General features: G+C 43.8%; 4 protein-coding genes across 4 annotated transcripts in view; 2 read left to right on the top strand and 2 right to left on the bottom strand.

Moving 5' to 3' along the window:
* Positions 1 to 16617: 16617 nt before the first annotated feature.
* On the top strand, positions 16618 to 17622 carry LOC310861095 (nuclear migration protein nudC-like; the record flags this gene model as incomplete). The annotated part of the gene is made up of 1 exon (XM_083768396.1): positions 16618 to 17622. The coding sequence occupies one exon, from the start codon at positions 16618 to 16620 to the stop codon at positions 17620 to 17622; it is 1005 nt and encodes a 334-aa protein (XP_083624522.1).
* A 6186-nt stretch (positions 17623 to 23808) lies between these two features.
* On the bottom strand, positions 23809 to 25404 carry LOC310862054 (CD166 antigen homolog; the record flags this gene model as incomplete). Its single annotated transcript, XM_083769790.1, has 1 exon — positions 23809 to 25404. The coding sequence occupies one exon, from the start codon at positions 25402 to 25404 to the stop codon at positions 23809 to 23811; it is 1596 nt and encodes a 531-aa protein (XP_083625916.1).
* A 9921-nt stretch (positions 25405 to 35325) lies between these two features.
* LOC310862053 (kinetochore protein Nuf2-B-like) lies at positions 35326 to 52109 on the bottom strand (the record flags this gene model as incomplete). Its single annotated transcript, XM_083769789.1, has 8 exons — positions 35326 to 35430; positions 37000 to 37135; positions 38455 to 38630; positions 39494 to 39634; positions 41402 to 41539; positions 44490 to 44552; positions 50773 to 50847; positions 51978 to 52109. 8 exons carry the CDS (start codon positions 52107 to 52109, stop codon positions 35326 to 35328), a joined length of 966 nt encoding a protein of 321 aa, XP_083625915.1.
* Positions 52110 to 61086: 8977 nt separating this feature from the next.
* LOC310862052 (uncharacterized protein) overlaps positions 61087 to 62868 on the top strand; it is a 30379-nt gene continuing 28597 nt past the window's right edge. Inside the window, exons 1-3 of the mRNA XM_083769788.1 lie at positions 61087 to 61180; positions 61477 to 61623; positions 62046 to 62650. Of these exons, the coding sequence (XP_083625914.1) occupies positions 61485 to 61623; positions 62046 to 62650 (744 nt within the window). The 5' untranslated portion in view covers positions 61087 to 61180; positions 61477 to 61484. The remainder of the gene's footprint in view (positions 61181 to 61476; positions 61624 to 62045; positions 62651 to 62868) is intronic.

The raw sequence follows: 62868 nt of genomic DNA, 5'->3' as shown, positions 1-62868 counted from the left end.
GAAAGAGATGCCTGAAGCGTGTAAATGCCTCATCAGTGAAATATGTCTGGATGAGGCCAGGACAGAGAGAGAGAGAGGGGGGGGGGGGGGGGGGGGTTGCTGAGGGGGTCCGGCTCTTTCCACGGTTACATTTTATTTCTCACCTCCTCACACTGAAGCACTGAGGAAACTGTTGCGCCTTTCTTCGTCCTTTTTTTCTCTCTTCAAACTTAACTACGGTAGCGGTGGTCTCAAAAATATAAGGAAAACTTTGACTGGAAAAGACTCGCTCACCGTATAGAAAAAGAAGTAAAACTCCTTAGACTGAGACTTAGAAAAATATATTTTCTTTTATTTTATCATGCTGTGCTCATGGTGCTCTGTGCTCATGGTGCAATTAAAAAGCAAACGTTTCGGTCCTCAGACCTTCGTCAGTGCTATGGTTTTTCACAGACAAAGAACATACTTTTAAACAACTCAAACAATACAGCTCAGGTGCTGAGAATTACTAATTGACATCACCTGATTGTGGGCGTGGACATTACAAAAAAGATATACAAAATCACAGTTATATAGGAAACAAGAATATTAACCTCCTCACACACCCTATAATTTGTTCTCTGTGCCTCAGTCTGCCTCAGTGTCCTCCTGATCTTGACACTGCTGCAGCCTGCAGGCCTCTCTCTCCTTTCAGCTCAGCCTCCCTATTTATGCAAAACCACAGACATGCACGCTCATTAATAAAGCACACAAAAAGGAGCACATCGTCACTGCTGGGTGGAATTGTATGTCCACAGCAGTTAAGTCTAACCTGTGTTCCTATGGAGTCAATATAGTTGTTATTTTGTCACAAGTTGTTAATTCATTTTGTGTTTGTGTGCATTATACTTATTACAGAAGAGAGCAGTACGAATCATGCACAAAGTGCATTATAGAGAGCACACAAATGGTCTATTTATAAAATCGAGGGTATTGAAACTTGAACATGTCGTGAAGCTACAAACCTTATTAATTATGTTCAGAGCAAAAAGCAAGACATTACCAGTTCATTTACAACGGCTATTTGAACCTAGTTCAGAAAGTGGGGATAGTAGGAGGAAATTTGATTTTAAACATAAAGTTGCACGGACCACTCAAAGACTGATGTGTCCTTCGATAACAGGAATCCGAACGTGGAATTCTCTGGATGACAATTTAAAGGGTTGTACAAATATTTGCCAATTTAAAATAAATTACAAAAATCTAATATTTAGGCAATATGAAGCCGACGAATAGGTTAGCTATTATTTCTTTCACGTGTCATTGCTCAACTTCTTGCTTGTTTTGTCTTACTCTTTTGTTTTTGTTGTTTTATTTTGTTTTGTTTGTTTTTGTTTGTTTTGTTTAGATGTGTATGAGCTAATCATTAAAGTAAAAACTATCTTTTGAGTGAAAAGGGGGCAGGTATTTATAAGAATGTATTCTTCTTCCTGCTCCTTTTCGTCATGGGTGTATCAGATAGGTATGAAAAACAAATGAATTATGAAGTGTGTGTGTGTGTGTGTGTGTGTGTGTGTGTGTGTGTGTGTGTGTGTGTGTGCGTGCGTGCGTGCGTGCGTGCGTTTGTGCGTGCGTGCGTGTGTGTGTGTGTGTGTGTGTGATTATGGACGGTGGAGATGTGACAACACCAGGGTGTAAGTAGGTGCATGTTGGTGGGTTGTGAGTGCCCCCTTTCGGCTTTTTTTCCCCTTTTTTTTTGCTTGAGCGTCCAAAATATCTGTGCATGGCCCTGATCGAGACATAAGTGTCACTTCTGCTCCTTCAGGCCTACTCAATGTAGCCTAATGACATTTCTCTCTCCAACCCAGGGGTGGGCAATTATTTTTCCCAAGGGGCCAACAAAAGATATTGTTGAGGGCTGGTCCAAAAGGCTCAATTCTGCATAATTAGATTAGATTAGATTAGATTACATTTATAAATGTATTGTCACTGTACATAGTATACAAATACTTTGACAATTAAATGAATAGTGGCGTCTATAGCCAGAGTGCAATACAGTAATGCAGTAATGGGAATAAATACACTTGAGAATGTACAGTATGTACAGTAGTATATAATAAATAGAAAAATAAGCAATGAAGTATAAATATAATACTATATATATAATATACGCTGGTAGGAGTATATGTTATAATTTGGCAATTAAAAAGTGTAATTTATTCAATCAAAATGTCCAAAACAATGTTAAACAAGTTGTCAATCACACACAATTCACAGCAGGAAACAGATTGTGTAAGTGAATAAACAGGCTTCAAAAGCACGCATGAGGTAAAGTATGTTTCATTTTCTAATTTCCAACAATTCCAAGTATACCCTTTCAATGGGTAATGCCCAGGTCTGCTCCAACCTGTACAGTAGAGTACACATCTTAAAGAACCATTAAACCACCTAAAAATAAAGCAGGCCTACCCAGCAAAACACCAAGATGCAGGTAAACCAACACATCATAAGGTGTGAAGATCAGAAGATATAAATCTTTCACTTCTTGGAAGAATTTATGGGCTGGCAAAAAAGTTGCAACAGAGATTACTATCAACACTTCAAGTTTTCAGCTAAACGACCGACACTAATAAAATTACTGTTATGTGAGGCTGCAGTACCCTGCAGGTGCAACGAGACAAATGAGGAGACAGGAATAAAGTGCAGAAGTGACCAACATTCTGCATAGACCAACATTGATACTATATACGTATACATTAATGTTAAAAGAGTTTATCTGAAATAATGATATATACCAGTCAGTAACTTCAGCTGAAAACCAAACCTGGATATTATACAGACCAACATGCTTTTCAAGGTGTGAAGATTAAAAAATAAAGAGGTTTTAGATGAATTTAGGGACAGAAAAATGTCATACCACAGCCACAATATTGCCACAAAAAGCAACACTAATTTGACATAGCCTGTAACATCAACATCAGTACATATGGTGGTTACACAAAACATTATATCCATCATGCAGGACATCTTACAAGTATATATGCAATTAATTTCTGAAGCAGGTAGTTATGTTTTGCATAGTTTAGCAGTCACACTGCAGCGTGTTCTTCTCACGGCCTGGATCTGTTTCCAGCCATATGCATCAATGTAATAATACATAGAACCCGGTTGTAGACAGTATGGTACAATCTGTGGAGCATGAACCATACCAAGTACTGGGAAGGAATTATCTGTTTGAATGGAATTTCTTAGTCAAAGATACTACTATGTGACTGGATGGGTCTAAGCTTACTGACCACTGACAGACTGCTTTACTTTCAGAACGCGTGTCAAATCTGTGGTTTTGTCATGGAATAATCAAATGTGTTTCTGTAGAATATAAACAGGTACAATGTGATGAACATAGTGTGAGATTATGGATGGTGGTGGTGTGGATGAAACATCACTACATCAGTGTGGGAATAATGACTGTCAGTGGGGTGAGTGCACTTCAAAATGTCCCTGGTTGGCTGGTTGTATACATAATATATTTCCATTTTCTCACAAGTTTCTTTTCGAACTTCCAGTCTGAGGGGATATATTATACACATTTTATTGAATAGGCCTGCTGCCATATACTGTAATGCGAAGCAACTTGTTTTGACATTTCTTTGAATGTTTTTGAATTAATTTTTGACAAACCCAAATTGTTTCCAGTAGTTCATGAATTACACCCCCTATCCACTAGAGGGTGCTTGTATTCACTAAATCTTAACATGACTTCCCTTACCTTCACCATGTACATGTAGGATGATTTATCACAAATTAATCATGAATTCATGTTAATGAACGTTGAAGACACTACGTTTTTGTAGATCTGCTTTTTTCGGTGGATTCTATTCCCAGGATGAGTGCTCCTAGGCGGGTATAGGAATAGCAATAAGGATTAACATTTAGTTCACAATTGTTATACTTGATTTTTACATTTATATATATATATATATATATATATATATATATATATATATATATATATATATATATATATATATATATATATAAATATATAACACATAAAAAAGAAAGAAAACGAAAACATGAATTGCATTAATTCAGTTCATCAATATCAGTATATATATATATATATATATATATATATATATATATATATATATATATATATATATATATATACTGCCATGAGAGGCTGGAGTGCATATTTACAATACTAGTTATTATACTGTTCCCAAAGTATCTTGTCCCTCTGTGAACAAAGATTACAGACCTATTGCTTTAACTTATGAAATGTGGTTATGAAATGTTTCGAGAGAATTATCGTGAACTCACTTAAGTCTCAGGTGGCTTCCTTCATGGATCCTTTACAATTCGCTTACAGGGCTGGGCGCAGCACGGAGGATGCTGTAGTCAGTATAACCCATTTAATTAGCAAGCACTTGGAGGAGCCAAAGGCGTATGCTCGTGTCCTTTTTGCAGACTTCAGTTCTGCTTTTGATACTGTAAGCCCTCTGTTACTTGTCAAAAAGCTAAATAACATGAATGTAAATCCATTCATCATTAGATGGTTCCACTCCATGTTAACAAACAGATCTCAACAGGTAAAGGTGAACTCAGTACTCTCAAGCTCTAAATTGTGTAGCACAGGTGTGCCACAAGGGGGGGTGAGTTCACCATTTCTTTTCACCGCTTACACAAATGACTGCAGAAGCAGTCAGCCAAACAATTTCATCTTGAAATTTTCTGATGACAACTGTAATAGTCAGCCTGTTGAGGGTGTTGAACACCCGGTGGGTTATATCAGTGAGATCAATAACTTTAAAGACTGGTGTGATTACTGTGATAATAGCCACCTTATGTTAAACACCACAAAAACCAAAGAGATGATCTTCGATCCAAAAGGTGTCCACATCCATGTCCCAGTGGTCATAGGGGGCACGCAAATTGAGCAGGTTGTATCATACAAGTACCTGGGGATCCAAATGGACAACCAGCTCAAATGGAATGTCCATGTGGACTATCTGTGTGCCAAATTGGCACAACGCTTGCACTTTCTCCGCAGGCTCAGGCTCTTTGGTGTGAGCAAGGGAGTCATGTCAACCTTCTATGATGCAGTGCTAGGTAGCATTATTAGATATGGCATGTCAGCTTGGTTTGGGACACTCTCTGTCCAGCTCAAATCTAGAATAGCTAAAATGGAAAAAACAGCCATGAAGGTAATTGGTAGGAAAGATTCTCCATCTCTTCAGACAATCTTTGAGAAAACGGTGCTCAGTCTGTCAAATAGAGTGTTGTCTGATCCTTCACATATATTATCTTCAGAGTATGAGCTGTTACCCTCTGGTATAGACGCTACAGAGCGTGTCGTTGCAAGAGCAACCGCTTCAAACTTTCTTTTGTTCCCACTTCAATTGTTCTACTAAACAACCGCCACATAGTTCATAGTTCTTAGTGGGGAAGGGACTTCTTGACCTTCATCAGTTATTTATTGCACTTTACTGTGATTGTGTACTACAAACTGTGAATACACTTTTTTATATTATATAGGCTACCTTCTCTTATTGCAACTTGCACTTCTTTTGTGATACTCTTGTGACTTGTACTTTGCTACTGTGTATTGTCTTTTTTGTATTGTCTGTCTGTTTTAAAAAGCGTTGATGTATGCACTAATGCACTTTTGCCCAAGACAAATTTCCCCTTGTGGGACAATAAAGTATATCTCATCATCTCATCTCATCATCATTATAGACGTAGATGACCATACATGTTGGAGCTATTCACTATCTTGTATTTCACATTTATTTGTTGGATTTGTTTGGTAGAATTATTGTATGCATTATTATTTCAGTTTATTTGTGTTCCAGTTAAAGGCTTTTATTTTGAAGGTATTGGGCAATTGGGTGTACACAGGTGAATTTATTTAACTGTCATCAGACAGGCACTCAGTCAGATTTCAGTTTGGCACTGGGAAGGTGCACAAGTTTTTACCAGGGTGACAGGGTCAAAGCAGTTATTTCCATCATGTTTGCCATACTTGTCTATGAAGGAAAAACAATAAATTATCACCAACCTGCAAGAGCTGTTTCGACATTGACTCATTTATCCCTGCGTAAGATCCACTACACCCGGTGCCTCAGTGGCCTTTTGAGTTTTATTGTTGTTGACAAATAGCCACTACAATACAGTTGAACAAAAATCCAAGTGACACAAAACTAATGATTTACAAACTTGACCCATGATGTCAGAATGAACATAAGATTTACACTTTCTTGTGACTGCAATACCTCTGCCCATTTTGCTGACTATTGTATTTACATGCTCAGTCCACGATAGTTGATTGTCAAAGACGCCCAGCAATTTGACGTTGTCCACCTGTTGTATGGGCTCACCAGCTATGGATAAGTCAAGTTTGGTGTAGTAACCAATTTGGGCCGTGACCCAAAGACAATATGCTCTTAGTTTGACATATATTTAAAGATAATTTGTTTGTTTTTATCCAATCGTAAACTGTATTCAACTCACTAGACAAAACTTGATTTAATTCATGGCATGAGCTTGCAGTGTACATCATACTATAATTCTAACAATGTCTGAGTGTGTGTGTGTGTGTGTGTGTGAGTGTGTGTCAGTGTGTGTCAGTGTTTCCGCATTATCTCATCATTGCCTGCACCAATCGCTCCCACTTTTCACACAGGCATTGACCATATGAATATGGACGGCGTAACGAAGCCCTTTTTTCGATTTGACACATTAATGATTAATAATGAATTTATTAGTGAATTCCTCACACACCTCCGCCCCTTAGCGACACCTGTATCACAGGCCACCGTTCTCACTGTTACCCCACTGGCATGCTTCCTCTAGCTACCTGCGTAACACAACAAATAGTGCCCTATAAAATTTGGCGCTGCGTGTGTGTGTGTTGCATCTTTGGCCGTCTTCTCCTACTAAAGCACACCGTTTGCACACATCTCACCATGCAACACCAACAGCTAGCCTGTCCACAGATCAACCACTACTTTGCATTCATATTCATGTCATATTTACAGTACTACGGCCTTCACAGTGACCGGGATATTTCCAACCCCCTATTGACCAAACTCGCTGATCTGCTCCACAGTAGTCCACACCACCTCAGGCCCCTCCCCCTCGCTCTGGCTGCTGTCGAGGCGAACACTCTACCTTAGTAGGATCCGAGGGTTTTCTTCTTCCTCTTTGTTTGGAGTAGCCTATACCTTCACTGGATTACGTTCGCTACGGGGATGGATTACGTATATTTTATCACCTTCACTTTGCTTTGGAGGGAGAGTTACGTTGGGAAGGAACTCTGGGGGCAACCATAGAGTTATATACTCTAAGGGGGCAACAGACTTTGTTTGGAAACACGGAACAATACAAAACAATAAGGGAGCTTGCGCGTGTGTGCGCGAGACACGGACATTTGTTTCGGATCATTCACTCATTCATTCAACTCTGTGTGTATAACTGTTGATTCCTTCATTTGACTTGAGATAAAAGGTTAAGTTAACGTGAGTTTTGTTTCTGACTGTTTTCTGCTTGCTTATTTAGGCTATTTTCATTACATTCCCTTTATCAATCGTATCCTAAGAGATCATTCACAACCCGTGATTTAAATAATTCGTAGCAGTGATAGTGTCAGCGATATCTGACCGTTACATCAGATATTACATACAACAAACAACATGCCACGAAGAAAATGATATCTCCTTCCTGAAGGTAGCAGATATGGTGTACCAGCATACAATAAAGTAACATTCATCTTAATTAAATTAATTTGCGTTACAATAAAAAACATCTCCCCGCTAATCACGTGTCACCACCAGTGAAATGCATGTTGGGACGGCCACAGATTAATACTGGGACAAATTTCTCTGCGCAACAGACCCACACGGGGAAAACATACTACTAGCTACTCTTGCGTCAGTCGACATAACTTCTTCTTTGGGAAGCATCGCGGCCAACGCGCGGGTTGCGTGGCACATGGGCACCTGAAAGCCAGCTCTGACAGTTCTGACGGGGGCATGTTAACGTGAACGAAAATATTCAATAACTTCCATTTATAGACAGAATATCACCACCAAATTTACATCACACATCAATGGTGTTGCATTTCCTTCTTCCTCCTCCTATACTTACACCATCTGTAAACAATCCCCCCCCCCCCATCACATTACCCACACTGAACATCATTTGCTGTTCATATATTCAGAACGGGTAAGGACTAGTATAAAAAAAAAAAAAAAAAAAAAAAAAATACATTATTTAATGTGCAAAATAGGCACAACTGGCTGAGTCATTAAAGATGGGGGGGGGTTCAGGGTTCAGTACTCTTTCATGTCATGAAAGGTTTTATTATTATTATTATTACAAAGCACATAGTAGACAACCAGTAAGACGCCTTATAGGTGAGAAGCGACTGCGGGACTGAGACACCAGACTAATGGAATCATGTCACTTCATTATGTTCTTTTTTAAATCAAAGGCTACTTAATATCCAAATTCAACAGATAAACTATATGAAGTGTCTTCAGTGTCTATGAATACTAAAATGTGCTTTACATGGGGGCATGATGAGAAAACAAATGACATTTTGGAAACACAAATACATCACACCAATTCATAACATGCACAATATATGGAAAAAACATACAATTGTCTATACTGTAGGGCTATACTGGTGTCTTTAGTCCTCGGCTCGGAGTTTCACTATGGTTCATCCATCCATCCATCCATCCATCTTCAACCGCTTATCCGTAGTCGGGTCGCGGGGGCAACAGCTCCACCAGAGAGCTCGAGACTTCCCTCTCCAGAGCAACATTAGTGACTTCCTCCTGGGGGATTCCGAGACGTTCCAAGGCCAGTGAGTCGATGTATTTCCTCCAACTGCGCCTTGGTCTGCCCCGGGGTCTCCTCCCAGTGGGACCTTCCTAGGGAGGCGCCCGAGAGGCATCCTAACCAGATGCCCGAACCACCTCAGCTGGCTCCTTTCCAGGCGAAGGAGCAGCGGTTCTACTCCGAGTCTCTCTCGTGTGACTGAACTTCTCACCCTATCTCTAAGGGAGATGCCAGCCACCCGTCGAAGAAAACTCATTTCAGCTGCTTGTATTCGTGACCTTATTCTTTCGGTCATGACCCACACTTCATGACCATAGGTGAGAGTAGGAACGAAGATTGCTCGGTAGACAGAGAGCTTTGCCTTCTGGCTCAACTCTCTTTTCGTCACAACAGTGCGGTACAGCGACTGCAACACCTGCCGCTCCGATTCTCCGGCTGATCTCCTTCTCCGTTCTCCCCTCACTCGTGAACAAGACCCCGAGATACTTGAACTCCTTCACCTGGGGTAATGCCTCATTCCCTACCCGGACTGTTGTTGTTTTTTATAATAATTAGGCATTGCCTGGAAGTTCGAAAGTGTTCATAAATAAGGTAAAAGCTATAAGCTTGTCAGAGAACAGTCTGCTCATCCCACAAATACATGTTCCTTACCATGGGACACCATTTAAACGGTATAAACGATCTATATCGACCTCACTCTGACCGTCACTACGGTCATAACAACGAATGATGCCCTCATCTTCCTCTTCTCGAGATCAAATATATATCAAAATTGTCATGCCCACATGACCCGTAGGAGGAGGTCACACCGTATAAGTTATGTGCGGTGCGGCCGGCTCCGCCTCTTTGCCTCTCTCGCCTCATGAGATCTGTAAGGTAGGTATAATGGTATTGTATCTTTGAGATCTATACTGTTAATGCTGACTGCTTGGTTTCGCTAGTAGTCTTTTTTCCACACTCACTGCTTTGGAAACCCGTACACTTCGGTGCAGGCGCCTTGCGTCCCTGTGGGTTGCAGTGTTGTGTGACTTTATAGCCTACTGTGTTTGTTTGCTAATGCTAAACTGTAACACGTTTTGTTGTTGTATTATTGTATACTTGTTTGTTTTGCCTACAGGGTTTTGCCCTTCAGTTAGGCTACCTTAAGAGTTCCGTTTTGTTGCGGAACGGCCGTGATACGGCGACTTTATTGCGCTGTTCGCAGCTGCGGGGGCTACCTGACAGGTTCCATCCAAGTTGGTGGCATTCCGGTCAATTCCGTGTGGGTTCACATGCGATGTAGTTATCCACATTAGTTGATTCTAGTAGAGTCACTAAGTGATATTTCTTTAACTTGGCCTCCCTCCATACTGAGTGTATTCGGAGTAGGGGAGAGAAGCTGTTGATTACTTCAGTCACTGAGTCCCTCAGACGCTGTGCACAGCACGTGGGATTTGTTTTGGTTACTGTCTATTCTACTATCCCCCCTCATACGTGTGCGTATGGTGAGGGGACGCTGAATTGTTATACATTCCCGCATACTGCTATTTGCTACACCTGGTGCTACGCTGTCCGCAGCCGGCAGGGTTTATTGTTTGTTTTGTAGTTTGTTTGTAGTTTGTTTTTATAGTGAGTATACGTTTGATTAACATTGATATTATTTTGTGCATACTGCTAGTTATTACCCCTGATGCTACGCTGTCCGCAGCCGGCAGGGTTGGGTTTTTGTTTTGCTGATTATTCCCTCTCATACGTTTGCGTATAGTGAGTATATGTTTGATTAACATTGCTAGTATTTGTGCATACTGCTATTTACTACCCCTGGTGCTACGCTGTCCGCAGCTGGCAGGGTTTGTTCTTTGTTACAATTAGTCCCTCTCATACGTGCGCGTATAGTGAGTAGACGTTTTTTGGTTAATATTGTTATATAAAGTGTTGCATACGGCTATTTGCTACCCCGGGGGCTATGCTGTCCGCAGCTGGCAGGGTTGTTTTTTGTTATGCTAACTATTCCCTCTCATACGTTCGCGTATAGTGAGTGGACGTTTGATTAAATACTGTGATACATTTGTGCATATTGCTATTCGCTACCCCTGGTGCTACGCTGTCCGCACCGGCCAGGGTTGTTTTTTGTTATTCTAATCCCCTCTCATACGTTTATGTATAGTGAGTGGGTGTTTTGAGTTCGCCTATTATTACCCTGTTACCACACTGTTCGCAGCGGGTTGGGTTTTGCATTCTGTTCCCTCAAGTACATGCGCGTACGGTGAGTAGGGTTGTTTACTCGTATATTATGACCCCTGATACTGCTGTTCGCAGCGGGTGGGGTTTCCTGCATATCCCTCGGTGCGTTCGCGTACTGTGAGTGGGCCGGTAATTGAGCTACTATGGCTTCCTACGTCTGCTGCTGTTGTCAGGCAGCCATGGACCCCCGTGATGGCCACCGGGAATGTCCCGTTTGTTTGGGCAGAGCCCATGTGCGGCAGGACGTTGAGGACCCCTGTGTTGCTGCCATCGACTTGCCTTATGCCTTAGGCTCGGCGTGCAGCGCTGGGGGGGGGGGGGGGGGGAGTCATTCGAGAAAACGCCATCGGCGTCGCTCAGATGACCATGATTATAGGAGGTCTCGTGAGCACACCTCTCGGGCCCCTAAGCGTTCTGCTCACGCCCAGGAGGTCGGGGAGACGCAAGGCGCCACTCAGAGGGAGATTTTGGCTGCTATTCAGTCCCTCAGTGAGCGGATGGGGAGGTTTGAAGCTGAATGCTCCTCAACTGTGGTGTCGCATGAGACTGTGTCCTCGCAGGCATCTCCCTTCAGGGGGGTGTCTGGCCTGGAGGATGACCCAGATGTGCTTTCCGTCCATGCGCCTGGCTCCCTTACTTTTAGCGGTCCACGGTCGGACCACGCTTCAGTCTCAGGCAGCACCAGATCTGCGCTATACGCGGAGTCCGCTCCGGACGTCGCTGCTAGTGAGACACTGGTGTCACACGTGTTATCTGCAGCTAAACTGTTGGGTATGACACTTACAGCCCCGAAGTCCGCCTCTTCGGCGGGTGTCTTCAGTGCAGTGTCCCAGGCTCGCTCGTTCGGGGATGCTAATGACTAACTGGGGGAAGCCTGATAGTGACTCCCTATTTAATGCTGGGTGCAGGGGCCTGGCAAAGATGGCTTATCCTCCCGAGTCCGGCTTGGGAGACATGCCACTGGTCGAGCAGGGCATGGCCGCATTGACCGATCTTGGCCCTGACCGAGTTACCACTGTCCCACGTTGCCCCAGTAAGCAGTGCGAGAAGACTGATCGTCTGGTGTGTCGCACATACAATTCAGCAACCCGTGCAGCTCGCTCGGGGAATGCATTGGTCCTCCTCTTGGCTGACAATAGGGTCGGAGGACACAGACTCCCGGTCCCTGGTAGATGCCGCGGTGTTGGCTCATTCTCAGCTCACACGGGACATTGGCGCCACCATGTCGTCAGCCATGTTGGCTCGTCGTCAGGTCTGGCTGGCTCAGATGCGTCTCCCTGAGAACATCAAGAAAGAGCTGCGGGAGAAAGTAGTTGTGCCTGGTCATGTGTTCCATCCAGACTTCCAGGACACGCTGGACAGAACTGAACGCGGTGCTCAGATACGGGAGAGCGTTCAGCGTTTTCGCCGGTCTGTTACCTCCAAACTCGGACCACGGCGTTCTTATCAAAGCCCAGGTCCCCACCAAGGGTCCTGGGGGCGTGGCAGGCACCAGGAGGAGGCGTTTCGGGCCCCCAGTTCGGCCGCCCGGCAGCAGCCTCACTGGCAGCAAGGGTCTAGATCCCGAGCCACTAACAGAGGTGGCCCTCAAGGGCGTCGCCCCCGCAAGGGCACACGGCGCCAAGGGGGCTCTGCATGAGAGTTCGGGGCCGGCCGTCGAACGTCTCTCCCGGCTTTGCTTGGACAGCTGGGTAGAGCGTACATCAGACCCCTGGGTACTGGAGACAGTCGCCAGAGGCTACAAACTCCAATTTCGACTGCGTCCCCCCCCCCCCCCCCCCTTTTTCAAGGGTCCGTATGACTCTGGTCGGGGACCCTGTCCAAGCACGTGCGCTGGCGGAGGAGGTTTCCACCCTGCTGCAGAAAGGCGCAATTACAAAGGTGAGTTCAACCGATCAGAAAGCTGGTTTTTACTCGACATAATTTCTGGTGCCAAAAAAGGACGGCGGGTATCGGCCCGTCCTCGATCTCAGGTGGCTAACCTGGTACATGAAGGTCCTACCTTTCAAGATGTTACAGACAAAACACATACGTCAGTCCATTGGCCAGGGAGAGTGGTTCGCCACTCTCGACCTGAAAGACGCGTACTTCCATGTTCGCATTTTGGGTTTCCGAGTGAACTTAAAGGAAAGCAACCTCGAACCCAGGCAACAGACAGGTTTTCTCGGCCTGTGTCTCAATTCAGTGACCATGGTGGTCTCTGTCCCCGGAGAGGGTTCTACGGATCCAAACAGATGCCTCCCAGACCGGCTGGGGAGCCGTATGGGAAGGCAGGAGGACAGCGAGGGGTCAGTGGGCGCTTCCCTGGATGTCCGAACACATCAATGCGTTGGAGCTGAGGGCTGTTCATCTCGGCCTCAGGGCTCTCCTCCCCTTTATCCGCGACAAGCATGTCCTGGCGAGATCAGACAACATTTCAGCGGTCTATCATATAAATCACCAGGGGTGCACGAAGTCACTTCGTTGCCTACAGGTAGCTCAGGATCTGTTGTGGTGGGCCGCGCCTCGCTTGGCCTCCCTCAGGGCAATCTATGTGCCGGGAGTGGTGAACACTGCAGCAGACCTTCTGTCCAGGTCCGGCCCCCTCTCCGGCGAGTGGAGACTTCACCCACAGGTGATCTCACAGATATGGACCCGCTTCGGCTGGGCCCGAGCAGACCTGTTCGCCTCTCGAGAGAATGCTCACTGCGAGCTATGGTTCTCCCTGACGGGTCAGGGGGGCCCCTTGGGCCTGGATTCTCTGTCAGGAGAGTGGCCAGACGGCTTGTTATACGCTTTCCCTCCACCCCCCCCTGATTCCTCAGGTATTGCATCGGGTGAGGCGGGGTTGTTACAGAATTCTGTTGATTGCACCCCAATGGCCAAGGAGATATTGGTTTCCAGACCTCCTTCGGCTGGTACAGGGGTCTCCATGGCCGCTGCCGGCCAGAGCAGACCTCTTGTCCCAGGCAGAGGGTCAGATTTGGCACCCCAAGCCGAGGACTCGGCAGCTCGGGTCCTGGCCTCTTCCCCTCCCTCAGGGGCTAGATGAGGCCGTCCTTGACACAATGCGTAATGCCAGGGCGCCTTCCACCCGTGCCTGTTACGACCACAAGTGGAAGTGCTTCTCTGCCTGGTGTGCTGCCCAGCAGGCGAATCCTGTCACCTGCAACGTATCCCTAGTGTTACGTTTTCTCCAGTCCCTCTTGGATGCTAGCAGAGCAGCCAGCACCATCAGGGTGTATTCCGCCGCTATTTCGCTCCGGCATGAGGAGGTTGATGGGCTACCAATTGGTAGGCATAGTTTTGTCACTCAGTTCACGGCTGGTGTCAAGCGGCTACGCCCCGGACGGGCCTTGAGGGCCCCTGCTTGGGATCTCCCTCTGGTACTGCGGTCTTGATGGGAGCCCCGTATGAGCCGATGGATCAGTCTGATCTGAAATCCCTCTCTCGTAAGACGGCATTGGTGATCCAGACAGTGGTGGTGAGTGACATCGTTTGTACAAGTAAATGGTGCATTTATATAGGGCCTTTATGACAATGACAGAGGAAATGACAATGACAGAGAAACCATGCAAGGCACCAAACTTGCATGGTTGGTGCCTTGCATGGCCCGAGTGCCTGTGGCCCGCCGTGGTTCCCATCCGGCCACTCTACCCCTGAGCCACCGCCGCCCCAGTACGTATCCATAGAATGTGTGTGTGTGAGAGAGTGAGAGATTATAGCTACAGCTGGCCTCCATGGATTAATGCTCTTTAGGCCAGGTCTAGCTAATGAGGTAATGGTACACCTTAGTGGCCGGGACCAGTGCACCCCTCTGTGGATTCGTCCATATGGGTTCTGTGCATGTGAATGTATCATCTTTGTGTAAATTTGTGTAATACGTTGTAGCTTTGTGTTGCAATCAGTTACAGCAGGTGTCCATCTCATCCTCACACACACACACACACACATGCACACGCACACGCACACGCACGCACGCACACACACACACACACACACACACACACACACACACACACACACACACACACACACACACACACAATGTTGGCGAACATGCATTAAGACTGGCAAACGTGCATTAAGGTTGGCGAACATGCATTAAGGTTGGCGAACATGCATTAAGGTTGGCGAACATGCGCTGCTCCCGTGCTTGCGGTTACATAATCCACTGAAGCTCTTGTCAGGTTTTCCAGTGTGTCTGACGCTGGTGTTTCCGCAGGTTACCTAAATAATTGAAAGCCTTGTCACACTGCTTACAGTAGTAAGGCTTTTCTCCAGTGTGGATACGCTGGTGCCTCTTAAGACTACATAACTCTGTGAAGCTCTTGTCACACTGTTTACAGTTGTATGGTTTATCTCCTGTGTGGGTATGCTGGTGAGTCTTCAGGTTGTCTAACACATTGAATCTCTTGTCACACTCTTTACAGTGGTACGGTTTCTCCCCAGTGTGGATGCGCTGGTGCCTCTTGAGGTGGCCTAGCTCATTGAAACTCTTGTCACACTCTTTACAGTAGTAAGGTTTCTCTCCGGTGTGAATACGCTGGTGCCTCTTGAGGTGAGCTAACACGTTGAAACTCTTCTCACACTGTTTGCAGTGGTGAGGTTTCTGTCCAGCGTGGAGACGCTGGGGTTTGTCCAGGTTACTTAATCGGATTAAACTCTTGTCACACTGTTTACAAATGCGGCTTGTCCTTCCTGAGTAAGTCAGTTGGTGTGTCTTTACCTCTCCTGGATGAGTTAAAGTCATGGTAAGTTGTTGACAACAGTACAGCCTTGTTTTGTCCGTGTCTCCTTGTTTCTGGCAGGTTACAGAGCTGATGATTTGCCGACAGGGGATCTGTCCATTCCTCAGCATTTGGCAGTAGGTGTCATTGTGGTACCTCGTCATGTGTTTATGGAGGTAGATCTGAGACGTGAAGGCATATGTACACTCAGAACAAGAGAATACCTTATTAGTCTGGTAAGACTGGGACGTCACTCCTTCCAGGAGAGGTGGTTCATCGTCAAAGCTGCTGCTAAACATGACTGTGATGTGGAAAAGTGTAGGGCCTTTGTGTGTTCTCTCTTCCCCTCTCCTCTCTCTCTCTCGTATATCTCTGTCTATCCGGTCTATCCTTGTCTATCTTCTCTGTGTCTGACCTAACCTCTTAGGACACTATGAGTTGGTAGAACTTGAAGGAAGTGTACATAATGCACCGTATATAGGCCAGAGATCCGGTCTGACCACACACAACACAAACTGTTGCCATGCATGCTACATAATTCCGATTTGTGTGGCCATAACACAATTATCAAGATGTTAATTATTAATATATAGCTTGATTAGTGCAGTGTCTTGAGTACTTGGAGGGCATTCTATTATGGGTGCATGCATTGATATGATGTCATGATGTTATGACATCGTTCACAAACCGCATACCAAGTAACTTTCTGCCTTCATACGGTCTTCCTTGGTCAGCTGGTCACTAATTACGCATTGGTTACCAGGAAGTGCAGTTAAAAAGTGTGACTCATTTCACGTTTTTTCATCCGAGTCATTTTGTTCGGATCACTTTCACATTTGACCCATTTTTATCGTATTCAGCAATATTACTCATCATTATGGCTGATGGGGACGAGAAGTATGACGGGATACTGCTTGCTATGGCACAACAACACGAAGGAGGCGTACAGGAGATGGTTAATGCATTTTTCAGCTTCCTCCGGCGCAAAACCGATTTCTTCACAGGTGGGGAACATGGCGCCCCCGAAAAACTTGTGAAAGAGGCATTCACTCACCACAGCACACTGGCGTTGAAAGCCAACAGAGTCAAACAGGACAGACAGGTGGACATGGAAGAGAAGGCAGGGAGAGCAGCTGCAAAGATTGCAGAGGAAGAGAGGAAGAAGAAAAATAAAGCTGGTCCCCAGATTTGTGAATTGACTGATGAGAAAGCAGACCAACGTAAAACTAAAATCAACCAGAGAAATCAACAAGAGGGGACAAAAGGGCCTGTGAACACAAATGAAAGCTCGTGTGAAGAGGAGAAAGCAGACATGGGGTCTAATTCAGAGGGAGAGGACGATGAGAAGGATAAAGATAAGATGAAGTCTAATGCTGGTAATGGAGCTGACCTTCCCAACTATACGTGGACACAGAGCTTATCTGAAGTTGACCTGGTGGTGCCCTTTAATGTGACGTTCCGTATCAAAGCGAAGGATGTGGTGGTCGACATCCAGCGGCGATCCCTGAAGATTGGCCTGAAGGGACATCCTCCGATCATCGACGGACAGCTCTGTAATGAGGTGAAGGTAGAAGAAAGCTCCTGGGCCATAGAGAGTGGTAAGATTGTGACTGTTCACCTGGAGAAGATCAATACAATGGTGTGGTGGAACAAGATGGTTACCACAGATCCAGAAATCAACACCATGAAGCTCTGTCCCGAGAACTCAAAGCTCTCGGACCTAGATGGAGAGACTCGAGGTATGGTCGAGAAAATGATGTATGACCAGAGGCAGAAGTCTATGGGCCAACCCACCTCTACAGAGCAGAAGAAACAAGACATTCTTAAAAAGTTCATGGCTCAGCACCCAGAGATGGATTTCTCTAAAGCCAAATACAGCTGAGAGGCTATCTATAGCCATGTTGCCTATTGGCAGTGCTGGGAGTGCTAGCATTTAAACCAAACAAAGCAAACCAAACAAGCAACTATCCATTAAAAGCGTTCCAAGGTGTCGATGATGACCAGGCTGACCACCGTGATGTTGGGGCTGGAGCAGGAGCGCTGGAGCATACATAATTCCCCCCCAAAAAAACCCAAAACCTAGGCTACACTTTTACAAAAGCAGATTTACAAGCTCCAGTCACATTGCAACGTATTTGTGAGCTTGTATCTGAATCCTTGGCCAAATCAAGTCATAGCTTTGTCAATACTGTCTGTTGGCTTTGTATATGGCCTATATACTGTATTATTAGGCCACATACTAAAGTACTGATGCCATTGTGTATATATAGGGCAGCAGCGGCCATTCGGTGCACAGATAGAAAGCCCATTACTTTCCCCCATAAAGATTTCCAAAAATATTTATATTAATTATTTAAAGAGGGGAACTAAGCCAGCCAGGCTCCTGTAGAATCATGAACATAAAATGTCTGATTCTGTATCAACATATTTGAATATTTAATTCAAATTGATTAAATAAATGCCTTTTTTCTTCTTTCTTTTTTTCCTTTTTTGTTTTTGCAGTTCTTATTTTTTACATAAAATGTTTTATGGTCATGATCCACCAGGAGTCTGGTTGGCTTGCTTCCAGCCATAAGATAATCTATTTGTTTTCGCCATGACCGTAGAATCTACGTTATGGTAGTGGCGGACAATAGACTTCCGAGACTTTACATATACGGCGTAGATGTCATAGTATTGATGACTGACATTAACCCATTTAGGCCTGACGTCAAAATAAAAAAAAGTCTTCTAAATCCTGACAGTTTTCTGAAAAACCTCATATTTCTGTATCAGTGGTGCTCAATATTTCATGTCAAGGACCCCACAAATTATATGTAATTGGCCCCTCTCTCCCTTGACCCCCATTTGAAAATATGTTGTACCAGGGATCCCCCAGAAGCTAAATCTTTAGTTAAAAGCGTGAAAGAATATATATTCAATGATTTGCTCCATATTTTCACGTTTTTTCAAAAATAGCAGATTTTAAAGCTAAACTATAACATAATGCTTAAAACACCAAAAGGGGTTCCCGCCCAAAATGTGTTTTAATAACCTATTCTGGGGGAACATATAGCCGATCTACAGGAAACAGGCTGATAGACGATCTGAGCTTGTAGATCTGCTATTTTAGGCAAAGAGATTTTGTGTAGATTAAGTACAGTGCAACTCGGGTCTCTCAACTCATGTGACGTTGGTTAATTCCAAATATCATCACAGTATTCTGCACCCTGGACTTGTGCCATGGCACCCTATATAGGTGGGTGCTACATGAACCCACTTTGAGAAAGAGCAGTGATTTGGATAGGTGTCATCACGATGCTCCACTTGTCTTTCATTTAGCCCAGATGAACCCAAAGGACCCAGAGAGAGGTACCGGCTCAAAGTGTTAAAGTGTAAAATGAGCTACTCTTCTGCTCATTATGTATGCACTGTAGCTTTGTGTGTTTGTGTTTGTGATAATTTGATTGGCTGATGTATGATGATAAGAGCACCCCTCATTTCACACAGGTGTGATTTTTAGTATGTTATTTAGCTGCTACATTTTAGCACACCCACACTTAAACAGAATCCATTGAAAAAGCTCTGCATCAATTATTCAGGGTTTCAACCATGTACAACCTAATACCCACGCCAAATCTTTACGAGTTCCTCCCCAGCTATTGGGCATCATTGAGTAGCGGGCTACTTGATGATGATGTAGAGCGTCGCAGTCCCGCCCCTTTTCAGAACGACAAGTGGCCCAGGAAGTAAATACCCCATTAATTTTCCCCATAGGCTTTTCAAAAAGTATTTATTTAAAGATGCTTACACCGCGGACAAAGCCAACTCGGCTCGTGACAGATCATGACAATAAACACAATGTTTTGGGCCGATCAAATTATTAGTAAGAAGAAAAACAAAACAAAAAGTGTTGTACCCTGCCTTTCTTTCTAATTATTTGATCTGCCCAAAACATTGTGTTTATTGTCATGATTTGTCACAATCCGAGTTGGCTTTGTCCGTGGTGTAAACGTCTTTAAATACATACTTTTTGAAAAGCCTATGGGGAAAATGAATGGGGAATTTACTTCCTGCTTGGGCCACTCGTCGTTCTGAAAGGGGGCGGGACTGCGACGCTCTATTGGCCCACATGACATCACAGGCCAACAGGAACCATTGAGAGCTTGTTGATTGGCAACTTTTGGCACACCGCTAAGTATATAAATCAGGAATTACGACGCCATCACAGCGCATCAAAAAACATTTTAGTCTAAACAAACTGTAGCCTGTAGATTTAGTCGACTAAAAATATATTTAGTCAACTAAAATTAAAACATTTCAAAAGACTTAATTTTTTCTCTCAAAGAATTCAAAACGACTATGACTAAAAGTAAAGAAATATTTGCTGTCAAAATTAACACTGTTGCACAGTTCGTGTTTGTTTGTTTATTACCCGCTTAGATAGCACTTTACTATTAATTAATAATTGCATTGTATATAGTCATAGCACTTCATAGTACATATGTATAGCATAGTATAGTAAATATGTATAGTTTATATGTATAGTGTCATTATGTAGATATGTTCTAGTTACGTTCTTAGCTTACGCATGTTTCATGATAAATGCATTTTATATAATGTGATGTATTCCCATGCTTTTTTGTTCTTGCCTAATGTAAATCGTTCTGGATTAAGAGCGTCTGCTAAATGCCTAAATTGTAAATTGAACTAAACAAAAATTTCAGGCCTTCATATTTGGTCTCCATATATTGGCATATTAAAGGCCTCACCCACCGTCCATGCACAAAGCACAACTCAAGCAGAGTACTGTAATCGGCTGCATATGTCGGTGGCGTCGCTCGTTCAATCAGGGACTAAATGTATGTCCACCGGCCAATCAGGGACCAAGAACAGCGATCGGATGGGTACGTATGTCGGTACATTCCACCAGCCAAATGAGACACCACTGTTCTCGATGACGTAACTGAAGTACGTTTCAAAATTGGTATAAGGTCAATAGGGCTATGTATCGGCTGGGTATGTGTGTATGTCGGTGTACCCCACCGGGCAATGAGGGACCACTGACCACTGCTGTATTTTAAACCTAGACAGCATCAGAGAGCTTTTGGACTCAGAGCAGCAGTCGTACCAGCAGTGGTGAGCGCACAAGTAGGCCATACATGCCCTATACTTGTGTGCAACGCGCAACTTGGCAGCTTGATGTCAGGCCGGGCCGAGGAGACCTCACACCTCACATTCTAACATGTGGGGTGTATAAATTGTGTTTTTTGATTGAGAATTCAAATTACATAATTATTTTGATAGAATAACTCTAACCTAGCCTCCTGCTGGTCTCCTGAGCCCTGATCCCGGATACCTAATCTCGGAAATGCCCCCCCTTACCTCAAAGAAATGCCCCCCCCTTACCTCAAAGAACTCATCGCCACTCGAAGCCTCCGCTCCTCCAACAGCCATCTTCTCCCCGCCCCCGGCACCAACCTCCGCACCATGGGCGACCGGGTCTTCTGCCACACAGCCCCTTGTCTGTGGAACTCTCTCCCTACCTGAGAGCACCACAGTCCACTGACTCTTTTAAGAATGGATTTAAGACCCACCTTTTTAAGAAAGCTTTTCCCTAAACTTGTTTTTACTGCTAATGATGTTGCTTAATATGCTTCTTTTATCTTATTTTATTTGATTGTTTTATTTTTTTTGCCATGCTTTTAATCTCTGTAGCACTTTGAGATTCATAAGAATGTAAAGCGCTTTATAAATAAAATGCATTATTATTATTATTATTATTATTATTATTATTATTATTATTAATCTATGAGGTGTTTAGTGTGCAGGTGAGAACAGAGGTCAAAGTCAAAGTCGTACTATTAGTCACACACGTTAGTTACCGCAGTGAAATTTGTTCTCCGCATTTGACCCATTTCTTGGACCGGTGAGCCGCAGCGTGCGTCGGGAATCATTAGTTGATTTGACCCCCAATCCAACCCATTGATGCCAAGCAGGGAGGCATTGGGTCCCATTTTTACAGTCTTTGGTATGACCCGGCCGGGATCGCTCCCAGTTTCAGGGCGGACACTCTAACCACAAGGCCACTGTCTGGTTGGCCTTGTGGTTAGAGTGTGTCAGATGTGGCTCTGACACACCTGCCAATCAATCCACCAATGCTGGAAGCGTCATAATTGATCTTGGATGTACTTCTGGTTCTTACAGAGGAGTCTCCCAGCTGAGTGTCTGCAGGGCCTCCTTCTCCCCTGATGGCCAGGATTCTCCACCCCCTCAATCATCTCATTCTGATCCGAGCACATGAGTGTTTGGAGGATCTTCTAACCAGTATTTGAATTCTCCATGAAAATAAAAAATCACACACGTGTGAACTGAGTGGTGCAATCCCCCCCCCCCCCCCCCTCTCTCTCTCTCTCTCTCTCTGTCTCTCTCTCTCACTCTCTCTCATTAGAGTCACTACCCCTCTCACTGTTTCTGGCGCCCCCTACTGCTATTATTAAGTCACATACTCATGCTTACACAGACACACACACACACACACACACACACACACAAACAAACAAACAAACAAACAGGTACGAGGACATTGCAAGCTGGTTGTAGGAGTGGTTGCACCACTCAAAAATGTAGACACCCCACGTTAGAATTTCCTTTTACGTCTTATAAAATTTATTTACAAATGCAAATTGATGTAGGTTAGAGTTGTCCTATGCAAAAAATATTCAATTCTCCATAAAAAAACACGCAAAATAGACACCCAAGCATAAAAAAAATAAAAAAAAAGTCTGACCTGCCCTACAGCATAAGGTGTAGCTGCCCGCGTCGGTGTAGCTCAGCTTCCCAAACTCAGGCGCCGCATCCATCTTCTCACCGTCCTTGGTCCAGTACACCAAGGTCGTTGTTGCCTGAACCACTCACCTCCATCTTCACCGCCGGGAATGACAGTACATATACTGCCTTAAAAGGGATAGTTCACATTTTTTGAACTTAAGTTGTATTTAATACTTGCCATTAATATAGTGGTTGCAACTGTATTAATTGATTGCCTTGAGTCCCGTGGTGGGAGTTCTGCTCTGGTTTTGGTGAATATTAAGTAGTTCCGGTCATTTTGTGGGGGGCACTGGGGCCACACATTAAAAGCAAAGTAATCCACATAGCTATAGCGTCATTTGTATTGTTGACATATTTCTAAAATATTAGCACAACTTTCGTTCAACTTTGACCTCTCTCACATGGAACTATTTTTTGAGCATAGTGATATGGACACAAAAAACATAGTTACATGTGATAGAGGGGACGAAAATGAACGAAAGTTGCACTATATGGAAGAAATAGGTCAACAATACAAATTATGCTAGTTTTGTGTATTAATTTACTTTTAATGCGTGGCCCCCTGTGCCCCCCACAAAATGACCAAAACTACTTCATATTTCACCAAAACTATAGAGCAGAACTCTCACCACGGGACTCGGGCAATCAATGAATACAGATGCAACCACTATATTAATAGCAAGTATTTCATACAGCTTAAGTAAAAAGAAATCTGAACTATCCCTTTAACCACATCAACGCCCCACCCCACCAGGCGATGGGTGAGCAGCTGTCCAGCCAAAGAAGTCCTCTGAAACCACATAACTCTTCAGCTGTACATTCGGGTTGCTGTCTGAGGTATAGGAGCTGCTGGGATCTCGGAAGGATATTTAAAGAACAACTTTCGTTTTTTTCATCCAAGGTTCATGTTTTAGGTTGTTATTAAAGAAAGTATAAGATGAGTGTTAATTTCTTTTCATTTGCTGCTTTCTTTCATTTTAGCGATTTTAGCAATTTGTGACAGGGGGGGGCGGGGGCATTCGAACGTGGGGCTAAACATGTATTTCTTTACACCACTTTATAGCAATTTCATAGCATTACATGCTATAAAATTGCGTAAAAAAATACATATTTAGCCCCATGTTCGAATGCCCCCGCCCCCCTGTCAAAAACAGCTAAAAGTCCTAAAACTAAAGAAAGCAGCAAATGAAAAAAAATGAACACTCATCTTTTACTTTCTCTAATAACAACCTAAAACATGAACCATGGTTGAAAAAAACTAAAGTTGTCCTTTAGGATCCATTTGGACCGGTGTCCAGGATCCTCGCCATCTTCTCCGGTAGGCCATGCAACCGGCCACTAGCACTAGGACCAGCACCATCAACACACAGATGATCACCAGCTTTGGCCAGTTGGTATCACCTGAAGACACCACAATGGTCCTGGCGTCCTTTCCCAGCCTGTTGCTCACGCTGCAGGTCACGGACATGGACTGTCCGTTGTGCACCACAGTGACTTTTTTCATGGCCTTGCCGTCCCTCTCGTTGTAGGAGCTCTCGTCCTCCGTGGTGCTGACGTTCCATGCGAAGACGGGTCGGGGCACTCCCTGAGCCTCACAGGCCAGCTGGATGCTGTTGGGGTGGGCACCGTCCTGGGTCAAATTGGAGATCACGGGTGAGCCTTCCACCACCAGGTCAAAGCACTGGCGACGTGTCAAGCCGGCCGAGAAGACCTCATACGTGTAGCTGCCCGTGTTGGTGTAGCTCAGCTTCCCAAACTCGGGCGCCGCCTCCATCTTCTCGCCGTCCTTGGTCCAGGACACTTTGGTGTTGTTGCCTGAAGTGCTCACCTCCATCTTCACCGCCAGGGGCTCGCCGCGCAACTTCACAACCTTCCCCGTGGGGCTCAGGCTCAGGTCCAAGTAGCTCACAGCAATGCTAAGTGAAGCCTCGATTGTCTCGTCATCGACCAGCGAACACTTGTACTCGCCGGCGCTGTCTCGTGTGATGGCCTTCAAGCTATAACTGTCAGAGTTCTCCACCAGAACCATCTGGTTCTTAAGGTGGAAGATGTAGCTGCTGGGAGGAGGGTTTCCGTCCGCACGGCACTTCAAAGTCACATCGTCCCCTTCTGTGATGGGACCTTCAGGGGCCAACACCTTTAGACTCAGCCTCTTGGTCCGGTAGTGGACGGGAATGGTCAACGGCTCGGACTCCTCTGTGCCCAGCTCATGGCTGGACAGGCAGTTGAAACGTGCGTCAACGTCCTGCTTGGTGGCCATGTACTGGAGAGTTGAGGACGTAGTGGACAGCCCGGCGGAGGAGTCTTCTGCCACGGTGGATGTGATGACGACATCCATCCCATCGGACATCAACGGTCGGCTGTTCTTCTGCCACGTGATGTTGGCCGCAGGATGGGCGTCCCTCACAACGCATGTTCCTAACCTCATCAGCACGCCTTCCTCCAGGAACTCCACTTTGTTGAGGACGACAGGGAGAGCTGGCTTCTTGTAGATCACCAGATTTCTGTTGTAACGCGCGACATAGTTAGATGTAACCACTATGCAGTAGTAGACTCCCTGGTCTTTCAGATTTACTTGGCTGATCACAAGGCTGTAGTCGCCGTCGATGTTAACCCGTGGCACGTATATTTGAACTCCGGGCAGGTCAAGGTCCTTTACCGCCAATGGAATTGCATTGGTGGAATTAAGGTTGTCACTACATTTACTCCAGGACACACTTTCCAGCCAGTCCCCCGGTGGAAGGCGGTATGGACACGGCACCGTGATGTTTTCGCCATATAGGCCAATCAGCATCTCCGTGCTCGAGACCGGAAGAGACATGCCTGCAACGCCAAAGAGAAGGAGCATCGACATGAAGGCAGATAAAGGCATTCTGAACACTCTGGGATGGAATAGATTCTCTCTTCAGATCACTGCTAAAGCTGCTGGAAACTGATTTTTGCCTTCAATGAGCAATGTTTCTGCCGTGTGAGATGATTTTGTGGGCAGATACACTATCACACTGATGTCATAGTTCTGACATCAGTGAGCCACACAGGGAAACCTTCCGACACGGATATACTACATACTGTACACGTGCGACACCCGAGACTGACACACAGGACTGAGGACGCCTCTCTCTCTCCTCTCTCTTTCTTTTCACTACATAATTCTGTCTCTCTCCGCATCAACATAGCTGGCATTGGCCAGGCCAGCCACATCACCACGCTGTGAGATACCGGTATATGCCCATTCAGAATTTCAGATCAACACGGTCGCCACTACAGTTAATTGACACCTTCAAACCGAACGCGGGTGAAACAGCTCAGGCATTGTGGCAGACAGGCAGCTGCTACACATGTTGCATACTACAGTTATTATTTAACAACTGCGCTATTCAATGTTGGAACGTCACTCCATATCACAACTTCAAACCAAACGCGGGTGAAACGCCTGGCCACTGACGACGCAAGGTTAATTAGTAAATGGTGCATTTATATAGCGCTTTATCCAAGGCGCTTTACATAGATTGTGCATACATTCACCCATTCACACGCACATTCATACACCGATGGCGGCGGAGACCATGCAAGGCATGCACCAACCAGCACATCAGGAGCACTTAGGGGTTCAGAGTCTTGCTCAAGGACACTTTGGGGAGCCCAGGTTCGAGCTGGCAACCTTGCGGTTACCATCCAGCCACCCTGAGCCACTGCCGCCCCACCGCCGCCCCCGGCCACGATCACAACGGAATGATTATCTGTCGGGCTGGCTCATAACATATCAATAATACCATCCACCACTCGACGGAAGGGGAAGACACATCTTGAGTGTGGTGGGCGGTGACGTCACAGAGTGCGTTCAGTGTGCCTTATTTACGAACGAACACAGCTGTGACGTATTCACACGAATCACACCGGACAACCCCAGCTTCAGGGTAGGGTCGCTCAGTGCGGGCACTCGGCAGTTCGAAAAATCCAGTGCGCAGCGCACTGGATTTTCGAACGACAACTCACCGAGTGCACTGAATAAACAAACGACAAGAGAGCACACCAGTGTGTTCAGGGCGCATTTCCGAACGCACCCTATATGTCGCATACGGTGCACCCATGACCACTGGGTGACACGTGACCGGCAGCCAATTAGGGAGGCAGGCGTTGATCAGACGCCTGACTAAAGCAGGCCCCTCGTTGATGTCACTGACAAGGTAATCAACAGAGTCAATCAAAGCTGGAGTGGAGAAGAACACATATATAATAGAAGGCGCTCTCTATTCCAATATTAAGGTTCATAACAAGTCTACTTAGATGTATAGATATATATATTATATGTATATTAAGAGATATCACAGATGTTCTATATATATATATACATATATATATACTATAACAATACCACCAGTTACCTCATATAAATATATACATAACATTAACCAATAAATATATATATCATACTACTCAAGTCATAACACAAAACTAATCATAACAAATAACTAGAACTGCACTCTGGCGAGTGCCTACTTGCTTGTTACACACCAGTAGGCCATACATGGCCTACTAGTGTGCAAGCAGAGCGTGCAGGTACTGTCAACCGCTACAAACTGTCAAATCTCAGCTTCTCTGTGAATGTCAATTAAAGGAAATGCCTGTAATTTGTAAGTTGATTAGCGGTATACTGTGGTTACTTTGCGTATGCCCCGTTTGATGCGTATGTATCGTAGCAGCATATGACGTCAGGGTATAACTGGAATAACTAGCTCTCATTGATGATGTAATAAAGATGAGGATTAAAGGACCCAATGCCAGGGTGTAATTGGTTTTCGATGGTGACGTAATGACGATATGTTTTAGTGTCGGGAGGATTAAAGGTAATGCCCCTATACATGTATGTAATCTGACACCACTGCCATATCAAGCACAAGTAGTCATTACGTCATACGCTGGCACGGCGCATACGCATCAAACGGCGACATACGCATCAAACGGCGACATAGGCATCGAAGCGCTGGACGAAAACTATTACTTGCACGCTCTGCTTGCGCAAGAGGTGACGCCCAAAACACACCCATGACTAATTCAAGGTTTTACACAGCGCCATGGCGGAGAGCGCAAATTTCATTACCCATAATAGCAAAATGACATTGGTCACACCATGTCTTAAATTATGTAATATGACATGGCAGAAAAATCCGCCTTCAAAATGAAGCCATACAGACCCAGATGTAGCCAGTGGCGTTTCCAGGAATTACATTTTGGGCAGGCAAGATGTGTTAATTGTTGTCCCCCCGCGCACAATCAGTAGCCTAGCACTAAAGGTTTTCAAAGAGATATACCTGCCAGACAGTAGGATACAAAGGCATGCATTTGCATTCCAATGGGTGATTGAGGGTTGTGCTCTATAGGTGCAACGGCCAATCCGCTGTCCACCAGTTCTCAGGTCTTGTTTTTGTCCTCAGTGTATCGGGACAGGCAGACTTATTGTAGATACGCCACTGGATGTAGCACCCACCGTCCACCACGCACAAAGCACTTTTTTTCTTCTTTATTCTATATATTTGTTTATTTTTATTCCAACTTTTTGGAGGATTATTTAAATTTAAATTTTATCTGGATAGGACAGTAGAGAGACAGGAAAAAGGGAGAGTTGGGGAATGACATGCAGTAAATCTACCGCCTTTAAGCAGCCTCAGCTCACTACTCATTCTCCATGCTGAGCTGTCAAGCAGCTTGTGCGGTGTCTGCGTGAAAATTTACCCCACCTCCCCGGCCTCCTCCCTGTAGTTCTTAGTCCAGAGGTTATGGGATATTATTGTATTGTTTGCGATTGTGTAGATGCATTGTGTTGAATCATGTGTTGATGTGTTATTACTGTGTATTGTTGTTCATGTATTATTGTATCTTTGGCTCTGCTCTGGGGGATGTTGATATCAGAGCTGTGTCTCGGTCCACAGATAATCGGAGATATCAAATGTGACATCAGACCTGTGTCTCGGTACGCAGATTATCCGATATCGCATGAGCAGAGCCACACCGCCATACTAACATACTATAGCTTTGCAATAAATGGTTTATGGTCAATCTGAGCTGAAGTGTCTCAATGAACTGCTTATCTCAGGCAGGGCCAGAGATCTGTTTCAACAACTAACGGTCTGTCTGTCTGTCTGTCTGTCTGTCTGTCTGTCTGTCTGTCTGTCTGTCTGTCTGTCTGTCTGTCTGACACCCGCCCCTGAGTGGCGCGCGCATATCCGCCGCTCGTTAACCAACAGGGAGAAGGCGGCATTATCATAATCACATTTACATACAAAATACATTGGTATCTGAATTATCATCATTATTATTACATGTACCCTGCATATGGGGAAATAAAGAAAAAGAAAAAAGAAACATAGAGAACTCTTCTCCGTGACCCTCTCACACACACACACACACGCACGCACGCACGCACACAGACAGACAGACAGACACAGACACACACAGACACACACACACACACACACACACACTGTCATGATACGGACATGATGCTGTTATGATACTGGCATTGTACTGATGCATATTACGGAGAGGGATATTCACTCGCGAGTCGCGACCCACACAATGGGACCCACTGCTTGGGAAACAGTGGTACAGAGTCTATACTAATATAGAGCAGGGGTTCTCAACCTAGGGGTCGCGACCCCTCAGGGGTCGCGACCCCTCAGGGGTCCCCAAATTATTTTGGGGGGTCCCCAAATTATATATAAAAAGGGCAACTGAATGGCTGGAAAATGGAAATTTAGAGTTTACATAGTAGGCATAGTAGGGGTCGCGAGACATGGCCAAAGCATTTTTGGGGGTCCCCAGCCAAAAACGTTGAGAACCCCTGGTATATAGCACCCGAGGTATAGGCTACTATAAATCACCTCATTCCATGGAAAGGAATTACACAAAAAAATAATCCCCCATTCCATCGTTCCAAATTGTACAATTTCTGCAAACCAGCTCCCTGAGATTGTTTGAGTTAGTATAGACTAGTCTATACATTTAAATCTTAGTATTTTCACTTCTTACAGGGCATGCCACAAGCAACAGCGTTGCTATGTTAAGAGTTATATCCATCGTCCAGCACCGGCGGCCGTGGTCTTATGCATGCCTAACGATACGTAAGTATCAACATGTATACCTAATGACATACAGCGGTGGTTTTCAACCAGTGGTCCGTGGACCACCAGTGGTCCTTGAGGGGGTTTCCAGGTGGTCCCCCGTTAAATGATGATAGAGTTGGTAACCAAATGGACCCTTATAGACCTTTAACTCTTGAGAGCGTGAAATGAAACCAAATGGACCCATACGGGGTCCATTTGGTTTCATTTTACGCTCTCAAGAGTTATTGTTATTGATTATTGTTAAACATCTTCATTACTTAATTTACAATAAGTCTACACAATTAGAGAATGCAGAAGAATATTGTTATTTTGGTCAACGTTTGCCTGATATCTCTCCTAATGGTACCAACATCTATACATCATGGAATTGTGAACAAAATCTTATCCAACGACAACAAAATATAAAAAGGTTTTGGGTCTGAGAGGCTAAATGTCATCAAATGGTGGTCCATGACTCAAATACCCAATAAATAATGGGCCTTGATATGAAAAGGGTTGAAAACCACTGACATACAGTAAAGGTGGTTGCACACTGGACGTGTTTTTCGGAAAACCGATGCAGAAACGTTTCAAAAAATCCGAATCCCCCGTGTGTGGGGACCTTAAGGGCTCCATTTTCGTCACCGCTAAAGGCTAAACCCCTTATCCCTAAACTTCTTTGCCTTTGTCCTGACCCTTTTATAACACAAGACAATGTTGTGTGCCTCAAATAAAAGTCTTGTCATGCAATCTGACTGTATGTAGCTTGTCTTGTTTTTCATGGTGAACATGCTGGGAGGGGGGAGGGGGGTCTACTCGGTCAGTGTCTCATAGGAGAACTGTGGGCAGTTCAGAAACCCGTCCACCAGTGACATCATCGTTAGGCATATTTTTGTTGTTTTAGTAAAAAACTGCCCCCGCTGCCACCCTTAGATCTCTTGACCGACCTGTTCTGACATTCCATATGTTAATCTGACCTCATCAAACCCTGTATACATTCAAAACACGCTCCATATATGGCCAGACCTCATCAAACCCTGTACACTCAAGACACTTCCCCCGCTGCCACCGTTATATCTCCATATATGGAGCTGACCTGTTCTGACATTCCATATGTTGATATGACATCATCAAACCCTGTACACCTAAGACACTGCCACCGCTGCCACCCATATATCTCCATATATGGAGCTGATGTGTTCTGACATTCCATATGTTGATCTGACCTCATCAAACCCTGTACACTCAAGACACTGCCACCGCTGCCACCCATATATCTCCATATATGGAGCTGACGTGTTCTGACATTCCATATGTTGATCTGACCTCATCAAACCCTGTATACTCAAGACACGCTCCATATATGGCCAGTACGGAATTCATTCCATATATGTTGATCTGACGCCCCATGCCAAAGTGCCAGCGCTCGCCCAGCAGTCTGCCATCACCCAGGCGGATGCATGCACGCGAATCTCGCCCTTTAGGGCGTCTTACTGGTTACTTAATACTGTGTATGCAGTAGCCTATACCCATAACATAGTTTACCCACAAAGACAAGGAGAAAATGGCATTCATTCAAACACAGCTGCCATGCCAGCCATGTTTGACATGCTGAGTTCACAGTGAAGTCGTTCATGGTGACAGTTCAGCATGTGGCAGTTTTACTTGCACTGCTGTACGTAACCTTCTGTGTGTTTGCACTGACAAGTTTTGAGTCTTGCATAAGTGCAGTATGATGATGATGTATTGACCCACATGACATGACACATGACTATATAGTCAAAAGAATGTTTACGGATAAATAATTAAATAAAGTCTGGCAAAAGTTTATACGGAATAAATAAAGTCAGGCAATCACTATAGTCTTGTTCCACTCTAATAATTAAGACTTAACAGCTTCATTGTATGTGCGTTAATTCAGGCAGTATGCCATAATTAGCTCATACCGTGACCATCTTATGCACTATCCACATTATGCAAGTGGCGCTGAACGCGCACACACATAAGGCTTACAACTTTTCAGCATATTTTGGGGGAGTGTAAAGTGTTAATTAATCTGCTATTATGCCCCTTGACCTACCAATCAGCGCATACCGATTAGATGCCCTGCCATGCAGAGTCCATGGCACTTTGGATAATAACATCATATCCTGTGTTTGTAAAACAGTTATTGTCATTCAGTTGTGAAAACAGACACTTGGAAAAGAGTATAGGCTATTTATTGATTAATTTCATACTTTATTAACACGCTTTGGGCCAAGCCCCTATAAGCCTGAGCTTGTTTCCTTGGTCCTCTGTATAATATCGGAATGGGTCAGAATCTGTATCGGCAGATATGACCCTGGTCTGAAGAGTTATGTGGTTTCAGAGGACTTCTTTTGGCTGGACAGCTGCTCACCCATCGCCTGGTGGGGTGGGGCGTTGATGTCGAGGGCACTCAAGGATGATGATGAAATACAACTTCAAAAAGTTCAAAAAAACTATACCTTTTTTTTTTCTTTTTTAAGATATTTTTTTGCGGCTTACGCCTTTTATTGATTTTTTAAGGGACAGATAGTAGGCTGACAGGAAACGGGAGAGAGATGGGGGGATGACATGCGGTAAAGGCCGTGTCGGGTTCGGGAGTCGAACCCGCGGCACACCGCGACTGGATCACCAGTCCGGTGCCCAGACCGTTACGCTACGGCCTGGGCCATAATACTAATAACAATAACAATAACAGTAACAATAATACTAATAAAACTAGAACTGCACTCTGTCGAGTGCATACTTGCTTGTTGCACACTAACTAGTAGGCCATAAATGGCGCGCTGCGCAAGTAGGCTACTTTCGACCGCTACAAACGGTCAAATCTCAGTTTCTCTATGAAGGAACGTTTAAAATGTTGAATTATTAGGGCCGATTACTCTTATTTTAGAGCCGAATAAAAGTCAGTTCGGCGCTGTAGAGCCTACAATGTGACGTCATTTGAAGTTCGGGGGGGGGGGGGGGGGGTACCGTCCTAAAGTCGGCTCTTCGGTGCTACTGAAAATTTCTGACGAACCAAAATCATTTCGGCACTACAGCGCCGAAACAGCGGTAAAATAGGAGTATGAATCGGCCCTTAGGTTTAACTTTTTGCTACCTACCTACTTTATGCATGTACAAAAGTAGTATTATTATGTATGGTACAAGTTTCTATCTATAAAATAAATACAGTTTTATCGATTTAGAACTATTCTGGATCCCTTTTTAGTTTCTCAAAGAAAAATAAATCATCGATATCCGATGAAAAAAAAGGTATGAAATAAAATATGTTATCACGTATACAGTATGTATGTAATTTGTAAATTGATTAGCGGTATACTGTGGTTACTTTACGCCGTATGCACCGTCCCAGCATTTTCGACGTATTGACTAGTTGTGCCTGATAAAACCAATGGTTTTTGATGGTGGTGACGTAAGGACGATATGTTTTAGTGTCGGGAGGATTAAAGGTAGGTAATGCTCCTATGTATACATGTATGTAATCTGGCACCACTGCCGTATCAGGCACAAGTAGTCATTACGTAATTTGCTGGGACGGTGCATATACGCATCAAAAGTGCTGGGATTGTGCATACGGGCCCTGGGCGAAACTAGTACTTGCGTGCTCTGCTTGCGCAAGTAATAATAATAATAATAATAATAATGCTTTTTATTTATAAAGCGCTTTACATTCTTACGAATCTCAAAGTGAGATTAAAAGCATGGCAAAAAATGAAACAATAAAATAAAATACAATAAAAGAAGCATATTAAGCAACATCATTAGCAGTAAAAACAAGTTTAGGGAAAAGCTTTCTTAAAAAGGTGGGTCTTAAGTCCATTCTTAAAAGAGTCAGTGGACTGTGGTGCTCTCAGGTGTATAGGGAGAGAGTTCCACAGACATTGGGCTGTGTGGCAGAAGACCCGGTCGCCCATGGTGCGGAGGTTGGTGCCGGGGGCGGGGAGAAGATGGAGGCTTCGAGTGGCGGGTTTAGTGTATGTGTTTCTTTTCCCTTTTTACCTCCTTTATGATGAATTCCTGTTCTGTTCTTTGTCTATATAGAAGTGTCTATTTGTACGTCTCTAAATGTTTTGATGAATTGAACATGGTGTACCCTCTTGTAAACAAGTGTAATGCTTAATTGGGTCGTCCACACAGTTAACAGTCTTTGTATTGAGTTTGTGCTTGAAATGTACTGTAGCCTATTCTGCAAACTGTTAATAAATATTTCAATCAATCAAACCATCCATGTCATTATTGAATATAATCAGCTTAGCTGATCATTAACCTCGCCTCACCAGGCTTTCCACCACCTCGGATACCTTCATTTTCTCGATGGAAACCTTTGGTTTAATAAGATTTTGAAGTGAAGCTGATGGATTTTATCAGTCTAATGATCAGCTAGCCTGGGCTTCATTTCGGTATATGATCCGGGCGGGAGTGGACGATATGCAAGTATTGTTTTGTAGTCGACGGGCAGGAACAACAAACCCAAACTTCCTTTTCCCTCAAACCGATTTTTCTCAATAAAAGCTGCAGGCTACGAGAGCTTTTATTGTTATTCTTCTGTTTTGAGGGAAATGAAGCTTTTATTGAGAAAAATCGGTTTGAGGGAAAAGGAAGTTTGGGTTTGTTGTTCCTGCCCGTCGACTACAAAACAATACTTGCATATCGTCCACTCCCGCCCGGATCATATACCGAAATGAAGCCCAGGCTAGCTGATCATTAGACTGATAGAATCCATCAGCTTCACTTCAAAATCTTATTAAACCAAAGGTTTCCATCGAGAAAACATGTAGGCTACACCCCATTTTCAATCCAGTCTCCATCATTTTGGAATATTTTGAATTACACTCAGCCTGTACACTTTCTACTTGGGGCTTGGGCACCAGCTGCCCTTTAACTGCCCAACATGTGGCCATTTTTGCATGGCAATGAGAACGTAGGCCTATTGCTTATTTTACTGTCCAATGGCAATGACATGGGCCAAGTTATTGTGTGGAACACAGCCGATGTACATCATTTCTGGTGTGAAATGGCAAGCGGGACCCCCACAAAAATAGCCACGCACACAGATGTTCTGTAACAGTATATTTATATTGCAGTATTGGTACACATTGGAGAACAGTGCCTGTGCCAACCACCCTGTAGCATGCGTGCACCCACAACCCACCCACCACCAATACAGCCCAGGTCAGGAACAGTCCTGTCCCACAACATAACCTCCAGAGCATTCCCAAATACAGTAAAGGCCTAAGACATAGTCTGGATTTTCGGTGGTGAGCTGACCACCGGAGCTGAAATAACGTTGAGCGGTGGTGAGTAAAAACAGAGAGAAAGGCTGGAGCGGTGGCGGTGGTTTGCTCTTCACCGCGGCTCGTGACGTCATGTTGTAGTTCGGTGGTCACCTAACCACCGAAAATCCAAACTATGTATGAGCCTTAAGAGTCCCACTCTAGACACCCGTCCTGTGGACACTGATACTTTCCCCGGTTTTAATGGGTTAAACACTAATGGAAATCATGCTGTTAATTGTGACAAACAAGATTTTTTCAAATGCAAAATTTATTGTACAAAAAAAAAATAACACCACAAGACTTAGAAAAGATGGGGGAAATAAACACTCATTGTTCTCCTTGGCCCTGGAGGGTCAGATGAATAAACACTCATTGTTCTCCTTGGCCCTGGAGGGTCAGATGAATCTCATCTTGGCTGGCCTCGATGCTCTTGTGCAGCCGATCCAGAGCGGCAGACAGCCGGCTATACAGGTCCTGCAACACAAGACGCTTCCGTCAGTTGAACAGTCACAATTATCACACAATAGCCTAATCAAATTATTTGAGATAGTTCAATTTTCTTTTGCATAATGGTCAATCGCTTCCATGTTGAAGTGTCCATATATTAATTTAAAAAATAATCACCCATGTGAAGTGAGGGGCGCTAATATATTAAAGTCTAACTCGTGTTGCTATCATTAGGTGAAAACAAACTGACAAAACATTAAATTATCTTTGTTTGTGTTAGACAAGACGTAATTTCCCCTTCTTTGTCAATGGTGTTTTTAAAGCAAACATTGAACTAAAAAACATTAAACCTGTAAATGGGGGGGGAAAAAAACACCCTTGTTAATCATCATCTCATTCCGGCCAATCAGAATTTGCATCCTCACGTTAGTCTTCAATGTTTGTGTTTCACAAACATTGAAGACGAAGGTTGCGTTTGCTTACAACACATCACTTTGTGACGCGTTGTAAGCAAAGCATTGAAAGCGTGGTGAAACCATAATTTATGCCTTCAAAAAAATCAAAATAAAGGTCTAGTTTTGACCTCATCATTTTCCGACCACGGTCGAGTTCATGGATTTCACAATGCCACGCCAGACTTTCCGGTCCTTCATTGCCATCCCCAGTTCCTGCTTACTGATGCACGTGTCCCTAAAGTGATGACATCAGGGAACGACAGTTTTCTACCTCTGGTCTGCTTTGAGGCAGGATTTCAGAGAAGGGAAGATATAACCTCATTGTCAGCTCTGTAGCAGTGGCCGGCAAACTGTGTGCTTCTGGATCGGACTAGTGAAGAAACACGGGGAAGGGCGGAAGGCTGCCGTATATTAGATTAGTCGATGGGTGGTCGGGTGGATCTTCCAAGAGAGACTTTGCGCTCTCATTAGAAGGCGGGTGTAAGTGCCATACAACCGTTTCTCTAATTTCTTTGAAAGTGTCCTTGACTCGGAGCCATAGAGTAGAATCGGCTCAACGGTCGTCCTAAATAAGTTGACATAAAATACAAGGACATCCAAGAAAGAAACAGACATTTTAGCCCATTTACAATCAAACTTAACAAGTTTGATTGTCCATGATCCATGTTTTATAGGTTTAAAAGATGTAAAGGATGGACTCCGTCTTGTATCAGTGGGCAGATTTAAACCATGTATTTAGTTTAAAGGACAACTTTAGTTTTTTTTCAACCAAGGTTCATGTTTTAGGTTGTTATTAGAGAAAGTAAAAGATGAGTGTTATTTCCCCCCCCCCCCCCCCCATTTGCTGCTCTTTCATTTTAGCGATTTTAGCCATTTTTGACAGGGGGGTGGGGGCATTGAACATGGAGCTAAATATGCATTTATTTCCTTTAATACACGTCACATGCCCGTTTAAAGAGGTTCCCATTATCAGTGGGTAAATAAATAAACCTTTATTAAGATGTTGTGTTAATGGTAACAATTATTTTAATGAAATCCCTTCATGGCTCTTGTAAAACTGTCTCTAAGGGCTTACCAAAAGTTGTGAAAGTCACAAAGTCGCCGTAGCTGTGCCCTACGCATGTCATCCTTTGATACGCACCTGTGCCTTACGCGTGTCGTTGTCGCAAGTGTCCACAATGATCTGGATCTTGGCCTTTAGCGGCTGTATCTCCTTGTTGATTTTCCGGATGTAGTCATCCATTTCCTTTTGCTTTTCAGGGTACACGTCATACTTCCTGTTGCGGACAAGACATTTCACCAAGAACAAGTTTTATTGTGCGCCGACCTTTCGGGATGATCACATCTTTATAAAGACTACAAACATTGAATTACTTTAATAAAAACAAAGAAAAACAATCCAAGTGGGTCTGAGAGGCCAGGTCTCATCAAATCGTGGTCCTTGTGGCTCGAAGGCACAATAATGGAGCTTGATTGAGAAGTGTTGAAAGTCCCTGACGCTCTAGTCTCGCGTTGGCAGACTGTTGCTTCTGGCAATTTTCAAAATGCTTCCATCATACAGTCTGGAGCAACGAAGAGCTATCATAAGTAAAATATAAAGTGGAAATGGAGCCTCCTCCCCACTTCAGTTTCGTCTTTACATTTGCGCAAACTTATCCTAATATAAATAGAAATCTAGGCATATATAGCTTACCGCTTATCAGAAAAGGAATTACAAAAATAAGCTAAATATATTTACATGTTTATATATCGAGTCCTCGGATTTCAGAGGTGTAGTTAGACTCTATAGCTAAATTCCAATACCCAAAATCTCGGACACTCGCTCACTCCCACTCGGTCACTCGGGGTCATTCCAGCGTGACCCGGAAATTGTTAACGTTCCGATTGTTAAAGCGCTCCATCGAGGAGGAGAGGAGAGTCGAGTGGAGGAGCCGAGTGAGCTCTCCGAGACCGCATAGAGCGAGTGTACATCAGGTGCAGGCTCGGTGGGGTATTTTGTCTCCTCGCAGCGGATTTCCGCATCACGTGTACATGTTTTTTTTCCTTCTCCAGTGACGTAAGTCCGCCTCCTCCACATGTGGAACAGAAAACACTGATGAATGAAACCCGATACTGTGCATGTTACCAATACATACACATTGGCCTCGGACCCTCGGTTACATGTACAAAATGATGAATTGTCTATTCTGCACTGTACGGCTCTGTTCGGACTTCGGAGTTCCAGTGATCCAGCTGTGTGACAGTGACACCACTTTTGCTTTGGCAACGTATGTTTTCCCATGCCAATAAAGCCCTTTGAATTGAATTGATACACGTCATTAGTGATCGCGGATTGTGCCGTCGCTTTGAAATGACAGCGTAGTACATTCCGATTCCAGAGGAAAATTCGACCACCACTCTGTCCTCGCATAGAATCCTCTCCTCCTCCTCTCCTCCTCGCTGGGGGCGGAGCAAAGGAGCGAGTGGAGGACGCGAGGAGAGTGAGCGAGTGTGAAAGTTGCGGTATTGGAATTTAGCTTATAGCATTCGGGAGATTGTGGAATACACCGTTGGACGTACTTCATGACACTCTGAAAGAGGACACCGTTGTACGTACTTCATGACGGACTGGATGTGGCACTCCGCCGTCTCCCTCATGTTCTTCCTGCGGAGCCGCTGTTTGGACAGCTTGTCCAGCTTCATGGCGTCCGACCTCTTCTCCCTGTCCACCTCCGTGGCCAGGCTCTTCAAATCCTTCTGCCGCCTCTCCAACTCCGACACGCCTTTATCCACCTAAAAACCACGCACACAAACTACGCTTTTATCCACCTAGACACAAACTAGGGCATTCACTTCTAGTCATTTTTACTAGTTGACTAGTAGACTAGTTTAACTACTCATTATGTATTATTTTTTCAGGAATAAATATTTGTACATTTAAAAACTGTGTACATTGGTGACTATAACTATAATCTACCTGATCTCGAGGCCTACAAAATTGGGAAAAAGAAAAGCTTAATACCCTAACACAAACAATGCTTTTATCCACCAAACACGCAAACTATGCTTTTATCCACCTAGAGACACACACTCACACCTGAGAACACTAGGGGTGGGTGCAATAACCGCAATGACACGGTTGTGTAAGGCATACCACGGTATAGAGTACATAATCATGATTATTTGACAAAGGACATTGTCCTTTTCGTCAAAACCATGAAGAGCTCCGTAGATTAGGAGTTACGAGCCATTCTATTGGAGCCGTGAACAAGGAAGTGAACGGCAGATCGCATGCACGAAATAGTGTACAGTGTAGGAGAGAAAAATAAATAAATTGTATAAATCAATAAAAAAAGCCCTAAAGACTTGTATACACGTCCAAGGCCTCCTGCGTTTTGATTAGAAAGGACGTCTATACACAATACACATCCTTAGCAAACATTGTTTTAAAATAGCCGAGCTTGTAGATCTGCCATTATCAAAAGATAAATACATTTTAAATGTATTATTTTGGCATCAACACATAATTTTTTTGTACTTTAACTGAAGTAAAATTTGACTGCCAGACTTTTACTTGCCAACAGAGCATTTCTATATCGTGGCATTGATACTTTTACTTAGGTAAAAACACGAGTAGTTCTCCCATGGGCGCTCACCTCCAGCACATCCTGCTTGCCGTTCTCCAGGCCAGTGTGCAGGTCTTGCAGGAGGCTGCAGATGAGCTGCACCTCAGAGTCGCCGTGGTTCAGAACCTGGGCCTTGCTCTGAAGCTCCACCACAAACTCATCTGACTTTACCTGGTATAGTTGGAGAAAATTAGACAAATATATATGCTTACCACTAGCTTTCTTCACAAATGTGTTCATAAAGAAGTCTACTATAACATATACATTTGTTCCAACCACCCCATTCGACCGTTATCCCTGTATTGGATAGGTGAAATCATCTGTTATCAGCACCTTTAAATAGGCCCATATATGGCATACTCACCGTTTCAGTATGTCATTATCACCTATCGTGACGGGTGATTATGTCAACCCCTCCCGCGCACTCAGATCAGCCAACGCAGGGAAGCTGGAAGTACCCTCACTAAAAACGCCGGGACAACGCTCCACACGTCCCAAACTCTTCTCCCTTCTGGCTCCAAAACTGCGGAATGCACTTCCCATTGCAGTCAGAACTGCAGCATCACCCCCAATCTTCCGCCGTAGTCTGAAAACCCACCTTTTCAGACTCCATCATGGCCCATAGCACTTACCCTACCCCCTTAGATAGCATTTCTGTAGACTTAGATAGCATTTGAGACAGACTTACTGTATAGCATGTTATGTAGACGGCACTATAATTGCATTGTATATAGTCATAGCACGCCATAGTACATATGTACAGTATAGCATAGTAGTATATTATATAGTTTATATGTATAGTCTCATAATATAGATATTCCACTGTTACTTTCTTAGCTTACGCATGTTTCATGATAAATGCTTTTTTGTGATGTATTGCCATGCTTTTTGTTCTTGCTTAATGTAAGTCGCTCTGGATTAAGAGCGTCTGCTAAATGCCTAAATTGTAAATTGAATGTCAATGACGGAGGCGTGCCGTGTCTGGTGGCCTTGAGCCACGTGAGGCACCGCCGAGTGAGGCGCCGTGCCGAGCGTTGCGACGGCCACCAGACCCGACTCGGCGCCGTCCGAGTTACGTCCCGATAGGCAGAGAATAGTATATATTAGTAGTCCCTAGTTTCCATGCGCCGACAATAGTTCGAAATGACACGTTCAGCCAAGGGGCGAGTATGCCAGTATGGCCATATTGGCCCCATTGAAAGGTGCTGATATCCAATACAGAGATAACGGTCAAATCCGCTGTTCCAACCCAACTCCCTTGGGAAGCTTTGTGACGGCTGCTGAAGGTTGGGGTACCATTAACCACCAATATAAGGCAACAGTCCAACATTTTCATTATGCTTCAAGTAGCATGTGACATGTCAAACTAGGGGGGTTTAATGATGATGTTTTGCACGAAAACACTCCTTGGGCTAAATTCGGCCATAGCCACTAGCCCTAATGTGTCCAAATGTGCTGACCTCATCACATTTGTGATGACCACTATGGGCATTTGTAGGCAAAGGAGTGTCGTGTGTGCAAAACTAATGCTTGCAATGGATTCAGAATCATGAAAACCCCCTACTTTGACACATCACATGCTACTTAAAGTATAATGAAATTTGGACCATTTTGCCTTATATTAGTTGATAATGGTCTTTCAGCAGATGTCACAAAGTTTCCCCAAGGGATTTGGGTTGGAACTAATTTATATGAGACTGTAGACACCTTTATGAACACATCTGTGAAGAAAGATAGTGGTAAGCATCTTTGCCACACATTTCGCCAATTTCCCCTTAGGACAGAATCCAATGAGATCATCTTTACAACCCACACACGTCTCCATTAATTGAAACAAGGTGTTTTTCTGTTCCCACACATTTTATCAGGACTTTCATGACTGTGGGAACACTGATAATCATACCACTGCACCATCTGATCCCGTCCCACCCTACTGACCGTGGCAGCCTTGATGCTCTTCACGGTCTGCTTCATCTTATCCATCTCCATCTTCAGCTCCTCTGGAGACTCCAGGATCTGAGACTGGATGGCCGCGTTGTCTTCGTACCTGGTGCTGACAGCAACCTTCAGCTTGGTCTGAGGGCACAGTCACATTCAAACAAGAACCTTCAGCTTGTCTGAGGGCACAGTCACATTCAAACAAGAACCTTCAGCTTGGTCTGAGGGCACAGTCACATTCAAACAAGAACCTTCAGCTTGGTCTGGGGTCACAGTCACATTCAAACAAGAACCTTCAGCTTGGTCTGAGGGCACAGTCACATTCAAACAAGAACCTTCAGCTTAGTCTGAGGGCACAGTCACATTCAAACAAGAACCTTCAGCTTGGGTCTGGGGCACAGTCACATTCAAACAAGAACCTTCAGCTTAGTCTGAGGGCACAGTCACATTCAAACAAGAACCTTCAGCTTGGGTCTGGGGGCACAGTCACATTCAAACAAGAACCTTCAGCTTGGGTCTGGGGGCACAGTCACAATCAAAAAAGAACCTTCAGCTTGGTCTGAGGGCACAGTCACATTCAAACAAGAACCTTCAGCTTGGTCTGAGGGCACAGTCACATTCAAACAAGAACCTTCAGCTTGGGTCTGGGGTCACAGTCACATTCAAACAAGAACCTTCAGCTTGGTCTGAGGGCACAGTCACATTCAAACAAGAACCTTCAGCTTAGTCTGAGGGCACAGTCACATTCAAACAAGAACCTTCAGCTTGGGTCTGGGGCAGAGTCACATTCAAACAAGAACCTTCAGCTTGGTCTGAGGGCACAGTCACATTCAAACAAGAACCTTCAGCTTGGGTCTGGGGGCACAGTCACAATCAAACAAGAACCTTCAGCTTGGTCTGAGGGCACAGTCACATTCAAACAAGAACCTTCAGCTTGGGTCTGAGGGCACAGTCAATTTACAATTTACAATTTAGGCATTTAGCAGACGCTCTTAATCCAGAGCGACTTACATTTAAGCAAGAACAAAGCATGGGAATACATCACATAAAAAGCATTTATCATGAAACATGCGTAAGCTAAGAAAGTAACAGTGGAATATTTATATAGTGAAACTATACATACACTATACATATAAACTATACATCTTTACTACTATGCTATATATGTGTACTATGGCGTGCTATGACTACATACAATACAATTACAGTGCTGTCTACATAACATGCTATAAGTCTGTATCAAATGCTATATAATCCAACAGAAATGCTATCTAAGGGTTTAGGGTAAGTGCTAAGGGCCATGATGGAGTCTGAAAAGGTGGGTTTTCAGGCTACGGCGGAAGATTGGGAGTGATGCTGCAGTTCTGACTGCAATGGGAAGTGCATTCCACAGTTTTGGAGCCAGAAGGGAGAAGAGTTTGGGACGTGTGGAGCGTTGTCCCGGCGTTTTTAGTGAGGGTACTTCCAGCTTCCCTGCGTTGGCTGATCTGAGTGCGCGGGAGGGTTTGTAGGGTTCAATCATACTTGTAAGATATGGGGGAGCCATACCTTTGGTTGCTTTGAATGCCAGCATCAGAGTTTTGTATTCTGTGCGGGCAGCGACCGGGAGCCAGTGGAGGGAGCGGAGCAGGGGGGAGACATGTGAGAATTTTGGCTGGTTGAAGACCAAGCGAGCTGCTGCATTTTGGATCAGTCACATTCAAACAAGAAAATGGTAAATGGTAAATGGTGCATTTATATAGCGCCTTTATCCAAGGCGCTTTACAGAGATTGTGCATTACATTCACCCATTCATACACCGATGGCAGCGGAAACCATGCAAGGCACCAACTAGCACATCGGGAGCAATTAGGGGTACAGTGTCTTGCTCAAGGACACTTCGACAGTAACTCTGGGGGAGCCCGGGTTCGAACTGGCAACCTTACGGTTAACATCCAGGCACTCTACCCCTGAGCCACCGCCGCTGAAGAACCTTCAGCTTGGGTCTGAGGGCACAGTCACATAATTCAAACAAGAACCTTCAGCTTGGGTCTGAGGGCACAGTCACATTCAAACAAGAACCTTCAGCTTGGGTCTGGGGGCACAGTCACATTCAAACAAGAACAAATGGGTTTGGTATTAAAGATAGTCAAAGGGACAGTGCCCTCAATTATATGTTTATGTTCATAATTACATTGCACAGTTGTACAAATTGTGGATGCATAGTTTACAGTGTGTTAGCACATATGCTAGTTTTCACCACCATACTTGACTAACTACCCCTCATGCCTGACCAACTTCTCCAAAGTGAGTAAACCCACAATACTAGGGGGAGCGACAATGATCTGGTACCACCAAAATAATATATGGGGAAATACTCGGTTCACCTCACCATCCATTAAAGCTGCTCTAAGCAATAATATGTCAACATTTTAATGACCTCTTTTTTTGGTATTCAGACAGCCAGCAATAGGTAGAACTCTCCCCGTAAAAAAAAATTATTCTCTGTGACACATCTGGGGCCGCAATCTGCATTCAAAGATGTTCCTAGAAGCTTTGTCATTGGCCGAAAAAAACCCGTCGCAATGACCAACCAATCAGGAAGCAGACAGGCAAATTGACCAACCGAGGTGGGGGTTGGTGAAAGGGCTTTTCTGTGAGTTTGCATGTTCTCCCCGTGTCCCCTAGGGTAGGTACCCTCACAAAAAACATGCAGTAATCCTAGTCTCTAAACTACCTCCTCCTGGCCAGCCAGGGCGCCTGATGGAGGGAAAAGGAACCGGTCGGAATAACGTGTTCCTTCCACACGCTATACGTCCAGCCGGGGAAGCTCTCCCCCCGTCAGGTGAAAAGAAGCAGCTTGGACTCCTCATGCATAGAAGGAAGCCTGAGGTCAGTCCGCTGTGTAACCATCAAAGCATGCACTCAACATGTAAATGGTATGTGACCATGGCATGTGCATAATACAAGTTTTATGTGATATTTATAAAAAATGTCACATAAAATAAAAGGGTGGGGGTATCAATCGATTTGGCTGATGGCCAGTTGGCATCCCTATTCCCTAACTGACACGTATCAGAGCCTGAGTAAAACATACATATGTACGTACCAGGGCCTGAGTCCGCTCTGCACGCTTGCTCCTGCCCTCGGCGATTAAATCTTTCACTGCATGCTGGAAGGAAAAACATAAGTCATGTCAGTACCGCGACATCACATTGTTTATCTGTGGCACAGTCAAACTAAATGTACTGCCTCAACACAATATTGCAAGTGCTTGTCCCCAGTTCAAATGTGTATATTTATTTATTTTCCGAGGGGGGGGGGGGGGGGGGGGTCACAGAAATGTGGGAACCAAGCTAGGGGTGGAAAAAAAACATAACTGCATATATTAATCGATTCACAAATGTCAAAATAGATTTGTATCTTGGTACAGAATTCATTAAAGAAAGCTGCTTAATGTATGTTTGCAGTGCAATACAAGTAAATGTATCTGTTTTTTCATTATAGATCATTAGAAATATGATCTGAAGTGGGACGTGTTCCTCAGTCATGTTGCAGGTCCCTTGGTGTGATCCATGGTCAGGCAATGCCCTCTTGATTGTTTATTGTATTACTACACATTATGATACGGTTGATGATGCTGCGTTTGGTCGTGTAAATAATGTAAACTATTTTCACATTTTAATTTGATTTTTCCTTTTTTTTTTTCTCCTTTATTTTAATTTTTATCTGTTTATCTTATCTATCTTAATTGTCTATCCATGAATACGTACTCTGCTGTTGTTGCTTGTGTTTGTATTGTAGGTCTTATGTTTTATGTGTTTGTAAAAAATCTAAATAAAGTACTGATCATAAAATTATAGATCATTAGTCACACAGGGAGGGGGACATCAATCATGTATTGGAATTGAGATGCATCGAGTGATCGATTTATAATTGAATCGCGGCCCTGTGAATAAACCTAGACAGTTAATTACAAGCCTACTACTTACCACTTCATTGAAAGCTTGTGCATTGGTGGAACGCTGTGCAGCGAGTGAAGATTTTAGTTCTTTGGCCTCAGCCTGCAGCTCTGGAGGAATAGTCCTAAACATTACACACACCACAACTCATTGGTCTGGGAAAACACATTTTTCAACAGGAGTACCCAGTTACAAGCCACTTCCTCCAAATATGGCTCATTTGCCAAATACTTTACCAGGTTGTGTGACAGACTATGCCCTATACGATCCAAGTTTAACAGAGAGTGAAAATAACTTGGTCACTTAAATTTGACAGCCAGTAGTTAATCGGGTCAAGTTTTCCCTTTCTCACAGTCAGTCTCGAGGCCACAAAGTAAACAAAACTGCCCGAACTGTCAGACAAATAAAGAGGAGCCAGACCATTTATAGATTTAAAGACAAATAAAATAATTTTAAAATCCACTCTGAAGCGGACAGGGAGCCAATGAAGGGAGGCCAAGACAGGTGTGATATGCTCACGTCTGCGAGTACCTGTGAGTAGACGAGCGGCTGAGTTTTGGACTAGCTGGAGTCGAGCAAGGGAGGCTTGGTTTAAACCAGCATACAAGGCATTACAGTAGTCCAACCGCGTAGATATGAAGGCATGAATAACCCGCTCAAAATCACTAAAAGATAGCACCGACTTGATTTTGGCCAGCAGCCTCAGATGATAGAAACTAGAGCTAACTACCGCATTGACCTGTTTGTCAAGTTTAAGGGCATTGTCTAGTTTGACGCCAAGGTTCGAGACCACAGGTTTCACATAATTGGCTGCAGGGAACCTAGGTCAGTGGGAACGATACCAGGACCGCTAGGTCCAAACACTATAACCTCCGTTTTACTTTCGTTGACAATTAGAAAATTAAGAGCCATCCATGCCTTGATGTCACTTAGACAGTCAAGCAGAGGTTTCAGGGAGCCGTTATTGTCCTTTTTAAGGGGCATGTATATTTGCGAATCATCCGCATAAAGGTGATACGAAATGCCATGTTTCTTAAAGATAAGGCCAATAGGAAGTAGATATAAAGAAAATAGAATAGGCCCAAGGATCGAGCCCAGGGGGACTCCAGAGGACAGGGGGGTGGAGGACGATACGAAGTCGCCAAATTTAACAGAGAAGCATCTCTCCGATAAATAGGAAGAGAACCAGGCTAAAGCGGTATCTCTGACACCAACACAAAGCTCCAAACGAGATATGAGAGTATTGTGATCGAGAGTGTCGAAAGCAGAGCTTAGATCTAGGAGTAGTAGGATCACAGAGTCCCCAGAGTCGGTGGTCAATAGGATGTCATTGAAAACCTTCAACAACGCTGACTCTGCTGTGAAACGCTTTGAACCCAGATTGAAAAACATCAAAAATGCTATTAAGCTGCAAAAAAGACTGGAGTTGAGACAGCACCGTTTTCTCAAGGATCTTAGAAATGAACGGAAGCTTTGAGATGGGTCTGTAGTTAGATAAAATAGAGGTATCCAGATTAGGTTTCTTTATCAGGGGTGTCACCACTGCTGTTTTAAAGTACGCTGGTACAATACCTGAGACAAGGCTGCTATTTATGATAGCATGGACTCTAGGCCCAATGGTCTCCCAGACCTCCTTAAAGAGGTGTGTGGGGATAGCGTCTGTAGGGCAGGATGATGTTTTGAGTTGCGAGACAACTTCACTAAGTTTAGAGAAAGATACAGGCTGGAAATGGTTAAGTGTAGTTGTGCAGGTGACAGCCATGGAGGGGTCAAAAGCAGGGGGGGAAATTTGTGCTCTGATCATATTGACCTTGTCTATAAAAAAGCTGAGAAATTTCTCACAGACATCAAGAGAAGCTTCCAGACAAGTGGGTTGGGGGGGGATTTACCAGCTGCTCAATGGTCTTAAAAAGAACGTGTGGTTTATCCATATTTTTTTAAATTATATCAGAGAAATGCCTTGATTTTTCCTCTTTGACAGTCCTCTGATATTTTTTCCAACACTCATTAAGAATGTCATGTGACACATGGAGCCTGTCTTTTCTCCACCTGCGCTCAGCCCTCCTACACTCTCTCCTGACAGCGCGGGTGGTGTCATTTAGCCAAGGCTCAGACTTGGGTTTGGGACGCATGGCTTTTAAAGGCGCAACATTGTCCAAAATGCCAGTGCAGGTGGAAAGAAACGAGGATGTAAGTTGCTCAGTGTCTAGACCCTCGGAGAGGCTAATGTCAGCATGCGCTACACTATTAAAAGCTGAGGAAAAAAGAGCGGCGGTGGCAGGTTTCAACACACGGCACTGGCGTGTAGAAGTGCATGATTTAAACGTGTCACAGGGCAATATAAAGTCAAAAAGTACAGGGAAATGATCCGAACAAACTGGAGCACAGACCTGCACATTAGAGATTTGCAAACCATACGAAATGACTAGATCTAGCGTGTGACCAAGTTCATGTGTAGGTGCATTAACATGCTGGACAAGGTTAAAAGCATCAAGTACATCCAAGAAATCTTTAGCTAGTGGCTTAGAAATGCAGCAAACGTGCACGTTGGTATCACCAACAAATAAGCATTTATCGTACTTAATCAGAATGCTAGCCAAGAAATCAGAAAAGTCCTTTATAAAGTCCTTGTATCCAGGCGGTCGGTAAAATAACCGCACAAAGCACCGGGTCAGAGCGACGTAGTTCAAACAAGCTCAGTTCAAATGAGGAGAATGACAGCGGTGTCAAGGGTTTACAATAAAGACTGTTTTTAAAAATAGTAGCAATTCCTCCTCCTGCACGACCTGTCATCCTAGGAGAGTTTATAACAGAACAGTCAGGAGGTAGAAGTTCGGTGAAGGCAGCTGACTCACCCGGTTGTATCCAAATGAAAGTACAGCAAATTAAAATGACTTAAGTCAGTCCTGAGCTTCCTCTGCTTCTCCAATGACTTACTTTAGTATCACCAGCTTCTTCTGGGCGTCTTCAATGCCTCTGGTCAGGTCTTTGAGACGGTCCTTATCTGCCCTCTGGGAAAACAAAGTAGTACAACCCTATTTCAACTCAAATCAACCAGTAGTTTCACTACATTAGAAATAAGTTTACTGAGGTTAAGCTTAGGTTTACCCGTTTAAGTATAATTTACTTGGGTTACTTTAGGAATACCAGGCCGTGCAGTTCCGCCAGCTGTACGCCCGGGGCGACTCAGTTGGTATTCATTAAATTCACTCTCCCCAGATTGTCCCGATCTGGTCCAGAAATAGACCTACTGTACCCAAGTTACCCCACTTGATTCTGCTGCCACTGGTCATCGAAATAGTGTACAGTCTTAAGACCATCACGACAGACATACAAATCATCTGTACAGTCTAAATACCATGACGACAGACCTACAAATCATCTGTACAGTCTAAATACCATGATGACAGACCTAAAAATCATCTGTACAGTCTTAACATGACAGACTTACTAATTTGCCGTCGTGCTCAAGAACAAAGTCCACTCTCTGCTTCCTGAATTGAAGATGGTTCATGATGCCACTCAGGATGAGAGCAGTTTTCTTTGTTTCTGAGAGAAGAAAAAAAAAAGAAATGCTGAATCAATTTAAATGATTTGAATGGTGCATAAATACAAATGGCAAATCTGGATGGAGTTCACATGTTCTGCCCGTGTCCCCTGGGGTAGGTACACTCACTAAAGACACAGTAATCCTGGTCTATATACTGCCTACCCCTGACCAGCTGGGAAGCAGCATGAGCTCAGTTTGGGGAGAGTAGATCCAAGGATTACAGTTTAGGCAATTGGCACCGGGTGAAAATGGGTTATGAAATTGTAGGATAACATTTACAATATTAAACATCTATATATATATATTTATATCGTTACTTACTTGGAGACAGTAAGTCACTGAGGTTGAAGTCATACACAAGGCAGGTAGGTAGAAAGAGACGCCTGAAAGAGTACATTAGTATTTAAATTAGCATACAAACATAAGCTGCATAGGAGGAACACAATGAAATCCAGTTCAACTGTTAAAGATGGAGTGCCGTGACTTTAGTATTTTCTCATGTTCATGAGGCGACAGTACTTCATTAGACCACCTGGTGTGGTTGTTCTGTGCAATTATGTCTTCACTTCGTATTTAGGGTTTCTTCCTGGAGGCTGAAACCTCAACATTCAAATGTTCCAATGAAAAAGAACAGCGATAGTGACATCACAATATCATTACAGTTACGAATTACTACGTTCATTTTGTTTGTGGTCACCTGGAAAAGTGCCTATGGCCGTTTAGCCCAAGGAGTGTTTTCCGTGCAAACAAATTATTGCAATGGATTCAGAATCAGAAAAAAACCCTGCTTTGACCCCTCACAAGGTCCTTAAAGAAGATTTTATTTTAAACTGTTACCTGCATAAGGCTATTAAAGGACCACTTCACCACTTTTCAACCTATATGGCCAGACCAGTGACATCGATAGGGAATCCAAGCTAATAGAAACTGCAGGCTTTCTAGTCCTGAAAAGTTGCAATGCGAAAATGGAAGCCATCGTGCCCACAGCCCCCCTATGAGACACAGACCGAGTAGAAAATAATTGTGCCATTTTATCATGATTACTACTAGCAAGGACCTATTATATGAAGATGGGTTGAAAAGTCCTTTAAATGGTACCCCAACTTTCAGAAGCTGTCACAGATTCCCCCAGGGAAACTGAATTGCAGTCTTTTTGAGATGTGTTACTAGACACCTTTACAAAATGTCTTGGTTAGGAATGCATTCACAGATTGGACATTTTTCTCACATGCGATGGTACAGCCTCAGGAGAGCAGTTGCCGTCTCATGAAACGCCGGAATTTCGATGTCTTCTGTGAGATTGATCGGGAGCTTTAGGAAAAAAATAAAAATAAATCACAACTGAAAATATAAAATAAGTATGAACCCATAGCTATGCCTGCATTTGGCATAACACTTGAGGTATGACATTTTGTGTCGCACAGCCCCAGAAAGTAAAAAAAAACAAAACTAAATTACTTTTCGGGCAAGTGGCATGACCTCCGGGCATTTAGATAACCGCAATTTCTTTTTTGGATAATGTTGAAAAATTCTTATACAATTTCAAACATTTACCAGATCTGGAGAAAACAATCTTTTATACCATTTAAGTGGTATAAAAGTCAAACAGATGTATAGTATAATATCGTTTTGCATCTTTGTGACAGACAGGCCTAAACTCCTCCCGACACGAACACACAGGAACAGTTTTGACGTGGGTTTTGAGAGAATGCATTTGGAAATATTCAAATTTTACTTGCACACAAGATCGTTATTGGCCAATCGAGAGAAAAACAATCGTGATCAGTCCCAAAAAACCTGAATCAGAAGTTAACACCTCTACTGGTGGTAGGCCTTATAATAATAATCCCAATAAAAAAAATGAAATAAAAAACACTTACCATGTGGAGACACTCTGGATTGATGCGGAACACATGCTGCAAAGTCCTCATGTACAACATCTGCACCGTCTCTGGCTGGAAGGGACATTTTAAAAGTCTGAGAATGACTGCCATATTGATTGGAACAGAGCCTAAATTAACATCATTGGCAACACCTGGGAATGAAGTATGTAGTATCTGATCAAATCTACAGGCTCACATTGAGCTTGTAGATCTGCCATTTTCGCAGTATAATCTGTCGAACAGAATCGAACATAACTGAATGCCCAAAGTTCTACCAGTGTGGGGTTCAGTTAACAGTTGAATTGACAGGTCAATACAAAATCAATTAAATATGTATAAAGATGTACACCTCTAAAAAGAAAAGGGGGAAAAAAAGAATCATATCATATACACTGTTAGAAAAAAGGCAAACGTGAACAGGAAAGTAGCCAACAGTTCAATTCAACGTCTGCCAACCCAAGAAAGCCTACGGTATTGGTTCGTTTCTATTGGGGTCCTTTCTAGCGTTATACCTGCGCCGTCGGTTTAAATCGGTGGTTCCTGGGTCCGGGGACCCCCAGGGGTCCCTGGGGGAGTTCCAGGGGGTCCCCAGCTAAATTATAGTTATAGGAACCAAATGGACCCTTATTTATGGTCTGTAACTGTAGTTAAATTAGTTAAATTAACAGATAAAAAATGGGTTGAGAATCACTGCTAGAGCCATGGCATTCTTCCATTATGGGGTCCCTGGCATATCTATTCAAATAGGTGGTCCGCGGGCTAATGAATGAATCATTTTGGGGGTCCTTGACATGAACAAGTTTGGGAACCACTGGTTTAATCCATTTTGGTGTTTTAAACATGTTATAATTTAGCTATTGAAAAATAGCAGATCTACAAGCTCATAGCACGCCACCGAGTGGTGCGCTACGAGCTTGTAGGTCTGCTATTTATGAAAAATCGTGAAAATGTGCCTAAAATTTGGAATATATTTTTTCAGAACAAACGTTTTTAACTCAAATCTTTGCTTCTGGGGAGGGTCCCTGGAACAACAACATACTTTCAGATGGGGGTCGGTGGCCAATTACATATCATTTTTGGGGTCCTTGACATGAAAAAATTGAGTGATATAGGCCTAGAAACATAGGTATTTCAGAAAACTGTCAGGATTTATAAGACATTTTTTTCAGGCCTGAAACCCTGTGGGTTAAATAAAACCCCACCTTCACTACGGGATGCAGGTCGCTCTTGGAGAATTGCTTCCCTTCTTGTTCCAGGAGAACCTCCGTGCGGAAAAAGTGCGCCAGCTGCTCAGTCTTGTAGAGGGGGAAGGTGGACTGCTCGGCGGCGGCCATGCTTCAATGGTTTGACTAAAACCAACCAAAAGGACAGCCAAACAAACCGTGTTGTCCAGCTAAAGCTAAACGGAGGAGAGGGCGTGAAAGCAAACAAATGTGGCGCTGTCACTTTTATACTCTTCCTGGTGAGAATTCCGAGCATCTGATTGGTGCGTTCGTTCATTGCACTGCATGTTGCCAGGTTAGAAATAAGCAACCAGAGCCATGCACAGTAAGCAACCAGGTCTATGGGTACTTTATTATTAATTTTAATACCATACCTTTATTCAGGGCGATGAGTTCTTTGAGGTAAGGGGTGGCATTTCTGAGATTAAGACATTTCCGAGATTAAGACTTTCATTGTCACCCCCATGAAGGTGCCCAACTGGCCTTGCCATGCAAAATGGTGACTGCGGCTTCTGCTACATACTTTTCTATGATTTGACTTTGTCAATACGCGTTGTGAGCTTGTAGATCAGCTATTTTCAGCATGCAAAAATATGGAGAAGCCCCTGACTGCAGCTTGCAGATCGGGGAGGAGCTGATGGTGGTCGGAGTTAAACAGTGATTGTGGGTGTAGTTAAACCATCAACCCCTCCCATTCTGGGCAGGGTCGAACCATTTAAAAGTTCCCCCGCGGGCGTCCTACTGTTTCCGGGTACTACTAGCACTGACCCCATGAGTCGAAGCAGCAGTCAAACAACTTCAGCAAACAGCAGTTACTATTCTTACTTACAGTTACTATTCTGTCCCTATCGGCTTCGTAACTCGGACGGCGCTGAGTCGGGTCTGACGGCCTTCGCACCGCTCGGCACGGCGACTCGCTCGGCTAGCGCCTCGCTCGGCGGTGCCTCACGGGGCTCATGGCCGCCAGACACGGCGCGCCTCCGTACTTATGGGAGGGGTTGATGGTTTAACTCCTCCCACCATCAGCTCCGCCCCGATCTGCAAGCTGCAGTCAGGGGTACTAGAAAATATGCAGGCTCTGAGAACATTCAGAAACATTTGCCTTCACAATAAAAGCATGCAGCTTTCACAAGTGTGCCCATAAAGACAAGGATAATAATTCCGAATTCGGTGGCATTTCACATTGCAAAAGAGCATTTTTTGTAAAATGTAAAAAACAAACAAAAAAAACAATGATATGGAATTAATTTGGATAATGGTAATAGAAATATTGTAAAAGTTGTCACTTTATTAATCCCAAAATTGTTTGTTTGGAATAAAGTCTGCGGGGCTATGGGGTGTGGCAAGATGTTTTTTTTTTAAATAACGAAAAATAACTATAATAGTTAAAATTAGTTAAAATTTTGAACTGTGAACTGAACTAGTTCATAAAAAAAAGAACTTTCCCAACACTGCCAGTTATACCCTGACGTCATATGCTGCTACAATACATACGCATACGCAAAGTAACCACAGTAACCACTTATCACCTTACAAATTACATGTACATATACATAGAGCACCTCTGTCGAGAGCCTACTTGCTTGTATAGGCACTACAGTACTTGCTCGCAGCTCGCTCTGCTTGCGCACTAGTACTAGTGTGCAACAAGCAAGTAGGCACTCGACAGAGTGCAGTTCTACTTTCTTTCACTGAGCAATGTTTGTGCCGTGCGAGTTGATTCTATAGGCAGATACTGTAGACACTAGTCTGTCACACACACAATTCTGACATCAGTGACTGGCCTCCAACTAACCTGGCTATAGCCTAGCCGGTGGGCAGACCACATCGCCATGCTTGTGTAACCATAACTCAGCCATAACCATATAAGGAGTTCCCAATGGAGCTACAGCCGAATATGCAGTGTGTTGTCTAACCTCAATCTGTCGTCATGGTATCAGCAAACAAATCAGTGAGATATGCACAAAAGGGGGTATACCCATATATGGATATAAAAGGGACAAGGACTGAGAGATACAGAGATCTCCATGGATATACAATGGAAAACGAACAGACGGGTAAAAACAAATCTCTCTCTCATGTTCTCTCAGTTCATGTTCAGGCAGAGCGGAGATGGAATCATTCATAGGTCTCAGTGAAGAGGACTTTGACCAGCAGGATGCAGAGGTCGTCTGTAGGCAGCTTGGTTGTGAGGTTCCATTGGAGAAGTTCTCTGTGAAGAAGTGCAGGCTCAAATCTGGACCACAGAGTACTAGTGCATGTAAAGATATAGATTGTTCTGCTGGACTGTAGAACTTCAAATTGCTTTTGGATGAACGTCCTATTCGTTTTCTCAGATGGAGTTCCAAGGGGATTCAAACTTTGGGTGATTTATTTGATGTTAATGGTTCTTTCCAGAATGTATGTGATATTTTTAACTTGCCTGGTAACTCTTTTCTTTTCTATTTACAACTGAGAACTGCCATGAGGACTTATGGGGTTCCATGGCAGACCCCTCTTGCAATGCACCCTTTGCATAGAATTATCTGTGATGTTAGATCAAGAGGTTTTGTTTCCATATTGTATGATTATTTATTAGAATCTAGTTATGGGACCTTGCCTGTCGATACTGTATGGAGGATCGAATGACATACCAAATCTAGATCCAGATTGGAGCTGGGATACAGTGTGGTCTAATCAGCCAAGCTGTTAGCGAGGTATTGCTCAGTTTCAGCCATTATAGGAAGCCGCTCAATTTGGAGGAGGCATTGTTTCCTTTATCCATGATTTATGTCTGCTGCCCTGTGTCCGACATGTCAGCTGTACTGTATGTAACGATGCTTTGCCGTCCATGCACGTTGTAACTGGCTGCTCTCCCACTGTCACACTGTGGCCGTGGCCACACCACAGCGGAATTTTTTGTCGGCAGCCGACACTTTCGGTTGCCGAGAGCCGAAAAACCGGATTTTTAGACTGCTGGTGGATGGAGAAAATGCTCCACTTCCGCAGACGACTGCCGCGGCGGCCAGCCTACAGCTGCCGCTCTCCTCTGCGGCAGATGTAAGCTGCCGACAAGCAGTGTGTCACCCGGCAGTGATATGCACAAGCCAATGGAACAGATGCAGCCTGCAGGCCATCTACGGGCGGAGTTTCAATTGGAGTTTTCTTCTTTCACAGACCCAAACGCCCCTGGGAGGAACTTGTGAATGTCGAGGGATACAGGGAGATATCTGGGCACCTCAAAGTAACATTGTCCGTCCAAAATCGTCTGAAGAAATAAAGTAAAGCATTGGTTCTCATGTTTGCTTCAGATCACCCCTGTAATCTTTTCATCCATGGCACCCCTGGCTGAATTACATTGTCATTTACTGTAACCCTGATCCTTGATAACATTGAAAATAACTTTATACTTTATAAAATAGCCCGTTCTCTTATAAAAGAGCGCGTTCTCTTCAGCCTCCACAACCTTCTCCATGGTAGTCTAGTGGTTAAGGATTGGCGCTTTCACCGCCGCGGCCCGGGTACGATTCCCGGTCAGGGAACACTGTTTTATGATTAATTCCTGTTCTGTTGTTTAACTATATAGAAGTGTCTATTTGTACGTCTCTAAATGTTTTGATGAATTGAATAATGTGGACCCTGTTGTAAACAAGTGTAATGCTTAATTGGGTTGTCCACTCACAGTTAACAGTCTTTGTATTGAGTTTGTGCTTGAAATGTATTGTAATTCTGCAAACTGTTAATAAATATTTAAATCAATCAATAAAAAATCTCCTTCTCCTTCTCACCGCCGGGTGACACACTTCATTTTTATGCTTGTCGGCAGCTTACATCTGCCGCGGAGGAGAGCGTCAGATGTAAGCTGGCCGTCGCGCCAGTCGTCGAAAACTAAATTATTGTAGCCTCGGCCGGGAAGTGAACCCGGGCCCTCCGTTCCAAAGGCACGTACGTTAACCAGTCGACTACACAGTCTTGACTCTATAGCCAAGTAGCAAGCCAGCCACATGTATCCTACACTTGAATGCGCCTTTGTCTGTGTCAACTGCTTGTCACTCACTTTTCACTCTCACGCCCACTTCGAAATAGAGGACTACAGGCCATAAATAGGCTTCCGTGTAGGGGACCGCCCAAAGCCCCGGAAGAAGTCAAAGTGTCGGCTCTCGGCAACCGAAAGTGTCGGCTGCCGACAAAAAATTCCGCTGTGGTGTGGACACGGCCTGTGTGTGTGTGTGTGTGTGTGTGTGTGTGTGTGTGTGTGTGTGTGTGTGTGTGTGCGCGTGTGCGCGTGCGTGCGTGCGTGCATTGTGTGTGTGTGTGTGTGTGTGTGTGTGTGTGTGTGTGTGTGTGTGTGTGTGTGAGACTGTGTGTGTGTGACTGTGTGTGTGTGTGTGTGTGTGTGTGTGTGTGTGTGTGTGTGTGTGTGTGTGTGTGTGTGTGTGTGTGTGTGTGTGCGTGTGCGTGCGCGTGCGCGTGCGTGTGCGTGTGTGCGCGCGTGTGTGCATGTGACTGTGTGTGCCTTCTGGGAACTCAGATTAGCCTTCATTGAGCGAGTGAGTTGGTGCAGTGATAGAGAGAAAGTGTGAGAGAGCGAGAGATATGTTATGTTGCTGTTGTAAGCATGGATACCAGTTTAATTAGGGGAAATGGTATGAATGTTGATTAGGATAATTCTGGTGATGAAAATGTGTATGACATTTTGGTGGGACAAAGCTGGTTGATTTCCTTGAGGAGATGAGGTCCCTACAGCTCTAATCAGTGAGTTGTGTTGCTGTAAATGTCATGGTTCAACCACAGGGCTACAATCACTGCACCATACAGAATTTACAAATATCAAATATCACCATGAGTCATTTCCAGAAATGTGGTTGTTTCTGTGGATAATGTCCATCTTTTGGTTGAAAATATGTCACATATTTCACATAATATCTAATCACTTTCTTTTTCATTATTGGTCTGTAAAGCACTTTGAGCTGCATTTCATCTCATGAAAGGTACGTATAAATGAAGATTCATCCAGATTATGACTAGTGGGTGTGTGCATGGGTACAAAGCAATACAGCGTTGTACCAGCAGGGGGAGCCACCATCAAATAATGTAGTAGGTTACTGCATCATTCAGATCTGTCTGTCTGTCTGTCTGTCTGTCTGTCTGTCTGTCTGTCTGTCTGTCTGTCTGTCTGTCTGTCTGTCTGTCTGTCTGTCTGTCTGTCTGTCTGTCTGTCTGTCTGTCTGTCTGTCTGTCTGTTCGTCTAGGGAGGTTTAGGAAGGGGTCTCAACACGTCCTGCGCTGGTGAAGAGAATGATAATATCAGACAGCCTCATCCCACACTCACCCCATGTCTCTCAGAAGGTCTCGATCCCTGGTCAAAGGTCTGTCCACACCAATAGTTATGAACATAACTGGCCAGGTCAGATGGCCAGGTCAGTCTCTAGGTCTATGTAATTAGAATTCCCACCTGAGGGGACCCCGGTCAAAGAAGTATTATGGTTGAATGGTTAAAAGTGTGGCTTTAAAAGTTAGACACAAAATTGCAGAGTTGCGGAGGAGAGATTTCAATAGACGGTAGGCCTAACACTCCATATTAAGTATCAAAGACAATGTTGACTTTACTTCAATTATAAACAGCTCAGCAATAAATCAAACCGTCAACAATACCAAATAATATGCTACCCTCTCCTATTGACTCATCCAAGTGCAAAGGGCACTTTCCCTGAATATACCTGAACATTAGGGAGGATCCCTATTATGATTCCCTGCGGTTTAGCTAACTTTAGTATTACTTACAGCCTTGAAAGTGGTCCCTAATACAAGGCTGGCTAACCAATGCTAATCTGAATCATGCAAGACTACCATGGAGCACACACATGTACAGTAGCCTATAGGTTGAAGATGATATGTCTTTCTTTGGGTAGAATGCTCCTGTCCCCTATATGGAGCACATACACATGTACAGTAGCCTATAGGTTGAAGATGATATGTATTTCTTTGAGTAGAATGCTCCTGTCCCCTATGGAGCACACACATGTACAGTAGCCTATAGGTTGAAGATGATATGTCTTTCTTTGGGTAGAATGCTCCTGTCCCCTATGGAGCACACACATGTACAGTAGCCTATAGGTTGAAGATGATATGTCTTTCTTTGGGTAGAATGCTCCTGTCCCCTATGGAGCACACACATGTACAGTAGCCTATAGGTTGAAGATGATATGTCTTTCTTTGAGTAGAATGCTCCTGTCCCCTATGGAGCACACACATGTACAGTAGCCTATAGGTTGAAGATGATATGTCTTTCTTTGAGTAGAATGCTCCTGTCCCCTATGGAGCACACACACGTACAGTAGACTATAGGTTGAAGATGATATGTCTTTCTTTGGGTAGTGTAATGGGAAAATGACATTTCAGTCTATGTGAGCTAACTGAGAACTGAGAAAATACTCTTCCACCTGTTACCAGCAGTCAACAACCTATTTGTGTTTAGACTAGCAGACTACAACAACAGCATACAAGGACATGTGTTAAATAGGGTGGCCACCTGCAAGACCTCAGAAAGGAGGACACTTTTGTGGGGCTCGCTCCCCCGACCCCCCCCCCCCCCCCCCGTATATTAATATTATTACTACTACTATTGCACCTGATTTTCACCACCATCATCTCCAGCATTATGTCCACAGAGAACATATATTTGCTAATTAAATTAACCTTTTTAAATTATAGGGTACCACAAAGGCCATTCATTTTAGAATCAATTTATTTTATTTCATGTGTAGATATGTTTTATGTTTAATCTCTTTCTTGTGGGTTTTTTTATACAGTTTTATGGTCATCGGTGTGGGACATAGAATGAAGCCAGTAGCCTATATGTTCACACAGCCTCCCTTTCTTTATGATGTGGAGTCCCCTGCTCCATTACTCATTAAATGTAGTTTTTCATTTCGGCATATTTGGTTTATTTATCTCTGCATTAACTATGCTAAAGTGATTGTGAGAGAACACACATTCCACAACAAACAAACAGACCATCCCACTGGCAGTATTGCCAGGTTTTGGAAGAGAACCAAGCAACCATGTCTATGAAAACAAGCCCAAAAGAAGCCTGACTAGGCTTAGTAGCCTATTATATAAAACAAGCCCAAAGTCGCTTATAATTAAGCGGACACTCAATTCACAATAATTGAACGTCTCCACTCGCCTCTCTTTTTTAAAATTAAGGGTTGTATTCAATTTCATTGAATTCCTGGTATTGATTTAAGGTTTTGGGAATACGTAAATATTGTGGACATACACTGATATGTATGCTTGTTTAGGAACGGAGTATTAACATAAAGATATCCTAAAGTCTATATATGTATGTATTTGTACATACATATTTTTTTTCACACCCTAATCCGAGTTGGCTGTGCCTAGTTGGCTGTTGCCTATAAAAGCTCAGTTGAACTTTTGCTCTGGAGAGGACGAAAGCAGTTTGCAGCAGAGACTCGGTTCCTCTGTCCTCCACCCTTTGCCTGCCCTTTTATTTGCTTTTGTTTGTTTTAGTTTCTTTGTCTTCGATTCCGTTTTGTTCTGTAAGTTTTGCCTTAGCTCCTTTTGTTATCTGTTTGTTCCCTTTAAGAGTAAAACCCTAGTTTGTTATTATTGTTATTATTCTGTCTGTAGTATTTGTCTAATGTATAACCCACTGTCCTTTTGTAAGGGTGTTAGGTCCCTTTTTGTTTTTCTCTTCATTGTAATTCTGTTAGTTAGGTTAGTTAGGGTTTAGTATTGTATTTTTGTTCTTGGTTAGGGATTGAGTTAGGGGTAAACCTTTTATTTTCTAGATAGATACTTTTGCTATGTAAACCGCACCCTGAAGCCAATACTTATTTGTGAACTGAAAAGCTGACAAGCACCATTAATTTGAATCCATTGTCTCTGTTGACAAAGAAAAGAGCTACAACAATAAACTAAAGTTCTTTTCAACCCTGTCTCCTCTCACATTATGTTGTTTACCTTCACCCTAGACGAAGGTGCGTAACATAATTGAGAGGGTTTACGTGGTTAACAAAAACAAAACAAAAAAAAAGGGGCATAGATATATATATATATATATAGGAGATTGGGAAGTGTGTTATACGTGTGAGGAACTGAACTATTTCATTTCATTTCATTTCATATTTATTTATTTCATTTCAGTCATGGTTTTACATGATTATATTAATTTTACTTCTTTTTTTACATATTCCACATCAGAAAAGAAAAGGAGCAGGAAGAAGATAAATCTTAGGATCTTAACTGTAGGATTTGTAAAGGATGACGTGTGTCTGAGACGAGATGCATGGAATGAACGAGGTCATCCTGTAACAGTAGAATGCTCCTGTCCCCTATGGAGCACGTCACACATGCGTGCACGACGGACACACTGCAGCTACAGTACACAGACAGAGACAGAGAGTGATGGAGATCAACCAAATTCTAAAACTGAGATTTGCAGCCATTCTTGGCCAGCTGACCTGTACTAACTTGATAAGCAATTGCTTTCACTACGAAAGAAATCATGTTTCAAAAGTTACAGTCAAATAAAATAGCACTTTGATCACTATAGTCTACAGGACAAAGACGTGTTATAAATTGTACTAAAGCAATATTATTATGTTTGGTGAGCAACACCATTTGTGCCAAAGTATACTTAATACTGAGTCACATACTGATCACATACAACTGATGCGCATCATTATAGCTAGTAAAAGTGACATTTTATTATCATTTTACTTCACAGCCTTCCATTTCGCTTTTATTTGAGTAGACCAATTTGATAGAGCTACAGAATCTATGTGCTTCTATTTCCATTGTATGAATTGCTTTATTTCAGGAAATGTTTGGGCATAAATCTTCAAACAGCACTTCAGTGTTGTAAACTTTATTCTAGCCGTCCCATTACCTGAGGGCAGAGCAGAGGCTTTGGCAAGGTTTGGCAGGACACGGGGAGGTGGTTCCTCCTCTCCTCTCTCATAAAGACAGGGGGAGAGACCCAGGGGCTCACAGTCTCTCTCTGCACCCCAGAATGGCTCACAGCTCTGCTGCTGCTTCTACCGCTGTACAATCAATGAGCTAACTGGAGCTGACTGCTGTTCCTCGTATACCTGGATTCAATTTGACCATTTTCATCTGCCCTCAAAACAGGATATTGAAGTAGTAGAAGTTTCAGCATTCTCAAAGGATTTTGGACTGTGAGTCTATTTTTGGTCATTATAGGCAAAAATGTTTCAGATCTATACGCTCACAACAAATTGCATCATGACATGTGACCTTGTAGATTTGCTATTCTCACTGTACGTACGATGAAGTATACTATAAATTAGTGGTTAAGATAATCTGTTTAAGATCAAATAACCTAAATTCATTGCACATTTAAAGCAAAAACTATTTTACATTAATATATATTTTTTAAACAGTTATCTGTACCAATTAACTACAATGAAGTAGTGGTGGGGGTGATGATTAATATTAGACTTTCTTTCAACAGTTGGGACAATGGTGTGTCCCACCATGAAGCTGGTGCTGTTCATCACAGCACTGACCAGCGTCTGTTCCCAGGAATACTACAAGAGAGTCGAGAGACAACCCAGTAGGAAATCCAGGACTAATAAACCTGGATTTCCTGATGGACAAGGTAACTTAGGCTATGCCTTGAAAATATTATTTACATTATTTGTTTATGGTTGTTGCTGTTGCACCTGCAACTGGTGACATTACTGGTGACATGACTGATTGACATTACTGGTGCTAATTATTTATTATGACACGAGGAAGGTCAAACTACCAAAATCCGTTATGTATCTGTGATACAGGGCCATATTAACCACTTCAACCTTAGCGTCCCTATTCTAGGGAAGCATTCGTCGAAAATAGCCGATCTATATTGTCACAAAGTGACGTGTTGTGAGATTCTAGATTGGCTATTTGATGTTGTAGAGTGAAAAATGTGGACCAGGCGAAAATGATGAAGGTTTTGATAAATTTAAAAACATTTTGAAAAAGCTGAAGACAGAGTGTGTCTGTCGAACCATGCTCTCTTGTGTGCATACCACACAGCCATTCTAGACGAGGACTGTGGCTGCCGCCTGGAGCTCTTCTTCTTGTTGGACAGCTCCGAGAGCGCCAAGGAAGCAGGCCATGAGAAGGAAAAGCGCTTCACTCTGGACCTGGTCAACGGCCTGAGAAAGCGCTTCACTCTGGACCTGGTCGACGGCCTGCAGAGTGTCCAGCGGGGTCGCAGACTGAGCTGGAGGGTGGCCCTGCTGCAGTACAGCAGCAGAGTCCGGGACGTGCAGAGGTTCACGGACGACACGGATGCCTTCAAGGCCCATGTGGCTACAGTCCAGTACATCGGCCAGGGCACCTATACCACCTACGCCATCAGAAACATGACCGAGATGTATAAGGAGTCTCCCGACAAAAGCATCAAGGTAGCCATACTGCTCACGGACGGCATCAGCTCCCCCAGGAACCCCGACATCTTCCCGGCCGTCGATGACGCCAAGAAACAGGGCATAAGGTTCTTCACCGTGGGCATCACCGGGTCGGCCGCTGAGCCAACCAACATGGACAAGCTGCGTCTGCTCGCCAGCCACCCGGACTCCCGCTACCTACACAACTTGCAGGATTGGAACATCACAGAAAAAGTCCTCACAGAAATTGTAAGTATGCTGTTTGATTTTCATGAAAAATGGAGAAATAGATTTAATTACATTATAAATATTCAGAGTTGGCACTAGGGCTGTCCTCGACTAAACACATTCAAATATTAATGATAGGAATTGTTCGACTATTTGGTTAGGTGATATCGTCTGTCTCTGCATACAATCATGCAGAGACCAGACCTTTCAGGTTGGTGAGGTTGAGAACTGATGATCCT

This window comes from Protomyctophum parallelum (assembly GCF_964188405.1).
Source record: "Protomyctophum parallelum genome assembly, chromosome: 7".
In the NCBI taxonomy this organism is placed as follows: Eukaryota; Metazoa; Chordata; class Actinopteri; order Myctophiformes; family Myctophidae; genus Protomyctophum; species Protomyctophum parallelum.
Note: the sequence above shows the minus strand (reverse complement) of the source record. Positions and strands in the feature narration are given on the sequence as shown.